Below are 72,089 nucleotides of genomic sequence, written 5' to 3' on the forward strand. Positions count from 1 at the left end.
ATGTCTTACATACTCAATACATTCTTTTGTATTGACATCCCTTATGGGGGCACTATGATTTATGCTATAGGTACATGTACCCCAACTAGTAGACCACCTAGTAGGAGTATAGGACATCTAATGGCTATTGGTTAGCTCCATATTGATTCAAGGCTTTTCGAATTTGGTATATTTGTTTTGGTATTGTATAGTAGTAAAAAGTAAGGTGGGGTTTTGTACAGACCTTAGCTAAGTCCATGTATTTTTTAGATATTTTGTAGACCAATGTAAGGTTAAGCAAGGTAGCGTCTTATTTTTTGACGTTATGACCCAACGGCCAAATCTTGCACATTTAGTTTTGGGCTTGCCTACGTGGTTTATTTTCATTAATACAACATATCCATACTTGGCAGAACCTTTAATTATCATAATTACATACACGAGAAGTATAAGGTTATGGGTTGGTGCTCCGGGCCTTTAAGACTACAAGTGCCTATTCGCCCTAATAGGATTTGAGGTTTGACACTATGAAGATTGTAAAGAGCATTGTCTTTTGGACTGCTTCTTCAAAAATTCTCACTAAGTTGAGTAGTATGAGGTCCAACTTTAGTGAAGGTCTTGGATTTCATAAAGAGATTTCTCAAGCTCATTCTTAGTGTTATTCAAGTTCCCTTCTAGCTCTCTATTATGTTTAAGAGAGGATGTAAGTTCTACACTAACCTTTTTAGTCCCTCTTCAAGATTTGTAAAAGTCTCACTTGCCTCCACCTTGCCAGACACCCTTTTAAGTTTCTCACTCAACATTTTGTTTTCATTCTTAACCTTAATAACTTCTGCTTCAAACTCAGAAATCCTTGAGGATAAAGAAACTCTCCCCATTTCAAATTCATTCTGATTATTATCTAGTGACTTCTTTTCAATCATATGATTACGAAAATCATTAATTAAGACATTAGCCAAAGACATTAACTCTTTTTAATAATAGTTTTAAAGTTCTTTTGAACTTCAAGAAAGGTTACCTCATCTTCTGCTTCATCATTGGATTTAACAATGAAAGAGAACAAAAAGACATATATTGATGTCTCATATTCAATTTATCACCATATATTGATGGTGTGTTGCTCAGTTGAATCGTAAGCGGTGACATTTTTGTGATTTTGAGGCCCGATTTTGCTGAAACTATTTAAGACTTTTGGGTAATTGAAAATCCTATGTTTTATCAATTTTATGAATCATAAGCTATAATCAAACCCTAGTTTTGGGATTTAACTACTTTGAGCTAGAAATTTGAGGTTTTGTTGTAAAATAGTTGAATTATTTGGTGAATATGGACGGAGAATTTGATTAATTCCTCTTTTTTATAGTATGCTAATTTCCCAAACTTGGGGTTAAGCATTATTAAGCGTTGATTGTTTCATGGGAGTGATTATTTACCTTCGTATTAAATTGTATGTTATGATTTTAGCTAAATCTTTATGTTTTAATTTGTAAACTAAGATTGCAAACTTGGTTTAAGAGTGAATCTTTTGTATTGCTTGAAAGAGAATACACTAGTGATGAGATTTAGTTTACAAGACTTGAGTTACACTCATTTAAGTGGTGACACTAGAAATAAATTACCCCATTTTGAGTCTATTGATTGTTTGGTATTATAGACACGTGGGATTTCGAAAGAAACACAAGTGAAATTTGATTGTGGATTGGGAAATCATCATCAATACCAAAACCCTTATCTAATCATGACTAGTAATCGAGTCTTAGGTATATTTTCACTCACCCATGCATATAGTTATTTTTTGAGAAGGCATAACTCCAAGTGCTTCAATCTATTTATTACAATCTTGTAGCATACGTTTTGACAAACAAGTATTGAATTCATCTAACTCAAAAACAACCATTTTAATAGACATCCCCCATTTTTTACTTTATTGTTTAATCTTAGCATTTTCACTCGCCCATGCATATAATTATTCTCGAGAAGAAATAATTCCAAGTGCTTCAATTCATTGATTACAATCTTATAGCATATGTATTGAAAACAAGCATTGAATTTGTCTAACTCAAAAGCAATTGTTTTAACAAACATCAAACATCCCCATTTTTTACTTTATTATTTAATCTTAGCATTACATGTCGATTTGTAGTCGCTTGTGACACTTGAGATTAAAGCTATTATTCTCATTTTATGGATTCAATCCCGATTCATAATAAATTGATACAAATATCTAAAAATTACATAAATACACAACTTATGTTTCCAATATTACAAAAAATTTCAACTCCCTAAACATATTACAAAAACTCCAACATATACGCAGAATGCTATGTAAATGTTGGTTATGTTATGTATATTAATAGGGAAAGAGAGTAAAGTAATTAAAAAATTGGGAGAGAGTGTAATTATTCCAAAATGATTGGTATTTATGTTATTTATACTAAAAATATTGCTAACGACAACATAGGCGCATATTCTAAAGATTAAGAGGGTGTTTGGATAAGATTAAAATCTGGTCAAACTAGATTTTAATCACTTTTTTTTAGCCTTTTTAGGTGTTTGGTAAAATTAAAAAGAGTTTAAAAAAAAGCTAAAAGTGGATTAAAAAAAATAAAATTGAGAAGCTGGATACCCCCAGCTTTTTACATTTTAGATTAAAATTTTATTAGGTTTGACCAAAATATTTACCTTTTTATCCCTTATATTTTCTTCTAATTTCAACAATACCCTAAACATTGTAGCCCTTATTGATTTTTCTTTCTTTTTCTTTTTGCCGTTTTTTTTTCATCCTTTTTCCTCCAGTTTTCTGTTCACCTTTCTCCTTTATTTTCAAAGAATCTATCATTATATAAGAAAACACTCAAAAATTTCATCGTCAAATCAAGCTTGTGGTAAGTTCTTCTCTATCCGTTCATATAGAATCTCTGCATGTTATTTAAATTTTAAAAATTGATTCTTTTTAATAGTTTGTTTCATTCATAAAAATTTTATGTTTACAAGCTTACAATATTACAATATAATACTATATTTATATAAAAAATATCTTAAATTTTTTATTTTTTAATATTTAAAAATAAAAAAATAACTTATATTTATAAATTGACTTGACATAATCACTTTACGTTGAAAGTGTATTTAAATAAAAATTATTTTTGAAGTATTAGAATTAAAAATCATAAATAATTCACGTCATTATGTGTTAACAACTTTAAGGATATTTAAGTCATTTTGACAACAAAAAGTGATTGACAATACTTATTCACCAAACACATCAACAGATTCATCACCTTTATCCAAATATTTATCTGCTTAATTTAAAAGTTCTTATTTTAAACTTTTAATCACTTAACTAAAAAATAATTTTTTTAAGTCTATCCAAACAAGCTCTAAGTATTTGAGTGTACACTCGTAAAGGTTGTTCTTGTGAAATATTAGATAAGAAATAAAGTTAAAAATGATTTTGGTAAAAAATTACAACAACAACAACAACAACAACAAACCCAGTGTATTCCCACTTAGTGGGGTCTGGGGGGGTAAGATGTACGCAGTCCATACCTCTACCTCTGATGAAGTAGAAAGGCTGTTTCCGAAAGACCCCCGGCTCAAGTCACGAGATATCACACAAACACATAGTACAGCACAGAAGCAGATGACATAACATAGATACGGCACCCATAAGGAATATAAAACAGAGTAAAGCAGGAATGCAGGAATATAAAGCAGAGGAAAGCACACAGATTCGTAATAAACATGGAACACGAAACACGAAACACTGAATACGGAATCATAACAGGAATACCACCCCACCAATTAATTCCCTACACTAGCGACCCGAACTGGCCCTAATCCTCTGCCGTAATTCGCATCTTCTAGACCTTCCCCCTTTTTTTTTTTGGTAAAAAATTTAAAAAAAAAAAAAACTGTAGTGCTATCCATTAAAATGTTACATTCCTTTGTTCTTCTGCCCAATACAATATTGAATACATAGTACAAAATAGTTGAAAACAGCGTTGTATTATTTGAGTAAGCTTGTAAGTTTGGTGATGCCATGAGCTCGTTTACAGTGTTGAACGTGGCAAAGCCATTTTTACGTGAACCAATTACTTCTTCTCCCAATATTGTTACTGCTTTTGTCCCACACCCAAAGATTGTTGCTACTAGTTTTAATACTAGGAAGAGGGTTTTCCCGTTGTCTTGTTGGAAATGCAATGAAAACTTATTATCTAGTTATGCGTGTTCAAATGAAATTGATGATGAGGAAGAATTTATAGTGGTAAATTTCTACCGCTTTGTTTTCATTAAAGACCCAGAAGAGGAGGTCAGCAAACACCTTTCCTTTATGGAGGTAATTATTTAATTTATACTTGTGCCTCTTGCTCCTCTTATTCCAGTAGACAGCAGGTGGTTTGAGTCTTGGGACATAGAGATGTGAAATTAGTATTGAAGCTACAACTTACAATACACTCTGCTTACTACGGCCATACGTTAAACAAGTCCATTTTTCATTTCTACAGTCAGTGAAGTCTCCAAAGCTAACAGAATGTAGTTTACTGGGAGGTTTCGTAAGAGTTATGCATATTATATGCATAACACTGATTATCCATGTCCTTCAATTTAAAGTCACGATTTAGATTTTAGACAGTTTATAATCCTCTTGGCGCTAAATTTAGGAGCTAATGAGTATATTACTATTTTGTTAACTCATTTAGCTGAATTGTGTGATCAGTCTCATTCAAAAGTTTAAGCTGATAGAGAGGAAAACAGTTTTTTTCTTTTTGATAACCGTGGTGTCCCGGCCAGCTTGCCCGCACCTCTACTAATTCCACGGGATACTTGCCACCTTCCATCAGAAACAGGTACCAGCAAAGGTACCAGTAACTCTTTCTACCAAGGCTAGAACAGAGGGAAACCTTTATTTATTCACTCTAGGTCTGCAACAAGTCACTTCACGTGCGAGTTTTATTTTATTTAGTTTTAATAATGGTAGTCTTCGGGTCAACTTATGCACACCTCGACTACTTGACAGGGTATCTACTACCTGTCACCAACATCTGTACCACATAACACTCCACGGTTTAGGAAGATGACAGAAGTCATTTTGTCTATTTTGCCTTTGACACTATTTTTGCCTCTGTGATTTTCATCCCACTTCATTGGAAGCTAGGCCACGCCCTTTGATGACGGTCCTATTTCTTATTATTGGGTCAATCACACAATATTTTTGTTGATGGATGGTGATCAGACTTGAACCTAGGGGGTGGACCGACTCATCAAAAAGGCTAAAAGATGGATAGGAGGCACATTGACTCATTATTTTGGAGCTGCAACACAATGAAATAACTTAATAATTGTTAAATTGTCAGAAACACAGAATATTTTAGTTTCGAACAAGGGGATACAGTTCTATGTTACACCTACTTCTGTATCATACCATGCTCAATGCTCAACCTTCGTGTAAGTTCCAGCTGCCAGAACATGCAATTGTCTGCATATGTATGCTTATATGAACTACACAGAATAGGCAACATCCTGGTTGATATCATAGAACATCTATAATTTTCAAAATAGTAGCACCAATTTCTGGTTGATAAATTTCAGGATAGGCAATTATAAAATCTGCATGTTCTGCTCTTGGAATGTAGTCAAGCTTTCTCGAACAAGAAGAATTTTAGTGCTAGAAATACAGTTGTACCTGGATTGCAAAGTTTTCCAACTCACATTATTTATCTAAGATGCACTTTTCATTTTATTTTGGTGAATTCTGCAAAACTGGTCAATCAGTGTTGTCAAAAGCTCATATAAGGCGCACTTAAGTCCTAAATCTCAGAAAAACTCTGGGAGGACGCTTCCCCTCGCGTAAGTTGCGCTTCATTGAAGGCAAGGCACTAAAGTGTGCACCTCATTGCCCATGGGTTTTATCTTAAATAAAGTGTCAGTACAACAACATACCAAGTGAAATCCCATAAGTGAGTTCTGGGGAGGTATCCGACCTTGTGAAGGCGAACTGTCACTAAATAATAAATATAATCAAGAAAAACAGATATATTAGTCGTTAAGGAAAACATTACAAATGAATTTGTTACTTTTTCTTGCATTACATACATGTTATTACTTTGTTCTTCATTGCGCCTTTGTTTACTACGGCCCAAACTTTAATTGTGCTTAAAGCCTCATAAATTTGGAGTGCTTTTTAAAACTTTTCACCTTTGACAACATTGGGACAATAAGGAGAAAGTTGGTGTTCATTTAATATGTCATTCAATTTTGTGGACATATTCAACTGTTATTAAAGGACGTGGAGCCCCCAACATGGCTGGGACAACTTTTGTGGAGGACATAGTTACAGTTTCATGCACCTTGAGGAATAGGAGATATTGACTCATTTTACACGTTACTATTTTAAATATTTGACGTTTTGGCTCATTCACCTTGTGTTCCGACTATCACACTATTTTGTTGTTGATTATTTGTTTCTATCATTGTTTGTTATTTTCGGAAACAACCTCTCTACTTCTTCGGAGGTAGCGGTATGGACTGCGTACATTTTACCCTCCCCAGACCTCACTTTGTGGGAATACACCGGGTTTGTTGTTGTTGTTGATCATTGTTTGTTGTTTAGACACAGCACTGTTCCCTTGTTAGTTGCTTTATTTTCTTCTCTGTTTCCTCCTTCTTTGTACGTGGATTTGCTGCACTTGAGCTGAGGGTCTTTCGGAGACAGGCTCTTTACAGGTCTGCACACACTCTACCCTTCCCAGACGCCACTCGTAGGATTTCAGTGGGTAGGTTGTTGATGTTTTGAATTTTGATCTTGCCATATGAATTCCAAAACAAGTATTACAGTTGTTTTTAACCTCGAAAAAACAATTTAAGGGATCATGGCTTATGATGCATACAGAAATCATCGACTATTACTGGCTTTTACTATTGGGATCATTTTATTTCAGATCATAATGTCTGGTAAAATTAAAATTCTGTCTCCAACTGATTGACTGCTTTCCAGTTCTGTAGGTTTTTAACTACACACAGTAGCATGTAATGTCAGTGAAATGCCTGAATATGTGCCTAAGTGCTCTTTCAGTTAGATTATTATAACAGATATCTCTCTTTGATTGCAGGGACGAGATATACATGGCCGCATATATTTAAGCAAACAGGGAATTAATGCACAGGTAGGACTGTTTTTTTAAGTATCCCATTGTTCACACCCTTGTCTTTTGTACTTTCGACATTGCTATTGTTATCACAAATTTGAGTCTCATGGTTCTACTTGGCATTATTATTCAGCGGAGAGTTCAAACTGTTAGTTATTTAATATTGGGGTTGAGGGTACAAGGGAACACGTGGAGGTCCTTAGTTAGTTTTTGATATAGAGTAGGAAAAAAATGATGTATTGATATTTTTAATTTGTTTTCTTCGAGTTATAATTTAGGGCCTCTCTAGCTCACCTCTGAGGTAGTGGTATGGACTGCGTACACTTTACCCTCCCCAAACACCACTTTGTGGGAATATACGGGTATGTTGTTGTTTTTGTTGTTGTTGAGTTATAATTTTCGGCACTGACAGAAAAGGACACGTAGACATTCAATTTAGGATAGAAAAAGTGATATGAAACAAGATAAGACATAACTGTGTTAAAGAAATATTAGGAAGCTACCGTGTCATCCACCCAAAAGTTGGTGCTTTTTTTCTTAAACGAGCATAAAAAGGACAGGTTAATGATTAGCATGCCTCATGGTCCTCAAATTATATCTTTTCCTAAGATAACACATTCCTGTGGTTCTAAACTAAAATTTCTCTAGATTAAGCTCAATGTTGCTACATGCCATTGTGAATAATCTCTGGTAGCTGTAAGTCAAACAAAGTTATTTTGTCTTCTGATACTTCCTGTTGCTGCAGTACAGTGGCCCAAAAAAAGATTCCCTTGCTTATGTTAAGTGGGTAAGGGAAGACTGCAGATTTTCTGGTGTACTTGTTCAGATCTCTTCAGCATCTAATGGGCATGCCTTTCCAAGATTGAAGCTGCGTTATAAGCCCTCTCTTGTACAGGCAAGTCATGTCTCATCATGCATGCTGTTGCCTGCTTGTCTGGCTCAGCAGCGCATTTCATGGATAGTAACTCAAGTGATATCTTTTCTTCAGGACAAGCGAATTTATCGAGTTCAAATTTTCATTTTATTACTGCGAACCAATAATCAAAATTGTCATATTTAGTGTATTAAGGACATGCTGATTACTTTAGATTTGAACTTTGTGCTTCGTTCTGTTTGATATAGTAGCCTCTTAGGTCCAAGATTATGCATTCTTGCAGGAAGGCATGAAAATCATTGGCGTCTGGGTGGGTTTTCATGACAATTGCAAGACTAATGCAAATATGACTATTTGGTCAAAACCACTTCCTGTTTCTTCACTTCTTCTTAGTTACTTCTCCCAAAAATTTACACTAGGAAGCATATAGTCTCAATGATATCCTAGTTTGATGTTCCTTTGAGGTCTTCATTAGTTATAGACAGTTCAAACCTTGGTCAAAATATGCAACAGTAGTTGTATTTTAGTTTGGTTTTGTGGATTTAAATGAGTCCTCAGGCCGTATTCGTGAATGGTTTGTGTGCCTGGAAATTTCAGCAACATCTTTTGGTTAATAAAGTTCATACATTCATACGATTTTATACGCCTAGGTTGCCTAAAGGAAATAATTTTTTTTGAAAAATAGCAAAATGAAGTGATGTACTTAGTAGTATATCTGCTTAGCTTTCCCAGGAGGATGTTTTCTCAAGTAATCAGTACCAAACTTGAAGTAGCTCAGCAGAATAACCCACTTTAAGGCTGATCATGTAGGAGGTAAGCCCAGCAGAATATTTCAACTTAAGATTGACTGTAGAGGAGGTTGGTGGAGCAATATAGGGAAAGGAAGAAGGATTTGCACATGGTGTTCATCGACCTAGAAAAGGCGTACGACAAAGTCCCCAGGGAGGTGCTTTGGAGATGCTTGGAGGTGAGTGGAGTACCGCAGGCATATAGCAGAGTAATTAAGGATATGTATGAGGGAGCGAAAACCCAGGTGAGGACGGCGGGAGGAGACTCAGAGCATTTCACTGTCCTGACAGGATTGCATCAGGGATCTACTCTTAGTCCCTTTTTGTTTGCGCTAGTAATGGATGTGTTAACGCGGCGTATCCAAGGGGAGGTGCCGTGGTGTATGCTTTTTGCAGACGATGTAGTCCTGATAGATGAGACGCGAGGGGGTGTGAACGACAAATTAGAGCTGTGGAGGCAAACTCTGGAGTCTAAAGGGTTCAGGGTGAGCAGAACCAAGACAGAGTATGTGGAATGTAAGTTTAATGACGTAAGGCGAGAGAATGAGGTAGTGGTGAGGCTAGAAGCGCAGGAGGTAAAGAAAAGGGATAAGTTCAAGTACCTCGGGTCCGTGATCCAGAGTAACGGTGAGATTGACGAGGATGTCTCGCACCGTATCGGGGCGGGATGGATGAAGTGGAAACTTGCATCGGGGGTGCTGTGTGATAAGAAGGTGCCGCCCAAGCTTAAAGGTAAATTCTATAGGGTGGTAGTCCGTCCGGCCTTGCTGTATGGAGCGGAGTGTTGGCCAGTTAAGAACTCCCACACCCAAAGAATGAAGGTGGCAGAAATGCGGATGTTGCGCTGGATGTGTGGACTGACCCGAAGGGATAGAGCTCGGAATGAGACTATCCGGGAGAAGGTTGGGGTGACTTCAGTGGAGTGTAAGATGCGGGAAGCACGATTGAGATGGTTCGGACACGTGAAGAGGAGGGGCATGGATGCCCCGGTCCGTAGGTGTGAGAGGCTAGCGTTGGATGGTTTTAGACGGGGTAGGGGTAGACCGAAGAAGTACTGGGGTGAGGTGATTAGGCGGGACATGGAACAGTTACAGCTTACCGAGGACATGACCCTAGATAGGAAGGTCTGGAAGACGCGAATTACGGCAGAGGATTAGGGCCTGTTCGGGTCGCTAATGTAGGGAGGTAATTGGTGGGGGTGTATTCCTGGTATGATTCCGTATTCAATGTTCTGTTCCGTGTTCCGTGTTCTATGTTTGTTACGAATCTGTGTGCTTTCCTCTGCTTTATATTCCTGCATTCCTGCTTTACTCTGTTTTATATTCCTTATGGCTGCAGTATCTATGTTATGTCATCTGCTTCTGTGCTGTACTATGTGTTTGTTTGATATCTCGTAACTTGAGCCGGGGGTCTTTCGGAAACAGCCTTTCTACTTCATCAGAGGTAGAGGTATGGACTGCGTACATCTTACCCCCCCCAGACCCCACAAAGTGGGAATACACTGGGTTTGTTGTTGTTGTTGTTGTTGTAAGATTGACTGTAGAGGAGGTAGATATTGGGCACAATATATTCAGATTGGTCTTGGAGAGGTTTGTACAAGCAATTAGTAATTCAACTGTTCTTGAAACCTGTGCATTTGTATTTCCAAATTACCACATCTTTCTTCATTTTGGATAATCTTAGATGTTAAATGAAACTTGAAGGTCAGCAAAGGTACTTATTAAAAGGAAAAGTAGTTGGGGTTGATGGTTCATATGGGCATGTCTTAGCATCTTTTAAGTAGTGCTTTGATGAGGTTTAAGGGACTTTTCACTATATCTTGGGAGTTGAAGAATGTTTATCCATTTGTAGAGTTCCGGCATATATACCTATGAATATCCTTTCTCTGGCTTTTAAAGCTTAAAATGATTATTTTAACATTTGGGCAACAGTTGGAAGGAGGGATTTCTCACCTTCCTTTGCTTGATCCATTAATGAGAGCGGCACCTTTGGCACCATCTGAATGGAGGAAGAAATTGGAAGCTGTAAATAACACTAATAAGTCATCACATGAAAAATTCAATCCCAGTTGTATACTTCTTGACGTGAGAAACGGTAAGTATTCTTCTTTCAGTTGCTTGTTGTCATCTTTCTGGTCTTATTTATGCGGTTGGCCTGATTAAGCAATGTGGCCAACTCTTGATGCTGCTCATTCAAGTTTCACCATGCTCAAGGTAAATACATCTGTTTTTCTTGTAAAATACAAATGCTTCCACCCTCCCCCATGGGATTTTTTTATCCCACTGGTGAGGGATATTCTTCTGGGAAAAAAGGGACCTTGTGAAATAAGAGAAGAGGAGAGATGTTTGGATGTTTTAACTCTAACATCCTAATTTACTAACTATCAGACGTGTTTCCTGAGATGCAAGGTGGGAAAACCATCCTAAATTCTCTTATCTGAAAACATAGAAAAACTAATAGTTTCTATAACTTGTAGGAAAGTCATCAGACTCTTATCACAAAAGTTGCTGCCAAAATAATGGTAGGAATAGTGGTGGAAAGAGGCTGTGTTGTCAACATGGTCACTAGAAGTTGTGATGTTGTCGTAACAGTCACCGAGAAGAGTTGTGATGCGGTCCAAATAGTCACTGGGAATAGATGTCCTGTCACTAGAGTTGTCACTGGAGACAGACACAGTGTCTCCAAAGAGTTTTTGGGAATAAGCTTGTGCCACTATAATCATATCTATATTATATTAGAAGTGTAAGAGAAAATAGCCAAATGCCCCAAAACCTATTACCCAATTATCAACTACATATTATACTTAACGCGGGTCCTATGTCACACCTCAAATCCCATTGAGAAGGACAAACAACCGATGCCCTAAAGACCCAATAGAACCAGCTTATAACCTGTACATACCATGCATATAACTATGATAATCATGAAACTTTGACAAGTATATATAAGCTATAGGAATAAAAGACCAACATAGATAGGCCCAAACCACATATACATGACTTGGCCGTTGGGGCCATAGCTGTTACAAGAAAAAACATATTTGAACTTCATACATTAGTCTACTAAGCCTCTATAAGTGAAAAAACTTAATCTAGGTTGGGGTAGGTCTTGCCTTACAAAACTACTGTACAATACCAAAATGCATATATCAAAGACTCGGTGAAGCCTCGAATCGACTTAGAGCTCACTAGCCGCAGCTGAGTGTCCTGTACTCCTACTGAGGATGTCTACTAGCTGGAGTACCTCTACCCGTGGCACAAAACACGGTGTCCCCATGAGGACGTCAGTACAAAAGAATGAACCGAGTATGTATGGCATAAAGTAACCATATGTAAGGCTAGAGCTCAAATGAAATTAGGTATTGATTTATAACTGTATAGATAAGGAGAAAAGACCACCTTTGCTTACTTTTGTGGGATTACGTACATTACATTCTTTTCTTTACTCTTCTCTTCTTTGCTTTATAACTTTTTAATGCATATTATACAATAACCAACTGATCAGTGGTAGAAGAGGATGATGACCCATGCTAGGCATTTTAAAACCTTGGATATGGTCCTCATAAATACACAAATTGGGACCGACCCATGCTATGCTTTCGCCCCAGGGATACCGCTTGTAATTACATGAATTCGATTTATCTTGTTTCTTGAATCTTTGAGATTGTTCTTTAGGTGGTCATAACAGTATTGAACTTTGGGACTATAGACCAGTAGCATAGACATATGAATAATATACTTGAGGCAGTAACAATGTTTCGGTAGTTGACTTACATCTATAAAGGAGATGAGCAATCCATTATATAAAAGAGAGTACAAACTGTTAAGAGAGACAATCTCACACAATTCTCTTAGGATAAAAAGAGGTTCACACAAGTGATAGAGCAACACTTGTGTCTCACAAGTTCTCCCCCCAAACAGTACGCTCAAACCCTTTCGAACTACATTGTAGATGCTACTAAACTAGAAGAAAGAAGCTTTTATTTATAGAGTCTGTAACCTTTTCCTTCAAGAACACGGATTAGCCAAATATGGAGAAATCATGTTTTCCGTTTCCTAAAAGGAAAACCATTTATGGTAAGAAAACCAGGGCAAATACTAACAATTCTCCCCCTTGGCCTAAATTTCTGACAAAATAAATTTGCTCCACCTTCTTCATGTAGTCTTTAACAAGTTCAATCTCAATCACCAAAATCTCCTCCATTAAATCTCTCTACATAGAGCCATACTCTAATATAATATCTGATACAAGAACGACCAATAACACGCGAAAACAAACACCCAAAACAACCCACAAGTTCAAGAGAACTGAGGACCCCTTTGAGTGATCCCTCTCGGATTCAAGATCAACAACAAGAACACAATGTAATGTGGTGTTTAACACCTAATTTCCAGCCAACCACCAAACTAAATTAGCAACACAAGGCAAGAACAACAATATTACAACAACAAGAAACTCACGGGTTACATTAACACAACAAGAAACGGATGGAAACAACAAGATACATGATAGATAGCTAGGCAAATGTCGTTATAATCTTAAAAACCCAAGAGCCTATTCCACTCTTGGACCTTTAACACCACACACAACATCAACCTAACTCCTACGTTGACACAAGAGGGACGTTACCTCCTCTAAACACCAACGTATCAGGCCAACAATGCAAACACAGGTGAATCTTCACTTGCCTAGCTCTAGTTTCGGTTTTGGAGTTCCTCTTAAGACTTAGAGAGAACTTTTAAGTGTCAAGTCTCAAATATAATCAACTAACTCTCAAAAACCCTAAGTTGGTCTATTTATATTACATCACAATATAAGACAAAAATGACAAAAGTGCCCCTTTAATGAAAGGTCTCCAAAGGGCCGCCCGTGGAGTGCATACATAGGGGCGGTTTTGGGCTTCATTTACTCTTAAGCTCGGGCCTTCTCTCGGTTGCCTTTGACATGCTCAAAAAATGTCCATCTACGAGGTCGTACTCGTATCATCCTCTCCACCTTGAAAGGAGTTTGACCTCAAACTCACTGCTTCATCAACCTCGCGGCTTCTCCATAGAATCACCTCCTCATTTTTTGTCCCGAAGCTTGGATACTTAGCCAAGGGCTTATTGAGATCATTAAGCATGTGTGGATGAGAAGGCTGCTTAGTTTCCCCCTTAAGAAGCACATGATCATGCACCTGCACACAAGAAAAGGAGGTACTAGGCAAAATTCTAGTACCTATGTTAGTGGGAAATAAAGGATTCCCGAGGGTAAGTCCTAAAAGTGAGACCCCTTGTCTCTTTGCTCCTTGGTTCCCCCTCCTTCTCCTTTACTCCCACTCTCGGCCTTTCCCTTTCTCTCTTTCTTCCTCTTTTCCTCCAACTCTCTCACTTATTGACTAACTTCAGCCACTTGTATCGGCGAGAGAGGGTGGAGTGTATACCTTCGGCCATGGAGCTCCAAAGTATAGCTATTGGCTCGACCATCATGCATGGTAACTCTATCATATTGCCATGGTGTTCCCAACAATAGGTGGCACGCTTGCATAGGAATAACATCACACAACACCTCGTCAAAGTAGTTGTCTACCTTGAACCGTATCACCACTTGTTGGTTTACCTTTAGCTCCCCACACTCATTTAACCATTAGAGGTTATATGGGCTGGAATGACGGATAGTGGGAAGCCTCAAAACATCAACCAATGTACTACTAGCAATATTGGCGCAACTACCTCCATCAATAAGCATAGAACACACAACCCTCTTAATAAGGCATTTGGTGTTAAAAAGGTTTTCCCTTTGACTAGGATCACCCAAAACCTTACTAAGCATGGCACTTCAAGCTCACCATCACATGGCCAAGCATCCTCCTCCTCCCCTTTCTTTGGATTCTCGGGTTCTACCCTCTGTCCATCTTGAGATTGATCATCAATCTCCTTCGGCTCAGGTCCCACCTCCTCCCCAAGAAAATATAATTTTCGCTCCCTTAGAATCACATTTCTCCTATTCGGACACTCACTAACCTTGTGTCCCCAACCTTGGCATTTAAAACATTGAAAGCCCTTAGAATTAGGAAAGAAATGTGGTTTACCTTTATTTCTCGGAGGGTGCCTTTGATGAGCCTTGTTCTCAGCTTGGACTCTCTTTCAATTTCCAATGCGGCTTGGAAGATGGCATCAAGGGTGTCGAACTTGTGAAGCGTCAAACGTGAAGTAATATCTCTATTCAAACCAACCTTGAATCGGATGATGTCGTGACTCACGTGTTCCCCTCTATGATCAAGTTTCAAAATGAGTTGTTGGAACTCATCGTAGTAAGCCACGACGCTTTTGTTTCCTTGCCTCAAGTTATTCAACTTGGCAAGGAGCTCTTGATAATATCTTTCGGGTAGTTACCTTTGTCTAATGAGGTACCTTAGCCGAAACCAAGGAGGGGGCTGCCCCTCAACCAAAACATTGCCAAAATGCTTAACATACTCCCACCATGTAGTAGCATAACCCTCAAAGTGAGCAATCGCATAGCAACTCTTTTTCACCTCAGTAAGATCATTGACTTGGAAGACCCTCTCACATGCGGATTCCCATGCAAGAAACTCTTCGGGGTCACTCTCACCCTTGAAGATTGGAAGCCTCATTTTGATGGTATTTAGCCCTATTTCACGGTTTTGGTTCCCTTGTTGGTTCCAAGGACCAACTCTTCCTTCTTGGCAATAAACTTCCCTTAGATCAACATGTCTACCCCGTATCTCTTCCCCTCTCATGTAAGCATGATCAAATGGCCCATACGCCTCATGTTGGATAGGTCTATTTGGGTTAAGTAGAGCTTGTCGTGGCGGGATTGGATTTGGTGGATAGTGAGGCCTTTGGTCAAGTGGAGTTTGGTTAGGAGGGTTCGGGTTTTGGGGTGGCATTTGGGTTCCAAGTCCTTCTTGTTGGACTTGGTGAAGTGGTGGGTGGATTGGTCTCTCATGGTCTCGGGATAGGGAGTATAATGGGGTTTGGTTTGGGCCATTGGATGGTTGTCTCGGTGGGTGGAACATTTGGTGCAAGGCTTCGGGAGTAATGGTTGGGGAAATGTTTTGAGGGGTGGATAGTCGACTCCTTCGACTTTCCACACGTTCTAATCTCCCACTCATTGATGCCACGTCCGTATCTAATTTTTCAAGACCCACATTCAACCTAGCCACATCTCGGGACATAGATTCAAGGCGAGCCAAAATGAGATTGATGGCATTAGTGTCCATTGTTTGAGCATTTGAAGCTTCGGGTTCCATGGTGATTGTATCGGAATTAATCTTTCAAGTTATGCTCCAACAAGGCACCAAATCAGTCCACAATGTCACAACAACAATACAACACAACCTACAAAACAAACACACGTTAGTTCAAACAACCTCACTATTCTCTCACTCACGTTGCGGTCTCACACTTGATGTCACAAATGTTTACAAGTCGGCTTGTAACTCGTGGTGAGTTGAAGAGTAAGTCTACTACTTTGTAGGAATGGATGCTTTGTTGGACGACTCAACTAAGTAATGTTTGAACTTGAACCAAGAAGTACTATGATTGTAAAAACGACAAAATCACAAAAGAAATGTAGGCATGAACAATAGATGCAAGGACTAATTAACAATCTAGTAGGAGCTTACTAGTTTGTTAATTAGTTCTAGGATCAACTAATGAAGCCGAGAATCAACAATTAGAAACTAGAAAAATCCAAATTGGAGCTTAATGTTGACGGTGAACAGTAATTAGGGTGACGTGGAAGCATGCGATTGGTCTCGATCCCACTCAACTTTAGTCACAAATTTGAAATTTCAATCTCCACACAATTTGGAATGGAAGATAATTGGTTTTAGAGGGAAAGTATAAGTCTTGAGTCCCTTGTAAGTTTAATCTCAAAAAGGATGATCTTGACTTGTACTAGTTCCACCAAACAAGGCTCCTTGATTTAAGGATAGTAGTTGAAAAAGTTGATGTCAAGTCTAGGAAGTGATGGCGCAAGTCTTCTCACAAACAAACTTTACCACTTGGTCTTACACCTTTTTGGATCTATTTTACACTTTTTAGTGGTCAAGAAATGAGATGAGGTGAAGAACAATATGAACACAACGACAATTTTTTTTTCAAGAACACATCAACAACATCCATACGGCCAAGAATAACAACTACAATATTCGGCCACCTTCAAGTTCACATCAACAATGTCATCATTTTTAAGCTCAACTTTAGATCCAGACTCCTTTGTGTTGGTGAGAAAGAAACCAACACAAGAAACACACTAGACAAACAAAATAATTACTAGATCTAGACACCAAACAAGCCTCGGCCAAGATGCAACAACAACACCAACTCTCGGCCAAGAACAAGAACAACTTCAACTGTTTTTTTTTTTTCGACCAAAAGAGCCCAAGATAGACCTTGTGGGAACAAGATCAAGCCATGCTCTGATACCAAATGATACAGGAATGACCAATAACACACGAAAACAAACACCACTAGTTCAAGAGAACCGAGGACCCCTTTGGGTGACCCCTCTCGAATTCAAGATCAACAACAAGAACACAATGTAATGTGGTGTTTAACACCTAATTTCCAGCCAATCACCAAACTAAATTAGCAACACAAGGCAAGAACAACAATATTAAAACAACAAGAAACTCAAGGGTTACATTAACACAACAAGAAACTAATGGAAACAACAAGATACAAGATAGATAGCTAAACAAATGTAGGTATAATCTTAAAAACCCAAGAGCCTATTCCACTCCTGGACCTTTAACACCACAAACAACATAAACCTAACTCCTACATTGTCACAAGAGGGATGTTACCTCCTCTAGACACCAACGTATCAAGCCAACAATGCAAACACAGGTGAATCTTTACTTGCCTAGCCTTAGTTTTGGTTTTGGAGTTCCTCTCAAGACTTAAAGAGAACTTTTAAGTGTTACAAGTTTCAAGTCTAAAAAATAATCAACTAACTCTCAAAAACCCTAAGTTGGTTTATTTGTATTACATCACAAAATAAGACTAAAATGACAAAATGCCCCTTTAATGAAAGGGCTCCAAAGGGCCGCCCATAGAGTGCATACATAGGGGCGGTTTTGGGCTTCATTTACACTTAAGCTTAGGCCTTCTCTCGATTGCCTTCGACATGCTAAAAACATGTCCATCTACGAGGTCGTACTCGTATTAATATCTCAAACCAAAATTCATTATCGTCAAATAGGTTGCGATTGGAACTGCACCCGCCAGGATGAACACTTGTTTTAATCTCGCTGTGATACCACTTGTTAGGACCGAAATAATCAAGATTCATGTGGAAGCTAGCAAAAAAAACCTTGAAAGATGCCAAACAAGAAGACATGCGAGAAATACATCAAAAGAGATACAAGAATTTAATGTGGTTCGGTTAGTTGACCTACGTCTACAAAGGAGATGAGCAATCCACTATATAAAAGAGAGTACAAATTGTCAAGAGAGACAACGTCACACAATTCTCCCAAGATAAAAGGAGGCTCACACAAGTGATTCTACAACACTTGTGTTTCACAAATTCTCTCCCCAAACAATACTCTCAAACCCCCTAGGACTACATTGCAGATGCTACTAAATTAGAAGAAAGAAGCCTCTAGTTAAAGTCTATAGCCTTTTCCTACAAAAACACAGATTAGACAAATATTAGGAATTCATGGTTTTCCTTTTCCTAAAAGGAAAACCCAATTATGGTAAGAAAATGGGGGCAAATACCAACACCTTTTTCATACTAGCACTTACAAGAACAAGCACACAAATTTAGAGTAATGAGCACATATTGAAGTAGTTTGACATTTCAAGGAGAGGGGAAAATATCTTTAGCTACATTGGAGATTGTACGCTATGACCTTTACTAGGAAGGGAACTTAGGAAGCTTACTTTGTTAGCAATAAGACAACTTCGAGATTTCATGCCAAAGAATGTGGAATCGAATAGCCTTACTTTCACGACCGATTTCTCAGGTCATGATGGCACGTACTTCAACTTGCCAGTAGGTAAGCCAAGCCATAGTTCGGAACGACAAATAATGGGCTAACAGGTGAAGATAAAGGGAAACGAGAATGAAATCGACAATAACAATAATACAAACGGAAGCGAAGGAGATATACATGCATAACATACTGTACAAGAGAGGGAAGAGGACAAAATATACAAAATAAACCCTCTTAAGACATGGTAAGACATGGTAAGGCCAGTACAAGAGCCCCTATAACCCCAAAAACGAGTACTAGGCAGTATCCAAAAAATAAATATACACAGTAGTCTCGAAAATACAAAAGACTATCACTGAAGCAAAAGGAGGAGGATCAAATCCAGACTCTAGAAAGCCCACCTCATCTCCGAATCAGTAGCGAGGCCCGAGGATAACGTCAGCGACAATGGCTCATACTCGGATCTGCATCAGGGAAAAGATGCAGAAGTGCAGTATGAGTACCAAAACAACGGGTACTCAGTAGGCATCATCAGTCGACTGAGCTCAGATATAGTAGGGAATCTTAATAGCTTAGTTGGTTAGTTACCTGAACTTTCACCTTGTTGATGAGGGTTCAATTCCCCACATTGTGATCCCCTCCCCCATTCCCCTTCCCCTAACCCCAATTTTTTTTTTTTTTACAAAATGTAAAAAAAAAAAGAGCTCAGATATAGTAAAAGCATAAATAAAGTGTGAGAATGTAAGCTAAAATCAACAGTAAATGGCAGAGATATAGATAATCCGCTATGCTAGGCAAATATGATAAAGGAAGTAACTCAAGAATGAAAGTAAAGGTCTAGTTATAACCTAACTGGACCTCCATAAGACCAGAAGGCAGACACAAGAAGACAATTAATCCTATCGAGCTCCCATAAGCCCGGTGGGTGCAAACAAGTAGAAATCTAAAGTAAGAATAAAAAATAACAGTAATAAACTTAAAACAAGCCTAGATGGACGATATGCGCACTGTATACTCCCTCTCAACTATAACCTTTAACCTTACCAATCTCAAGTAATTTTTTCAATCCTAGATCCATAATGAAAGTATATACCGGACTTGTATCGGAACCAGTAGATAATAACAAGGGGCCAGACTCCGGGCTCGAACTGAAAATGGAGGATAATAACAACAGGCTAAATAATCCATGTATAATCGTTAGAACTCCCAGTCCAGAACCATGTACATGTACAATTGCCATAACTCCCAAATCGTAATCATAGACAGATGTCGGACTCGATTCGAAACTCATACGTAGCAACTGTAACCATAACAGATGATCTCATAAGGGGCAACCCATAACCATAAACCGATGCTGGACTCATTCTGGAACTCATAATGGTAGTAATAAAGCATACACCGCACTCGAACTAGTAATTATATATATATAACAACAACAACAACAACATACCCAGTTTATTCCCACATAACAGGGTCTGGGGAGGGTAAAGTATACGCAGACCATACCACTACCTCAGGTGAAGTAGAGAAGCTGTTTTCGATAGACCCCCGGCTTAGAACCGATAACAGTATAACAAACACAAAAGCTAAGTCCAAAATAAACTAACACCACTAGCAACAAGATAATACTACAACCATAAGACAAAAATTAGGACTATCTAACCGAACATCATAGACATCACACAGCACCACTATTAAAAACTACAGACAAAAGAACGCTTCCTTATTGTTACCAACTCACTCCCATCCCCTAACCCTCTACCCTAATCCGCGTCCTCCATACCTTCCTATCAAGGGTCATGTCCTCCGTAAGTTATAACTGCTCCATATCATGCCTAATCACTTTCCTCCAATATCTCTTCGTTCTACCTCTACCCCGCCTAAAACCATCTATAGCTAGTGTCACTCCTCTACACTGGAGCATTCGAGCCCCTTTTCATCACGTGCCCGAACCAACGTAACCTCACTTCTCGCATCTTATCCTCCACCAAAGCAACTCCCACCTTCTCTCGAATAATCTTATTCCTCACCCTATCTTTTCTGGTAAGTCCACACATCCATCGCAACATTCGCATCTCCGCTACCTTCAACTTTTGGATGTGGGAGTTCTTAACTGGCCAACATTCCGTTCTATACAATATAGCTGGCCGGACTTCCACTCCATTGAACTTACCTTTAAGCTTTGGGTGCACTTTCTTATCACATAAGACTCCCGAAGCGAGCCTCCATTTCAACCACCCTGCCCCAATACGTTGCATGACACCCTCGTCAATCTCGCCATTGCCCTGAATCATAGACCCCAGATACTTGAAATTCTCCCTCTTTTGAATGACTTGCAAGTCCAGCTTTACCACCATTCCATTCTCCTGCGACACCTCACTAAACTTACACTTCGAGTACTCCGTCTTGGTTCTACTCAACCGAAATCCTTTAGACTCAAGCGTCTGTCACCAAATCTCCAAGTTATCATTAACTCCTCCCCGAATCTCGTCAATCAGTACCGTCAAAACATCCATCACTAAGGCAAATAAAAACGGGCTAAGAGTTGATCCCTGGTGCAACCCTTCCAGAACTGGAAAGTGCTCTAAATCCCCACCTACCGTCCTCACATTAGTCTTCGCCCTATCATACATGTCCTGGATCGACCTAGTGTACGCCACGGGCACCCCTCTAGCCTCTAAGCACCTCCATAGAATCTCCATCAGAACTCTATGATAAGCCTTCTCTAGATTAATAAACACCATGTGCAAGTCCTTCCTCTCTCAAAACTGCTCTACTAATCTCCTCACTAGGTGAATAGCCTCAGTGGTTGAGCGACCTGGCATGAAACCGAACTGATTCTCAGAGATATTCACTATCCTTCTCAGCCTTAACTCTACCACCCTCTCCCAAACCTTCATAGTATGACTCAATAACTTAGTGCCTCTATAGTTGTTGCAACTCTTAATGTCTCCCTTGTTTTTATATAAAGGAATCATCGTACTCCACCTCCACGCTTTCGGCATCTTTGCCGTCCTAAAAATGATGTTAAACAACCTTGTTAACCACTCCAAACCTGCCCCACTGGTGCTTTTCTGAAAATCCACCGGAATCTCGTCTGGCCCCATCGCCCTACCCCACCGTATCCTGCGAATAGCCCCCTTGACCTCCTCAACCTTGATCCGCCTACAATAACCATAATCGCGACACTCAGATTTCTCCAACTCCCCCAACACGAAACCTTTATCCCCTTCACCATTCAAAAGTTTAGACTGCCATCTCTCCCTAATAAGGGCATCCTCAACCAACACTGTACCATTCTTTCCCTTGATGCACTTCACTTGATCAAGGTCACGAGCCCTCCGCTCCCTGGCCTTGGCAAGCCTATACAACTTCTTATCCCTTCCTTTCTCTTCTAACGCCGCATACAAGCTCTCGAAAGCTGTTGTCTTAGCCGCCGTAACCGCTATTTTGGCCTCTCTTTTAGCAACCTTTTACTCCTCCTTATTCGTCTGTCTTTCCTCGTCATCCTTGCTCTCCACAAACTTAGCATAAGCCGCCTTCTTAGACTCTACCTTCCTCTTAACCTCTTCATTTCACCACCAGTCTCCTCGATGCTTGCCCGATCGACTTCTCCAAACACCCACCACCTCTTTAGCGGTCTCTGTAATGCAACTGACAGTCGTCTCCCATATACTATCCACATCCCCTTTACTCTCCCAAGCCCCCCCTACTCCTCAACTTCTCCCCCATTTCCAAAGCACTAGTCAAAGTCAAGCTACCCCACTTAATCTTGGGCCGAGCCTCCACACTCCTCTTCTTCTTTCCCTTATTAATAACCAAGTCCATCACTAGCAACCTATGCCGAGTCGAAAGATTTTCGCTAGGCATCACTTTACAGTCTTTACATAGCGCTCTATCACCCTTCTTAAGGAGCAAAAAGTCTATCTGAGTCTTGGCCACTGTATTACGAAATATGATAAGGTGATCCTCCTTCTTCGGAAAGCTCGAATTCGCTATCCACAACTCAAACGCCCTAGAAAAATCTAAAAGAGAAGCTCCTCCTTCATTCTGCTGCCCAAAACCGAAACCGCCATGCACATCATCATAACCTCTCGCCAAAGACCCAATATGCCCATTGACATCTCCTCCCACGACAAGCTTCTCAGTGCTCGGGATGCTACTCACCACCTCATCTAAAACCTCCCAAAAGTCTTTCTCCTCCTCTTCCAAACCTACTTTCGGGACGTAAGCACTAATTACGTTCACCGTAGACCCTCCAATGACCAACTTAATAGACATCAACCTATCACTAACTCTCTTAACCTTAACCTGTACCACCTGTTCCCTAAGTTCATCATCTACTAAAATACCTACCCCATTTCTATGTCGCACGCTATCCGAATACCACAACTTATATCCATCCACATCCCTCGCCTTCGTGCCTACCCATTTAGTTTTCTGGACACACGTTATACTAACCCTCCCTCTTTTAAGAATTTTCACCAGCTCTATAGACTTGCCCTGCAAAGTTCTTATGTTCCAAGACCCAACTCGCAACCTAGATGCTCCCTTATCCTTCCTAACTTTACTACCCCTTGTCCCTAACCCCAAACTCGATCCTAGCCCCGACTCAGACCTATGACATGACCCTAGCCTACCATCGCCAATCACAACCACTATGCAAATAGGGGAAGAAGGATGAAAAGAAAAATGAAAAGAGATAACAAAGGGGATAATGAAAACCAATAATATATGGAAAACAACAAAACCAATAATACAATGCAAGTTTTGATAACCAACAATCAATAACGGGAACTATACTACCATAATAAGTAGATATGCTAGTAAACTAGGTAGCAGTAATCAAGCAAGTAGAATAAACAATTAACACTGTTATGAAATACAAAAATAAACAAGTAAATCGTCACCCCCAACCAAGATAATCAGCCAAGAACAACACAACCTGTCCCAACCAAAATCACAAGAAACAGAAAAATATGACGAAGCTAGACTGAAAGAAGGAACTAAGTATCAAAGTTTAGAGGTCACCGGGATACTCGTGTGTGCCAAGTCCTCTCCTCTTGCGTGCTACTGCTGGGTTCCGACAATTTGATGTCGAAATTGGTCGCCAGAATAATGCCGCCGGTGCGTCGCCTGAATGTCGCCGGATGTCTCCTATGTATTGTCGGAATCTGGGCACCTGCTGTCGTCGTACCAATCTGTGTCGTCCAGTGCTGCACACTAATACCGTCGCCGGAGTTGAGCTAGCGGAAACCTTAATCCCACCAACGATAGCAGTGACGAGAGGGAAAAAGGGAGGGGAAAAAGAAGGGGTTAGTTCAAGGAAAAGAAGAAAAGACAAAGGAAACAGGAGAGGCGGAGAAAAAGGGGTGGTCACCGGAGGGGTTGTGGTTTTGCCGGTGGTTTTGCCGGCGGTTGAAGTTGAGTGGACGGAAAATATGTAACGACAACCGGTGGAGAAACGGGTTCTCCAAGAAAATGGAGGTTTTGGTGTTCTGCTGGTGATCGCCGGTAGTTGATTGGAACAGCGTGGTAGATCTGGCCAAAACTGAATACAGTCTCTTTTTCCGGTGGGAAACGGTCGTCGGTGATGGGTCAACTACTTATATATAGAGAGAGAGAGAGAGAGAGCACGCGCTAGCGGAAATTCAGGGGTTTCAAGGCTATCACCGATCCATTTATTCATAAGGTTCAATCTTGGGAGGTTAGACCCATTAAGGCCAGGCGGGTTCCAATTACTAGGACAAAAAGGTGCAGTCAAGGATTAGTACTATCTTACGCGGGAAAAAAATAGCGTTTAATTAAGTTTAAGTCAACCCAAACCCAAGGTAATAACCTAAGGTAGGAGTCATGAATCCAACTTCGCCTAAAGGAACATCATTCAAGACATTCTATCTGAAAGGACATGGGTCAACCCCCAAATACAAAAAGACATCAAGACACTAGTTGAAACATAATGTCCATAACGGGTCTTGAAAGCCCTAATCTTCAATGATGATATACCCGAACCTCAAATCGATTAGTAAAGATACCCTAAAACTATTCAAATGAGTCATTTATGCGGCAATAGATACTTGTTTTTAATAGTCACTTTATTTAACTACTGATAATCAGTGCACGTCCTCGTACACTTGTTCTTTACAAACAAAACAATAGCACCCAAGGAGAGACACTCGTTCTTATGAATCTCTTGCTCAACAAATCTTGAAATTGCTTGTTTAATTCCTTTAACCTTACTGGTGCCATCCCGTATGGTGGAATAGAAATAGGATGAGTTTCGACTTCAAGTCAAAACTAAAGTCTGTCACAATCAGGTGGAATGCCAAGTAAATCAGTAGGGGACGCCTCAGGAAACTCCCTCACTACTGACATTGAATCAAGTAAGATTCTAGGCTTTATATCAAATATATGCCAAGTAAGCTGGACACCTATTTCTACCATTCGTTGTGTCTTTATAAAAGATATAATCTTCTTTTAGAGTGACTAAGACCTCATTTGTTTGCACTTAATGGAGGTCTGAATCTGAATCATTCAGTCCTTACATCAGTAACTGCGTTTTTTCTACTTAAGATCCGTTTATGGATTTGAAAGAGTCTGTATGATTCAAATTAGTGACAGTCTCAATCTCATTTAGACTTTTCTTTGAAAAACAAATTTTATTTCCAAAAAGTTACACTTCATATGTTCTCTTTTGCAAAAATTTCATGCCTCTCTTTTTCCAACTGCTATCCAAATTCTTTCCCTCTTTTTTTGATAACTTTTAACTTGCTTATCAAGAGTTGGTAAAATTGTTTGCAAAAATTGTGAAAGATGATGACTGCATTTTGTTCTATCAATTGCTTTTGTTAATATAATTTTTATATGTAGTCCAAGTAGTTCTATTTTATTATTATCAAACTTAAAATATTTATTATAGAGAAAATACTCTATTACCACCTGAACTATACGTGAAAAGGCTAAGACACACTCGAACTTTAGAAGGGTCCTATTACCCCCTGGACTAATTAAAACCGTATTTTTGACAACCTTAGTGCCAACACATACGTGACACAACACACTGAAGGGTCCACGTAGGCACGTGTGTGCCACATAGGCACTAAGGTTTTCAAAAATATGATTTTAATTAGTCCAGGAGGGTAATAGGACCCTCCTAAAGTTCAGGTGTGTCTCAGCCTTTTCGCATATAGTTCAAGGTGGTAATAGAGCATTTTCCCTTTATTATATCATCAATTATCTTATCTTTTATCAACAATAATTTTGTTTTCTCTAGATTGAAGTTTTTCTAATATATTGTTGATGTAATAGTTAACTACTATTTTTTGAAGTATAATATTTATTGTGTTTTGTATTGATAATTATATATATTCAGATGTTTAAAGATGAACAATCTTAATCATTCATTCTTCTGAAATAAAGACAAGATCTCAATCATCCAGATGTGTATTCAGATTTAAATGTCTTAATTTTAATGAAAACAATTGGTAAAAATTACAGAAATCTCTTGAGCCACAACATTTCACAAATTCCATGTGCCGTGGATCGATATTCAGCCTCAGCACTACTTCGAGCCGCTACGTTTTTCTTCTTACTTTTCCATGTTACTAAATTTCCCCAAACAAATGTACAATATTCGGACGTAGACCTTCTATCAACAGAAGAACCATCCCAGTCCGCATCTGTATAAGCTTCAACACTTATTTGCTCATTCTTTTTAAAGAACAACCCTTTTCCAGGAGAGCTCTTTAGATATCTTAGGATTTGATACACAACTTCTTGGTGTTCTTCTCGTGGAGAATGCATGAACTGACTAACTAGGCAAACAACAAAGGCAATATCGGGCATAGTATGTGACAAGTAAATCAACTTCCCTACCTATCTCTGGTATCGGCCCCTATCAATTGATTTCCCATCCATCGCAAACTTTAGATTTAGGTCAATTAGAGTTTCAGTTGGTCTACAACCACTTATTCCCGTTTCTTTTAAAAGATCAAGAATATACTTCCTTTGTGACACTATAATTTCTTGTTTCGGTCGTGCAATCTCCATGTCGAGAAAATACTTCAGCGGGCCTAAGTCTTTTATCTCAAATTCTGAGGCAAGACGCTACATTAGGTTTTTTATTTCAACCACATCATTACCTGTGAGGATGATATCATCAACATATACTATAAGAACTGCTACTTTTCCTTCTAGTGAATGCCGAGTGAACATTGTGTGATCTGCTTGTCCTTGCACATATCCTTGCCATTTCACAAATTGAGCAAACCTTGCAAACCAAGCCCTTGGAGACTGTTTTAGACCATAAAGAGATCTTCTAAGTTTGCATACCTTTGACTTGTACTTCTCTTCAAAACTTGGTGGGGGATCCATATAAACTTCTTCCTCTAGTTGCCCATTCAAGAAAGCATTCTTCACATCCAACTGTTGAAGAGACCAGTCAAGGTTTACCGCGACTGTCAACAGAACTGTAATTGAGTTTAGCTTAGCTACTGGAGCAAACGTCTCAAGATAGTTAATGCCATATGTCTGCGTGAACCCCTTAGCTACTAGACGGGCCTTATACCTCTCCAAGGATCCGTTTGACTTGAATTTGGTGGTGAACACCCATTTGCAGCCTACTGGTTTCTTTTTCTTGGGCAAATCTACTAACTCCATGTCTCATTTTTTTCAAGAGCTCGCAATTCCTCCAAAATAGCCTCCTTCCACTCGGGAACTCGTAGAGCATCTTGCACATTTTTTGGGATCTCCACACTAGAAAGTTGTGAAGTAAAGGATGAATAACTAGGAGACAACTTTTTATAGGAAACAAACATAATAATGGGATATTTAGAAACATTTCTAACACCTTTGCGTTTTGCAATAGGTAGGTCCAGATTTGACAAGGAATTAGAAATAGAATCAGTTGAAAGATTACCTTGAATTCCAGGAAGGTCTTGCAGAGGTGACTTTTGACAGTATTGAGGATCATCGGTCTTTTTTTCTTGAGTTCGGTTCCTTATTGAATACACCTGTATTTGTTTTGTTTGTTCTCTGTTCCCATTTTTATTTTTGTCATTTGAAGGCTCTACAGGTTCAATATCAAAGTTTTTATCATTTAAGTCACTTTAGTTCCTATCATCTCTCGAATCACCTTCCTTTTCATCTGTTACATCGCACCTATTCATATCTTCTCCAAGATCCCTCACATCAGTAATTATTGTAAAATCTAGCCCATTATTTGCCTGATATCTAGTTTCCTTAATATCCCAAAAAGACAAATCATCACGTAGCAGTAAAATAGAGTTGGGATTCAAAGAAAGTTAGATCCAATGTGACAATTATCCTGCTCTGAGGATCATAACACTTATATCCCTTTTGATTTGGAGCATATCCTACAAAACACACTTCTTATCCCTTGGTTCAAGTTTACTGCAATTATGAGCGTGAAAAAAAGCTGTACACCCAAAAACTTTCAATGGCAGATTTGTAGTTAACCTAGAACTAGGAAAACTCTCTCTGAATATGTTAAAAGGTTTTTTAAAATTTGAGAGGATGAGATGACATCCTATTAATGAGATAAGTCGCAGTCAAGAGAGCCTTTCCCCAAAGGTACTGTAGAACCTTATTGGGACACATTAAGGCCCTAGTTAACTCTAGCAGGTGCCTATTCTTCCTTTCTGCGTTGCCATTTTGTTGGGGTGTATTTGGACAAGAGCTTTGGTGTACTACCCAGTTTTTCTAAAAAAATTCCTAATTGTTCATTAAAAAATTTCCGATCATTGTCAATTCGAAAAATCTTGATTTTCTCATTAAAATGTGTTTCCACCATTACATAGAAAGTCTCAAACACATTTTTAGCCTTAGATTTGTCCTTCAATAAAAAACCCCAACTCAGTCTAGTATGATCGTCTATAAAAGTTACAAACCACCGTTTTACAGAGATTGTTGAAATTCTAGACGATCCCCAAACATCACTATGAATCATCATAAAAGGTTTAGAAGCTTGATACTTGTGAGAGGGAAAAAAAGATTGGTGATGCTAAGCTAATTCACAAAATTCACACTGGAATAAGGAAGGATTTTTATTTTCAAATAGCTGAGTTAATAAATGTCTTAAATAATAAAAACTTGGATGTCCAAGCCTATAGTGCCAAAGCATGACTTTATTCAAAATAGAAGTAGAGTTCAAACAAGTAGGATTCCGTTGTAGAGAGTTGTCTCCGTTGTCAAGAAAATAAAGACCTCCATATTCTCTAGCGCTGCCAATCGTCTTCCCCGTGATCTTTTCTTGAAATTCACACAAATCAGAGTAAAAAATAGCACGACAATTAAGAGAACGGGTTAATTTACTGACAGAAATCAGATTACAAGACAGTTTTGGAACATGAAGAATATCATGAAGTGTGAGGGATGGTGATAGTTTAACAGTTCCTTTTTCCAGCGACTGCGGAGAAGGAACCATCGGCTATCTTGATTTTATTATTCCCTGCACAAGGAGTATAACTAGAGAAAGCACGGGAACTTCCAGTCATGTGATCAGTAGCTCCTGAATCTATGATCCAAGAATCATTTCGGTTGGAGTTGGCACTAAGAAAAGCAGATGGTGCGATACCCGTTTCAGCAAAAGAACAAGAAGGATTAGAAGGATTTGGTGCATTTGCACGGAACTTGGGAGATTGAAGGAGTTTGTGCAGAATCTCTAGTTGTTCCCTTGTAAATGGAGACGAATCTGGAGGAGGATGCACCTGCTCAAAATGAGTTGTTGGGAGGTCTTGACCATGTTGATATTAGAAGCCACGATTATCAACTCCTTTCTGCTTCCAGTTCGGTGGTTTCCCATGAAATCGATGAGAAGTTAATTGGAAGGACATGTGTGAAACATTGTCTCCTTGAGTCATCATATTTTGACTCATATTTTCCTGTTGGAACTTCTAGAGAAGAACTTTTGTCTTCTTTTGATGTTCCAGAAAGATAATCTCCTTGGAAAGCTCTTTTTTCATGTGATACTAGGGGAAAACGTCCCGCTCTGATACCATGAAAGTTAAGATACTGCAAAAGTATATTTTTTATTCATAGAATTGTACAGTATTTATAAGAGAAAAGTAAGATCAGAATGAACTAATCAATCCCTGATTCTTAGGAGATTCTTGAATCAAGGGATTTCCCCTAATCTATTTCCTAAAATAATGTATTTTCCTAAGATACATGTTATTCCATATTTACAGGAGCTGATTACGTCAATCTGTCAGCTGATTTGTGGAGCCGATTTGATTGAAATCTGTCAGTCATTGTGGAGCAGATTTTGCAATCTGCCAACTCATTCGACAACAGGTTCCTAATTTCCCTGGGACTTAAATGATAATTTTAGTGCTGTAAAACAGATAGCTATGCCAAGAGTTCTCTCAGACCACGAATCTTTGCTTCTGGAAAGTGGTAATTGGGACACTAATCCCTCTTATTTCAAGTTTGAAACTAGGTAAAAACAGAAGGTTTCTGTGAAATGATCAAAAGATGGTGGCAAAACTACAACATTAGAAGCTCAGGAATCTGAAGAAAGATATCACTAGCTGGAACAGAGAAACCTTTAGAAACTGCAAACTCAAATAGAAAATATGTTGGAGGAATTAGCTATCCTTTGAACAAGATACTGAAGGCCGACACATGTCATGGGGGGAGAAAGAGAGAACAGTTCACTGAAGCTTAAACTAGGAAATAGTAAGGTTGAAGAGGTATCCTGAAGACAAAAGTCTAGATGTTTGTAGCTTACAGAAGGGTTCAAAGAGTAGCCAACTCTCGCAGGATGAGCAATCAAATTGACAAGCTAGTGATGAATGGGGAGATCTGTGAAGACAGAAGAAATCAAAGCTGAAACTTTTAGATTTTATGAAGCTTTTATATGAGGATGAGCAGTGGAGGCCCAAAGTCAACTTTGAAAATCTCAACAGACAGAAAGAGAAAAGTTGGCTTGAAATAATCTGAGGAAGAAGGGGTAAAAGAAGCCATCAACTCCTGTGCTCCAGATAAGAGTCCAAGGCATGATGGGTAAACAATGACCTTTTACCAAAGGCCTGGGATTTCATCAAGGTCGATATTATGGGAGCTCTCAACCATTTTCATCAGCAATGCCACATTATCAAATCAAACAATGCCTCCTTTATAGCACTAATCCCAAAAAGAAAGGGAGCCTTGCACCTTAGAGACTTCATGCCCTTAAGCGTTACAAGGAGTGTTTACAAAATCTTGGCCAAAGTTTTAGCTCAAATATTTCGAAAAAATTTCACCAATTACCCATAGTCAAGAATAGAATAATTGAGGGAAAGGATATTACGATGATTAAAAAAATGACTAACAAAAGATAAATTGGCTAGTTCTCATTATTTAATTAAGAAATCCAGTTGTTGGTCATTAAAGAATAGAAAGAAAAGTATATTGGAAACTGGTTTCGGGAGAACAAGATGCTTTTCTTAAGAATAGACAGATCATAGATGCTTCTTCGGTTGCAAATAAAATGTTATTGACTTGCTATTTCTTTTCATAATTGAATATTTTAATTGCCCTTTTGTGCTAATAGATTATAGTCTGATCTTCTGGAAGGTTATGAATGGGATGTTGGGCATTTTCAAGGAGCTCAGCGGCCGGACGTTGATTGTTTCCGGGCCACTTCATTTGGGCAGTCTGAGTCAGAGGTTTTACCAGTTTATTACTCAATTTTCTATCTTGTTGTCCAAGCTAATCTAGTAAATGTTATTTTTGTATTTTTGCATAATTTGAAGTGTGTGCTTTCTTTCTGATCCCATTACTTCACCAAAATCTGCAAGTTCTTTCTCTGAAACATGTGGGATAAATTTACAACCAATATTTTGCTGATTCGTATGCCTTAGTTTGGCATGTTGATCATAGTACAAAGCAGGAAAACACTTTCCTCCTCAGCACTTTCTTGTTCTTTCTCCTCATTTATGAATAATGTATCTGGCGAAAATTGACATTTTGGGATGAGATATGAAATCTTGTACTTGCTGGATATCCTGGTATTACTGTACCCCTTGCTACTGCATGCTGCTATTTTCCTTGGTTGTATGTCATCTGCATAACATAAAACATACACTGTCACCTCTTGCACAAGACAACATCCAGGAATATGCTTTTTTCTTTAAATATGACTAATATCTTGCTATCCTGTTTCGTAGATGATTGCCTCTGATCCTTTAGTAGCTGTTGATAAGGATAGAACTGATATATTAATGTACTGCACTGGAGGTATCCGCTGTGACGTATATTCTGCTATACTACGGTAAGCTGTATGTTTTTTGTATGGTAGGTGCCAGAGCATGTATGTGTGAGATATTGGAACTTTGAGCAATCTCTTCTGTGACCCCATAAGAATATCCATTTTTCAGCTTTTCCTGGTTAAAGTACTTCAATATAAAATTTGTTGTCATCCACCCTCCACAAAAGCAATTACCTTCCAATTATTTCTTTCCTGTGTCAGACTGTTGAGTGGAGAGAATAGCCATCTTATGTGGGTGTTTGTACTTTTTGCACTTCTCTTCTGCAAATATCATCTGTTGGTTAACTGAGCTACTTTACACTCGTTGAAGTATTATCAGTTATCAGGCTTCTCTGGCTTGGTTTACTGGTATCCACTATGTGGAAATTGTTCAAGCCTTGACCTGATAGGATTTCCAGTTGCATTAGTATGTGCCGAAGCTTTGTAAGACTATCAAATGGCAATTCAGTTGCTCAGCATAAATTATTAATCTCAATATATAGGAGCAGACTATTGCACCATTCATTTATGTTGCACCATCTGGTGTTCATGTTTACCTGAGCGTTTTACGTGAAAACGTTGTGTGGGTTCACAGCTGACAGTGTATTTTTCTTTTTAATACAGAAAGCAAGGTTTTAGACGATTATACACCTTGAAGGGCGGTGTTTCTCATTATCTTGAGAGTGAAGGTTCTGTAGGATGGGTTGGGAATTTATTTGTATTTGATGCCCGTCTTTCTCTACTACCTTCTACTTACGATCCTGCAGTGGAGATCGAAGCAAGCACAATACCAGAAGGCTCCCTGGATGACTCATTTGCCAAATGCTACATCTGTGGTTCACAAGTCTCTGAGTTGAGGCACCGCAATTGTGCAAACCTTGATTGCAACCTACTTTTCCTGTAAGATTAACCATTTGATTAGTAAAAATATGGATGGATGCTACTTTAATCACTTATATTTGCGCTATCAAGCCTGTGCAGTGGGTATATGAAGTTTTCTTCCAAAATTCAGTTAATGAGGGGCATTTTGGGTGAAAGCGTTACTTTTTTAAGATAGCGTATCCCATATATTAATAGGAACAAGATTACAGCCAAAAAAAAAAAAAAGAGCTAAGCTGCCACTCTCTTTGCAACCCTTTGATGGATGGACATACCCCTTCAATTTACAAATTCCTGTACATTCAGATATCCTTTTACAAGAACAATGTAGAACCTCACTTACAAAAAGGCTCTGAAATCTGTACAAAGTGAAGAGGAGCATGATTTTCACAAAAGTTGATCAGCCACGAAATGCACTGACAGAAATTTCCCTGTGGCCATGTGACTACATTCTTCATCTGTTTGTGTCTAATGGAAGGCTTTTGAATTTTGTCCAATATGCTTCCTTGGGCAGGTGCTTGGGGTGATGGTATAAACGGTCTTCCATTACAGTGCTCCCCTTAGCTAAAACTTGCGTGCCTTCTCTAAAACAGTGTTGAGTCAATATTGTGAGCTGACTTATTATATAACATGCTTCCTCAATTATCTACTGTAAGTGCCATGATGAATTTAAGTTTGTCTTTCAGCATTTCAATGATCATCAGTGAATCACATTCCAGAATAACCTGATCAAATCCATTCTTCTTGCAACACTTTAATCCCAATAATACTGCATTAGCTTCAGCATAGTTAATACTGCCATACTCCAAAGGACATACAAAAGCCATCACCATATACCTAGGTGATCTCTAACTATTTCCCCACCTCCAGTGACCATATGCTTGTCTACTAACACATGATTCATTGAGATATCACCAATCATCTTTCATAGATACACATGTCAGGGGACACTCCAGCAAATCCCATTTCCACTTATCACGAATTCACAATTAAGATGAAGAATTTGAAAGACTTAGCTACTGGGGTATCAATTTACCTCCAAGTCAACAGGAGAAAGAACTTGATGTCTCTCGGCTAGGATTCTTTACTTAAAACTTTTTTATCTCCATCTCAAGTCCTACCGCAGGTTGCTCCATACTTCAATGTGCTTTGTTTCAGTTGTATAAACACTAAAGCCTACATTGAATAAAAGTGAGTACTTATATTCAATCTAATATTTTATTGGTTTTGTTCAGATGCTGTGCAGGCTGTGTGAAACATTTAAGGGGATGTTGCTCTATTCAATGCACATCCGCACGCCGACTCAGGCCGGTGCTGACAGGTCATCAGAGATACCAAAAATGGCATAATTATCGTGATTTTTAGTTGCAAAGGTGGTGACATCTTGATCAGTGATTGGTGTCCATATCTTTGAAATTGAGTGGTTCCGGCACTGAAAATGCAGATCTCCAGTCCAGTAAATTGCTGGTGAGACCGAATGGCAGATTCAGGGAAAAGCTAACCCTCTTCATATCTACTACTAATTCTGTGTTACCTGAAGATTTCAAAGACAAGTTTTCACTTCAATTATTAGTTCTGTTTTCTTTAATGCGTTATGAATGTCCATCAGACTGAAAATTAGGTTTAGTGCCCGTAGAAAATACTAAGAACGTACGGGTTTGGCAGTTTGTCTTTTCACTAATTATTATATATTGAAGGTTGAATTTTTATTAGTTGCTAATATAGGTTAGTTTGCTAAGGCAAACATATCATCCATGTACTGTATTTACTTTGCTAGACGGTAAGACCCCGTGCACCTTAACTATAGCTTCGCAGTGACAACCTAGTTAGAATGGGATTCCAACTCAGCACCTTTTGAGTGAGATTTGGATCTGGTCCTATCCGACCCAACCCCGGAACTTAGAACGGCCGGCCTGTTTGGACGCCGGGTACAGTCTTTCTTTGGTTCCAGCTCCCCAACGTTCATCCTGAGCCAGGATCGAACTCACACAAGCTGGAGACGTATCGGCCTATATTCCCACCAATGTGATCCCCATTACTGATGGACAAATCTGTTTGGTCTCGCTATTTCATTCCTGGTTCTACTTAAGACAGACTTTATGCTTTCATCAACTTGGAGATTCTCAGAACGAGCTTTTTACGTCTTCGCATGAATTGGTAAAAATTATCAGGATATTACATTAGTCCTAATAGTGGGTGGCTTTGGATTTTTTACCCCAATAAAACAATTCTTTACATACTAGTCTTCCTTCCCTTTTTAGTATAGTACGAGTACAATTTTACCCTCTACACCTCAAATATTTTAAAACTTTTCATACTCATTTGTTTCTCAAATTTTATTTTTATTTTTATTATTTTATTTGTTCTTTTTCTTTTATTTTTATGTTTTAATTTATTTGTCTCAACCTTTTTTTTCTCTTTTTTCTTTTTTTCTCAAACATTATCTATTTCTTTTTTTTTTAATTTATTTTTTTCAACCTTTATTTTTCTTTTATTTTTGGTTTTTATCATTTTTCTTTTTTTTTTCTGTCATTTTTCTCAAATTTTATTTTTATTTTCTCCTCTCATTTTTATTTTTCTCAATTTTTTTAATTCTTCGCTTTTTTCTTAATCTTTATTTTTTTCTTTCTTTTTTTTTTCTCAATCTCTTTTTTTTATTTCTCTATTTTATTTGATTGATTTTTTTTTCTCAACAACTATTATATTTTGCTAATAAATAAAAAAATTGGTTAATCTGCAAAGAGATTTTTTTTTGACATCAAAGTAAATTTAAGGGCATGAATTGTTGTTAGGAAGTTATTTGGGATAAGTTTTGCCTCTAAAATAAAAATTATAGAACAATTCATAAATCAAGGCACAATGTGATAGTGTCAAGTCTTGCTTGTGGAGCATAATTTCTTGTTTGGAAATTCTTGAGTTAAGTCTTTGCTTTTAAGACAAGTTATAGAATATCTTATAAATAAAAAAACAATGTGGTAGTGTCAACACTTGTTCATTGGGCGTAACTTGTTCTTTTAGGAGGTTTTTGTGCTAAGTTTTGTCTTAAAGGCAAGGCTCATAGAGCATTACATAAATTAAGACAATATGATAATGTCAACTATTGTTTATGGAGCATAACTTGTCAGCTAAGTCTTGCCTTTAAGGCTTATAGAATATCTCATAAATCAAGACACGATGTGGTAGTACCAATACTAGCCCATGGGGCGTAACTTGTTGTTTGAAAGTCCTTGGACTAATTCGAGCCTCTAATGCAAGAGTTATAGAGCATCTTACAAATCAAGACATAATGTGGTAGTGTCAATTCTTACCCATGTAGCATAACTTCTTGATTAAAAGTCCTTGATTTATCTCATAATTCAAGACACAACGTAGTAGTATCAACTCTTATTCGTGGAGCGTAACTTGTTGTTTAAAAGTTTTTGGGCTGAGTCTTGTCTTTAAAGCAAGAGTTATAGAACATCTCATAAATCAAAACATAATGTGATAGTGTCAACTCTTACCCATAGGATATAACTTGTTATTTGAAAGTCTTTGGGTTAAGTCTTGCCTCTAAGGCAAGAGTTATAGAATATCTTATAAATCAAAACACAATGGGGTAATGTCAACTCTTGCCCATGGGGCATAACTTGTTACTTGAAAATCTTTAGTTTAAGTCTTGTCTCTAAGGGAAGAGTTATAAAACATCTCATAAATCAATAAACAATATGGTGGTGTCAACTTTTGCTCGTGGGGCATAACTTATTGTTGGATGGTCCTTCGGTTGAGTCTTACCTCTAAGACAAGAGTTATAGAGCATATCATAAGTTAAAAACACAATATGTTAGAGTTGACTCTTTCCCAATATACGTAACTTATTTGAAAATTCTTGGGATAAGTCGTGCCTCTAAGGCGAGAGTTGCAGAACATCTCATAAATAAAAACATATAACGTGGTAGTGTCAACTCTTGCCGTGGGGCATAATTTTTAGTTTGAAAGTCTTTGAACTAAATCTTGCCTCTAAGGCAATAGTTGTAGAACATTTCATAAATGAAAACATAACATGGTAGAGTCAACTCTTACCCGTGGGGCATAATTTGTAGTTTGAAAGTCCTTGAACTAAGTCTTGCCTCTAAAACAATTGTTGTAGAATATCTCATAAATAAAAATATAATGTGGTAGAGCAACTCTTGTCCGTGGGGCATAATTTGTTGTTTACAAATCCTTGAGCTAAGTTTTTGCCTCTAAGGCAATAGTTGTAAAACATATCATAAACGAAAACATAATCTGATAGAATCAACTTTTTTTCGTGGGGCATAATTTGTAGTTTGAAAGTCCTTGAGCTAAGTCTTGCTTCTAAGGCAATAGTTGTAAAACATCTCATAAATGAAAATATAACGTGGTAGAGTCAACTCTTGCTCGTGGGGCATAATTTATTATTTGAAAGTCATTGAGTTAGGTCTTGCCTCTAAGACAATAGTTGTAGAATATCTCATAAATGAAAATATAACATGGTAGAGTCAACTCTTGCCGGTGGGGCATAATTTGTAGTTTGAAAAATCTTGAGCTAAGTTTTGCATCTAAGACAATAGTGGTAGAACATTTCATAAATGAAAACATAACGTGGTAGAGTCAACTCTTGCCTGTGGGGCATAAGTTGTAGTTTGAAAGTCCCTGAGCTAAATCTTGCCTATAAGGCAATAGTAGTAGAACATCTCATAAATGAAAACATAACGTGGTAAAGTCAACTCTTGCTCGTGGGGCATAATTTATTATTCGAAAGTCCTTGAGCTAATTCTTGCCGCTAAGGTAAGAGTTATAAAACATCTCATAAATCAAAATACAATGTGGCAGTGTCAACTCTTGCCCACAAAACATAACTTGTTGTTTGAAAGTAGTAAGTCTTGCCTCTACAATGTGCTAGTGTCAACTCTTGTCCATGAAATGTAGCTTGTTGTTTGAAAGTCATAAGTCTTGCCTTTATAATGTGATAGTGTCAACTCTTGCTCATGAAATGTAACTTGAATGGAGGTAATCGAAGAAAAGAACCAAAACAAATAAAAATTATGGAAAAATAAAAAATAAAAATAAATATTAAAAAAGTAATAATTAAAGAAAATGTAGAAGTTGAGCGAGAATGAAAAAAAATTACGGTTGATAAAAATTTAAAAAAATTAAATAAAATAAAGGTTGAGAAAAATTTAAAAAGAAAAAAGAAAATTAAAGATTTTTTTTTTTTTTTATAAAAGTAGACGTTGAGAGGTGTAAAGAAAAAAAAGTAAGGATTAAGGAAAACTAAAAAGAACAAATAAAGAGGGGAAAAAAATAAAAAATCAAAGAAAAATAAAAAAGAAAAAAAGAGGTTGAGAGGAAAAAAAAAGTAAGGGTTGAAAAAAATCAATAATAAAAAGAGAAAAAAAAATAAAAATCAAAGGAAAATTAAAAAGAGAAAAAAAATGAAAGTTGAAAGATATAAATATGAAGTTGTTATCCATTATGAGGATATTTATGTAATTTATTCTATTGATTAGGGGTAATTTTTTCCAAAAAATATTAGTTAATAGGTAAAGACTATTTTAAGAAAGTTTTTTTTATTTAGGGCTAAAATTTGAAAGTTACCCCAATCTGAGTCTATTCTTGAGATTTATCCAAAAACTATTATTTAATTACTTTCTTATTATTTTTCCATACTAAGCCTATATGCTGATGTATTATCTTTAAGATACCGACTTTTTAGCAGAAGTTTTTTATTTTTTCCCAAATTCAGATCGGGTCATGAAACTAACTAATTTAACTTGGTATCAACAGACAAAGCTTGTGATATGTAAATGTCTTTGCTTATGAGCATTCATTGGATCGACTTTGTAAATATAATAGGCATAATGATCTATGTAGCTGTTGGAATAGTAATTCCAAGTTTGGAGTAGGAAATTGAATTTGTTTAGGAGAATAGTAATTCAAACAGGAGTAGGAAGTTAAATTTGTTTAGGATTTTGTATTTATTTAATTCATGTCTAAATAGGATTTTTAGTTTAAGTAATATAGGAATAAGTTTTCAATTGGCTTAAGTCATCGATAGGATCATAATTTGTTTTGAAATTTCACTTGAACCTCTCTACTCAGACTTGTACCTATTAATCATTTAAATCACTTAAAATGTGTACCAATTAGACACTATTTTGATAATCAGTCACAAGTATAAAATGTGTGTTTCACACTCGTGTAACATGACAAAAAAGATCAATTAAAGGACATGTGGCAGATGATTTTTATTTTTTTCTAAAAGAGAAATTGGAAGTGCTATGTCCATTGTTGGAAGAATTTTGAGGGATTCCATTCCCAAATCGGCAATCTTGGTTTAGGTGATCGGAGCTCCGACGATAAAAAAATGCTCATGAGAAATCCTAATTTGCTAATTCGATGGGATATGATGCAAATCAATTGTGGCTTTTTGTGTCAATACATTGTTGGTGGGATTGTGTACAAAACCCCCAATCCAATTTGAATTTTCAATATTTTCGATGGTGGTGCCGCCCTTGCCTGAAATTGCCAGCGGTGGTGCGTCCTTCAAATTGAAATTCGCGACGTTAGGAGAGGAATTTGAGAGGGGTTTTGTGTGGTTGTGATTGTCTTGTCAGGGCGATCCTTTTAACATTGAGTTTCAGCATTTTTGCTAATCGAAACTCTGACCATTTCAAGCTCAGTAATGACATAAAATTTCAACACAAAATATAATGGAAAATCCATTGAACAAGCTCATAAAAGTACCAATCTTTAAAACAAAAAATTGATAATTTATTAAAATCAAAGAATTGGTGTTTTCATCTAATAATCAATTTTTTTTTGAGCATTTGTTCCTTTTTTTCATTTTGTTTCAGATTTGTTTTTCTTTTCTTTTTTCCAGTTTTTGCTTGGTTGGGGAAGAAGATATTTTAGAACATGGAGTGGGTGGGGGTAGGGATATAAGATTTGGGTGATGTTCTTCATTTTTCGACAAATATGGTGATAGATGGTGGTTCAACATAAAATGAAGAAGATGACAGAAAAAGGAAATTTGACAAAAAAACACCTCACTTGACCATTTTGAGTGATTATCACGCGACGTGCCATGTGGGCAAAAAAGGCTTAGGTGAATCAAATTTCGGGTGGATTAGGGGTCTGATATGTACAAGTCTGAGTTAAGGAATTCAAGTGAAATTTCGAAACGAGTTTAGGGTCCTATTGATGACTTAAGCCTTTTTAATTTCTTAGTTAAATTAGGTTTTGCACTATTATAAGCAGGGGTACAAGTACAACTAGCTATTTATACTAACAAATTGTAGAGAAGTGGTGGATAATTATTCAAGTTTATAAAAAATATTTTCTATTAAATTGGTATCATAGCTTCTACAATCCTGGTAGAAAATTAAAAGCTTTCGTTGTTCGCAGATGATTATAGCCAATATTACTTATATGCGTCTGTCTCGCTAAAGATTACATATAGGGTGGTCTGGCCAATAATTATCTTGAAAAGTGTCTGACCAATGATAATACTGACAATCATTTGACCAATATTATATGTAGGGCAAATATCAAGCTAATGATATACGTATGACAAACAATATACCAAGACGATTATGCGAAACGTATTGTAGATCTAAATAGGTGAAATCAAATTAATCATGCCAAGACGATTATGCAAAAAGTATTAAAGATCCAAACAGGTGAAAGAAAATATGGAATAGGAAGAAGAATTTTTTTTTTAAGAGCCAAAGAAAAGACATAAATAAAAGGTAGCTAGGGAATCGAGGCCAATTTTAAGCTAGGATACTCTCCACACATGTTAAGCCAAGGAAGGCTAACGTGCACCGACCATGGTATGATGGTGTAACACAGCAGGCTCAACGACGGTAATATCCACTCCATCAACTAAAATACAACAGACTCTCTCACCTTTAACATTTGGTAGCTTTCTCCCAACTCAATTTCAACCTATGCAGGAGGAAGAGAAAGTTGAAGATGAGGAAAATATTGAATGTAACAGTGTTTGTGAGGAAAATTCTAAAGGTAAAAAAATAGTGAATGCAGTAGCGGCCCTTCCTCGGAGACTTCAATCTCTTATGTTAGTGCTTAAACGAGCTCAAAACCTAAAAACCTAGTTGTACAGACAACAGAGGTCCCTAAATCTCCAACAAACAAGGTTGTGAGTAAAGGGATACACTGTCATACAAACCACACAGTTAACGGGAACGAAAGAAAGTGGTTAAGCTGACTATGGAGGATTTGCAAACAGTTAATAATCATTGGTTGATAGCTCTTATTGGGTATGTACTTGGAGATACTCCATATGAGAAATCTATGGATAACTTTGTAACCAATGTTTGGAATTTTGTGAAGAAAACCCAAATCTTGTACCACCCTCTAACTTAGGCTGGGTAAAGTTGAAGCTATCTGTTTTAGCTTTCTTGTTCTCCCTCTACTTCTCTTTATTCTTAGCCTCTTCTATTTGCTGGTCATAGACCATAAGACTAGATATGTCTATATCCTTAATTAATAATGTGGTCCTACACACCTTGACCACACTATTAGGCATGCCAGACACAAACTTACTCATCTTAGATCTGCTATCTGCTACCACATAAGGAACGTATCTAGATAATTGTGTAAACTTAAGAGAATACCCTTGTACCATCATGTTGCCCTGCTTTAAATTTATAAATTCGAAAACCTTTGCTTTCTTCAATTCTAGCAGGAAGAACAAATCTAGAAAAGAAATAGAAAATTCCTCCCATTCTATGGGCCCTGCATCTGCAGCCCTCTCTGCTTTCCACTGTTTGAACCATGAGTGAGCCACATCATGCAACTGATATACAGCTAACTCATCACTCTCACTAGCTGTTACCCTATAATATCTATAACCTTCTGTACCTGATCAAGGAATTTCTATGGGTCCTCATCTGACTTTGACCTAGTAAAAGATGAAGGGTTTATTCGGGTGAAGTCCCAAAACCTGGTTGCTGCAGTATTAGCTACTAGGTTAGCCAAAATCGAAGCTAGGTGTTCATTATAGGCTTCCACAGAATGAGTTAAAGAGGTGAAAGCTGTACTAAATTCAGCGTGGGATACTTGTTCATCCAGAGGATCAGGCTGGACGGGCTGAGGTGATGGATGGTCTCCCGTTCCTCTTTCCTTAGTCTTCTTTGGAGGCATATTCTATAAATAGAAGAGAAACTTGGATTAGACAGAGAGTATAACTTGAGCTTGTGCTCACTCGCACGACTTAATTACTGAAAGAAGGAAAAATTTTCCTAAAATATATCATAGCCTCCTGTACATAAGTGGTGCGCTACACGCCCATACACAAAACTCTACTAGATACGGCTTTCTGACTTTCTAGGGCTCTGTTGAACCTTAGTGTGACACCCTGTATGTTACATGTACTTTTTCTATTTATATGTAACTTGGTATAGCCTTGTGGTAAGTATTAGATGAGATTTTTTATGTGAATATTAATGGTATAGATGGAATACTAGATATTGCCCATACCTTCTTATGTGATACGATCAAGTTAACATCGATACAACTATTCAACTTGGAATTGTAAGTCGGTATTTGAATCTAAAGTTTAAAGTGACCAGGTGTGTACAAGTTGTAAGTTAGATTAAGGTGATTAGGAGCTGGAAATGGAATGAAATATTGAGGTGCTAGCTTGACTTAATTAAGCTAGTAGGTGAGTCACCTACTTGGGTTATATGAGCCAAGTAAATGGACCAAGTCCATAAATCAGATTTGGGCCTTTATTAGTATAATTATTTGGATCCAAATTGAGTAAAAGAAGAAGAAAAATGGAGAAAAGGCCCAAGGCTTAAATCTGCCAAGGCCCAAATATAATTGAGTCCAATAAAGAAATTAAGCAAGTAGGTGCATCACCTACTTTGACATTTTGAGCTGCTTGAACTCCTTAAGTAGGTGCATCTCCTACTTGGACCAATTTTCTTAAATTTGTGGTCCAAAATCAGCTAAGTGGATGGACAAAATTAGGGACTTTATAAGGCCACATTGCTGGTCATTTTTTGTCATTCTTAAGTCACAAAAAAAAGGGTTACTTCATGAATTCTCTCTACTTTCTTTTAAACAACAAGGAGCAACCCTATTTTCCTTCCTAGGATTCTTGAAGAAGCCCCAACCTTTACAAGCCAAGGTAAGTGAAAACATTTATAGTTTATCTTAATTATCTCAAGAAAGATTAGGAAAATATGATATAAGTGATTAATTATTGATTCATGGCAGAATATGGAACAAACTACTTGTTCACTTTTTCGTTGTTATTAAGAGATTTCTTTTCTTCTTTGGTTTAAAGTGTGAAGGAAATTGAAAGTTGAAGTTCTTGAGGAGTTCATATTAAAAGAATAAGTTGTAGAATTAAGGTAAGGTGACTGCCCATTTTGTTCTCCTTATGTATGAATTTAAGAAAGAATTATGGATGTATTGTTATTGAGAACTCAAGGGATGATGAGTTCAATAATTGATTGCTACAATACAAGGGATTTGGGAATTTTTTGTGGATTGTTTTATATGTATATGTTATGGGCTGCTAGATTGATGTTGGAGAAAGGTGTGACTAGTTTGAATTGAAATATAAAAGAAAGGTGTGGCGGTACACTATCGAACTAATTATTGGATGTGTTTATTCCCCAGTCTGTTTTGCATATTGTTTGGATAGTGTAATTAAGATGAGGTGGTTTTGGCGAATCTTATAAGAACATGTGTGGTATGTGGGTGTAATTGGAGGAGAAAAGGGTTAAAATAACACCCTTGATTGATAGATTAAGTTCTTACTGCCCGATAACTGTTCTGGTGAAATTAAGTAGCCCAAATGTGTTGATTAGTTGCTGGTACTAGTTTACCATTTATTTTATTGTAGATAAGTAATCTAAAAGGCGGTAAGTCAAGTTGGGTTAGTTTCGGAGTTATATAAGCAGGTATGTAAGGCACACTCTATTTTGCACTGTTTGGCATGAAATTGGACATTTGTTCCATCAAGTAAGCTTCCAAGGTTATCCTATAACAAGTAATACATAAGAGCAGTACATTACATTCCTTGTAGCCAATGACCTTGTTCCCACTTCCTAATATGTTAAAACACCTCAATACATTCTTATTATTTAACCTGCACATCTATTTTCACTAGAAAATTTCAGAAGTTCTCCGTTTACTCAAATAAGACCCATGTGTATTTTCAGCTTCTAGACACTTCATTTGTGTGCCAACAACTCCCTGCCTCATTGTTGTTACATTAAGTGCCCATTTACATGTCTCTTATTGGTAGATTATTATTTCAAGGTACCTTAATGTTATGACAACCAAAGAAACAATCTCAATGGGTAAATAAACTAAGTAACATAAATCTGTAAAATGAGTGGCAGCTCAGGGGCATAGCCTAGCATGGGCCTATCTCGATACCTTTATATATGGGTGGCAGCTCAGGGGAATAATCCTAGCATGGGCTGATCCCAATGTTCTTATATGGGTGGCAACTCAGGGGCGTAATCCTCGCATGGGCCATTCATAATTTATCTATTTACTATTGATCAGCTGGTCATTTGCATTATATGGCTTACAAAGATTATGAAGTATGAAAGGTAAAAAAATGAAGAGAAGAATGTAATGTACATCGTCCTGCAAGTATATATAAAGGTGGTCTACTAGTACTACTTATACACTTGTATCTGATTTCTATTGAGCTCTTGTATCATATGTTTTTACCTTCAGCCTTACATATTCAGTACATATCTTTGTATTGATGTCCCTCACGGATGACCTGTATTTCATGCTTTAGGCACAAGTGCTTTAGCTAATACACCTCTCTAGTATGATCACAGGCTATTTAGTGACTATTAGTGAGATCCAGGTTGATTCGGCGCTTTCCAAGTCTGTTCCATATATTTTGGTATTGTGCAATAGTCAAGAGTAGGGCGGGGGTTTTTCCCTACCCTAACTGAGTCTATGTATCTTTTAGAGGCTTTGTAGACTAATGTAAAGTTAAACATGGTTGTGTCTTGTCTTTTAGATGTGGCGGGCTGAACGGCCAAGTGTTGTATATATAATTTTGTGTTTGTCCATGTAGTTATTCTCATTGATGCATAATATTATGTTTGTCAGAACCTTTGGTTGTCATAGTTACATGCATGAGAAGTATAAGGTTATGGATTGGTTTTCTCAGGCCTTTACGGCTACGGGTGCCTATCTGCCCCAATAGGATTTGAGGCATGACAAAAGTGGTATCAGAGAAGGTCATCCTAGGGATTCTACAAAGTCATGTCTACATAGAGTCTTGCTTATGGGTGTATTATGTGCCACATCTATAAATAAGATGCTATAGGTATTTAGGGGTTATTTCTTTTTTCATATCTTAGATCATGCAAAAGAGCTCAAGTCATAGGTGAAGTCATATTTAACCACTAAACCTATTTCCTTCTCATTATAGTAAAGATGCCGGTTATACGAAGGAGTAAGAATACAAGTAACCGAGTAGACGTGGCTGCCGAAGAAGGGACAAGCAAGTCACCACCTAGACAAACTAATTAAAGTGAGGCTCAAGCTGAATTTGTATCACAAACTTATTCTATTCCTCCATCTCCATAAGAACTAAGGAGAAGAAGAACCGCATCCTCAGAACCACCTATTAATTCTACTGACCAAGATCTAAGGAATGTGGTACAATTGTTGGCTCGCATAGTTGCTGGGCAAGCTCAAGGAAAAGCAATTCCAACCATAGATTCTAGTGGTGCAGATAGGGCATACAGCTTATGGACATCGGATTTTCTTAAATTGGATCCTCCCACGTTCACCGGATCAGATATTAATGAAGACCCATAGGACTTTGTTGATCAAATCCAAAGAGCTCTAGATATCATGCATGTATCGGGTAAGGAGATAGTGGAGCTTGCAACATATAAATTCAAAGGGGAGGCTATATTTTGGTATGAAAACTGAAAATGATCTAGGGGTATTGATGCATCTTCAGCTACTTGGAAAGAGTTTAAAGAGGCATTTCTTGATCATTACCTTCCGTTTGAGATTCGACAGTCACGTTCAGATCAGTTCCTAAATCGTCGCTAATGGAATATGAGTGTGAGGGAGTACAACCTTCGATTTAACTCTTTGGCTAGGTATACTCCTAATGTAGTAGCTACTATGGGTGATAGAGTTCATCGATATATGGATAGATTGGATCCATATTTGGTTAGAGATTGTACTATTACTGCTTTGAACAAAGACATAGACATAGCAAGGATACAAGCTTTTGCTCAAAAAATAGAGGATCAGAGGCAAAAAAGAACAGAAGAATTGGAAAGAAGGTACTCCAAGAGGGCCAGATCTATGGGCCAATTCATGGCATCCCAAGGTGAGTTTAGGCATCGATTTTCTCATAGATCGTCTAGGCCATTATCTTCTTATCGTACAACTAATGTTTCACCATAGTTTCAAGGATCCAAAGGCAATCAGTTTAGGCAAAGAAGGAAGAGTTAGAGTTCACGAACAACAAGGTATCAAGAGCAAGGGAGTACGAACTAATTAAGTCCTCCTCGACAGTCATGTAAACAATGTGGAAAGCTTTATTTAGGTGCATATCATTTTGGGATAAATACTTGCTTTTGGTGTGGTACTTCGAGGTATATGATGATAGAATGCCCATAAAAGGCATGGGTGGTATGGCACGACCTACTGGATTAGCCGTTGCATTATCATAATCGGTGCCTTCTTTAGGTAGAGGTGTACAGCCTATAGGTCATGGTAGAGGTGCAAAAGGAGTAGCTAGCTCTAGTGGAGTTCAGAATCATACATATGCTCTAGCAAATTGATAAAATTTAGAGGCTTCTCCAGATGTGGTTACTGGTACATTGTCCATATTTTCACATAATGTATATGTATTAATTGATCCGGGTTCTACTTTATCATATGTCACTCCATTGGTTGTTGGAAAGTTCAAAAGGATACAAGAATTGCTAGTTAAGACATTTGAAGTGTCTACACCGATTGGTGAATTTATTATAGATAGGAGAGTGTATCAGAATTGTTTAATAACTATTTGTGGTCGGGATACAATGGCTGACCTGGTTGAGTTAGAAATGGTAGATTTTGATGCTATAGTGGGTATGGATTGATTAGCTTCTTATTATGCCACAGTAGATTGCCGATCTAAGAGGGTGTAATTCCATTTTCTAAGAGAGGAAGCCCTTGAATGGAGGGGTAACATTGGTGCGCCAAGAGGTAAATATATTTCATATTTTAAGGATAAAAGGATGATTTCCAAGGGTTACATATATCTAGTTAAAGTGAAGGCTATAGATTCGGAGGCACCAAATCTTCAAATTATTCCAGTGGTAAATGAATTTCCCAATGTATTTCCTAAAGATCTTCCAGGTTTGACACCAGAACGAGAAGTGGAGTTTGGTATTGATGTAGTTTCAGGTACTCAACCAATCTCAATTCCTCCATATAGAGTGGCCCCGGTAGAATTACGGGAGTTGAAAGAGTAATTGAAAGACTTGCGAGAAAAAGGATTCATAAGGCCTAGTATGTCCCCCTGGGGCGCACCAGTGTTATTTGTGCATAAGAAATATGGATCATTAAGAATGTGTATTGACTACCAACAATTGAATAAGGTGACTATTAAGAACAAATATCCCCTTTCGAGAATTGATGACTTATTCGACCAGTTCCAAGGCACCAAGTGTTTTTCAAAGATTGATTTGAGGTCAGGTTACTACCAAGTGAGTGTCAAAGAGAAGGACATGCCCTAGATAGCTTTTCGAACATGATACGGTTATTACTAGTTTCTAGTCATGTCCTTTGGGCTAACTAATTCCCCTGCAGATTTTATGGATTTGATGAATAATGTGTTCAAGCCATTCTTGGATGTGTTTATGATAGTTTTTATAGATGATATTCTGGTTTATTTGAGATAAAAAGAGGACCACGCCAGTCACTTACGACAAGTGTTACAGATTCTTCGTGATCGTAAGCTATATGCAAAGTTCTCTAAATGTGAGTTTTGGTTAAAATCTATGGGATTTTTGGGTCATATGATATCTGATGAAGGGATAATAGTTGATACTCAAAAGATAGAAGCCATGAAGAACTGGCCAAGACCTATAACGGCTACATAGGTTTGTAGTTTTCTTGGATTGGCAGGTTATTATAGGAGGTTCGTTGAAGGGTTTTCTTCAATTTTTGAACCTTTAACAAAGCTAACACATAAAGCATCCAAGTTTCAATGGCATGATGCATATGAAAGGAGTTTCCAAGATATGAAGAGTAAGTTGACTTCTACACCCGTATTGGTACTTCCAGAAGGCATAGAAAGTTATGTAGTGTATTGTGATACTCAATAATTGGTTTAGGATGTGTATTGATGCAGCATGGTAAAGTGATAGCATATGCCTCAAGAAAATTGCGGTCAAATGAGAAAAATTATCCAACGCATGATCTGGATCTGGCAGCGGTTATATTTGCCTTAAAGATACGGCATCACAACTTGTATGGGATTCATGTTTACATATATACCAACCACAAGAGTTTCCAATATATATTTAATCAGAAGGACCTAAATTTGAGTCAGCGAAGATGGCTTGAATTATTAAAAGACTATAACGTTGATATCTAGTATCATCCGGGGAAAGCAAATGTGGTAGTAGATGCGTTAAGTCAGAAGACTATGGCACCGTCTATAGAAAGATAAGGGATGACTAAAGATCTATACCAACTAGCCAATTTGGGGGTTCACCTTCTTGAAACTCTAGATGAAGGGCTTATTGTTCATAATGTAGTAGAATCTTCATTATTAGCTAAAGTGAAAGAGAAGAAATATGTAGATCCCATACTAATACAACTTAAGGAGAATGTAAAATGTGATATGACAAAGTCATTTGAGCTAACGCAAGAGGGAGTACTTCGGTGCCAAAACAGATGATGTGTGCCAAATGTAGATGGGCTAAGAAAGAGGATTATGACAGAGGCATATCATTCAAGGTATTCCATCCACCCAGGGTCAACTAAAATGTATCATTATTTGAAAGTAATGTATTGGCAGGGTGACATGAAGAAGAACATTGCAGAATTTGTAGCCGAATGTCCAAATTGTCAAAGAGTTAAAGTAGAGAACCAAAAGCCCCGGGGTTATATGCAATGTATAGATCTTCCAATGTGGAAGTGGCACATAATCAACCTGGATTTCATTACTGGTTTGCCTCGTATATCTTGAAAGTTTGATTCCATATGGGTGATATTTGATAGGCTTACCATATCAACACACTTTCTACCGATTAGGACCACTTATACAGTTGATGATTATGCCAAATTGTATTTCAAAGAGATAGTTTGATTACATGAAGTACCAATATCTATTACATCCGATAGGGGAGCTCAATTTACTGCTAATTTTTGGAAATCTTTTCAAAGAAATTTAGGAACACAAGTTAATTTAAGTACAACTTTCCACCCTCAAATAGATAAACAAATGGAACGTACCATTCAAACACTTGAAGATATGCTACGAGATTGCGTATTGGACTTTAAAGGTAGTTTGGATGATCATTTACCTCTCATCGAGTTTGCTTACAATAATAGCTATCATTCAAGTATCAAAATGGCACCATATAAAGCTTTGTATGGGAGAAAGTGTAGATCACCAATTGGATAGTTTGAAGTGGGTGAAATTGCCTTGTTTGGGCCAGATCTCATTCATCAAGCTATGTAAAAGGTTAAAGTGATCCAACAACGGCTAGACACATCCCAAAGTCAACATAAGTCATATACAAATATTAGAATAAAGGGGCTAGTGTTTGCTATAGGTGATTGGGTATTCTTAAAGGTTTCACCAATGAAGAGGGTTATGAGATTTGGTAAGAAAGGAAAACTAAGTCCTTATTTTATAGGCCCATATAAGATTACTCAGAGGTTTGGGCAAGTCACTTATGAGTTAGAGCTACCCCAAGAGCTCTTAACAGTTCATCCAGTATTTTATGTCTCAATGCTTCGAAAGTGCATCGGAGATCCATCTCATATTACTCTTACTGGAGATGTACAAGTTATGAAAGATCTCACCTATGAAGAAATACCTACTGCTATTCTAGATCGACAAGTTATGAAGTTGAGGAATAAGTAAATAGCTTCTGTAAAAGTGCTTTGGATAAACCAACAAGTAGAGGAGATAACATGGGAAGCTGAAGAAGCGATGAAATCTATGTACCCCCATTTGCTCAAATACGAAGAAAAAGTCCAAGATACTGACCTGGAGCAATAACAAGTAAGTATAATATATAAGTACTATGTGATAATAGGGATATTTAACTTAATCTTGAACTTGTTTTGGTTGGATAGTTATGCTAACATTCGAGGACGAATGTTTCTAAGGAGGGAAGGATGTGACACCCCATACATTGCATGTACCTTTTCTATTTATATGTAACTTGGTATAGCCTTATGATAGGTAATGTATGAGATTTATTATGTAAATATTAATGGTGTAGACGGAATTCTAGATGTTGCCCGTACCATTTTATGTGATGCGATCAAGTTAACACCAATACAACTATTTAACTTGGAATTGTAAGTCGGTATTTGAATCTAAAGTTTAAAGTGACGACCATAAATATATAATTTTTAAGTTAGATTAAGGTGATTAGGAGCTGGAAATGGAATGAAAAATTAAGGTGCTTGATTGACTTAGTTAAGCTAGTAGGCGAGTCACCTACTTGAGTTATATGAGCAAGTTAATGGACCAAGTCCATGAATCAGATTTGGGCATATATTAGTATACTTATTTGAGCCCAAATTAAGTAAAAAAAGAAGGAAAATGGAGAAAAGGCCCAATGCTCAAATCTGCCAAGGCCCAAATATAATTGAGCCTAACTAAGAAATTAAGCAAGTAGGTGCATCACCTACTTTGACATTTGGAGCTGCTTGAACTCCTTAAGTAGGTGCATCACCTACTTAGACCGATTTGATTAAGTTTGTGGTCCAAAATCAGATAAGTGGATGAAAAAAATTAGGAACTTTATAAGTCCATATTGCAGGTCATTTTCCCTCATTCTTAAGTCATAAAAAAAGCGTTACTTCACAAATTCTCTCTACTTTCTTTTAAACAACAATGAGCAACCCTATTTTATTTCTAGGGTTCTTGAAGAAGTCCCAACCTTTACAAGCCAAGGTAAGTGAAAAAACTTATGGTTTATCTTAATTATCTCAAGAAAGATTAGGAAAACATTATATAAGTGATTAATTATTGATTCATGAAAGAATATGGAACAAGCTACTTGTTCACTTTTTCTTTGATACAAGAGATTTATTTTCTTATTTGGTCTAAAGTGTGAAGGAAAATGAAAGTTGAAGTTCTTGAGGAGTTTAAATTAAAAGAATAAGTTACAGAACTAAGGTAAGGTGAATGCCCATTTTTTTCTCCTTATGTATGAATTTAAGAAAGAATTATGGATGTATTGTTATTGAGAACTCAAGGGATGATGAGTTCAATAATTGATTGCTACAATAAAAGGGATTTGGAAATTTTTTGTGAATTATTTTGTATGTATATTTTATGTGCTGCTAGGTTGATGTTGGAGAAAGGTGTGACTAGTTTGAATTACAATATAAAAGAAAGGTGTAGTGGTACACCACCAAACTAATTGTTGCATGTGTTTACTGCCCAATCTGTTTTGCGTATTATTTGAATGGTGTAATGAAGCTGAGGCGGTTTTGGTGAATCTTATAAGAACATGTATAGTATGTGGGTATAATTGGAGGAGAAAAGGGTTAAAATAACACCCTTGATTGATAAATTAAGTGCTTACTGCCCGGTTACTATTTTTGTGAAGTTAAGTAGCTCAAATGTGTTGATTGGTTGCTAATACTAGTTTACCATATATTCTATTATAGATAATTAATATAAAAGGTGGGAAGTCAAGTTGGGTTAGTTTTGGAGTTATATAACCAGGTATGTAAGACATACTCTATTTTGCACTCTTTGGCATGAAATTGGACATTTGTTCCATCAAGTAAGCTTCCAAGGTTATCCTATATCAAGTGATACATAATAGAAGCACATTACATTCCATATAGCCAATGACCTTGTTCCCACTCTCTAATGTGTTAAAACACCTCAATACATGCTTATTATTTAACCTGCACATCTATTTTCACTAGAAAATTTTAGAAGTTCTTCGTTTACTCAAATAAGACCCATGTGTATTTTTAGCTCCTAAACACTTCATTTGTGTGCCAACAACTCCCTACCTCATTGTTGTTGCATTAAGTGTCCATTTACATGTCTCTTATTGGTAAATTATTGTTTTAAGGTACCGTAATGTTATAACCACCAAAGTAACAATCTCAAAGGCTAAATAAACTAACGTAAATCTGTAAAACGAGTGACAACTCAGGGGAATAGCCTAGCATGGACCGATCTCGATACCTTTATATGTGGGTGGCAGCTCAGGGGCATAAGCCTAGCATGGGCTAATCCCAATGTTCTTATATGGGTGGCAGCTCAGGGGCATAAGCCTAGCATGGGCTGATCCTAATTTATCTATTTACCACTGATCAGCTAGTCATTTGCATTATATGGCTTACAAATATTATGAAGTATGAAAGGTAAAAAAATAAAGAAAATAATGTAAAGTACATCGTCCCACAAGTATATATAAAGGTGTTCTCTAGTACTACTTATACAGTTGCATCTGATTTCTATTGAGCTCTTGTATCATATGTTGTTACCTTCAGCCTTTCATATTCAGTACATATCTTTGTACTGACGTCCCTTTTGGGGGACCCGTATTTCATGCTGCAGGCATAAGTGCTTCAGCTAATACACCTCGCTAGTACGTACATAGACTATTCAGTGACTATCGATCAGCTCCAGGTTGATTCGGGGCTTTTCAAGCCTGTTCCATATATTTTGGTATTGTACAATAGTCAAGAATAGATCGGGGGTTTGTCCCGACCCTAATTGAGTCTATGTATCTTTTAGAGGCTTTATAGACTAATGTAAAGTTAAACATGGTAGTGTCTTGTCTTTTAGATGTGGTGTCCCCAACAGCCAAGTGTTGTATATATAATTTTGTGCATGCCTACGTAGGTATTCTCATCGATGCATAATATCATGTTTGTCAGAACCTTTAGTTGTCATTGTTACATGCATGAGAAGTTCAAGGTTATGGATTGGTTCTCTCGGGTCTTTATGGCTATGGGTGCCTGTATGCCCTAATAGGATTTGAGGCGTGACACTTGGGCTCTAATACCAAGTTTTTAACGCCCCGAGTCTGTACCCCGGATGCTACACGATTCTCATAATCCTGCTGCAATAACTGAATAGTAATACTATAATTATGCAAAAATTGGGCGAAAACTTGCCATAAGGTTCATAACTATAGGTAAATACTGAGTACGGTAGATCCATGCCAAAACTGAACATTTGTCTATAAATACTCTAGTCTAAAAAGCCTCTACTGTCTGAACAAGGAGTTGGTGGGACAAGTCCCTAACTAACTCCAACTACTAAAATTACTTGATTACTGAAATACTGTAATAATAAATCTGTCCTCGAATTATGGGGACTCACCACTAGTCTGCTGCTGATAGATCAGGATGCTAAGTATGATCGAGAGCCCGTGCATCTGAATCTATGATATAAGACATCATAGAACAAAGAATGGTATACATCAGTACTTTGAATGTACTGGTATGCTAAGTGATGTAGGCTGAGATGCATGGGTTCATATGCATGAACAATACTAACTGACTAACATTAGTATAACTAAATGAGAGTACATACATGAAATACGTAAACTGTAACTGAGGTCATGATGACATTGGATACTGCATTCAGAGTCACTAGTTTACTGATACTGTATTAATGTTAACTGAGCAACTATATCTGACAGTCTTAATTATAAGGAACTATTCTGAGTTCCGTGCTGAGCTGAATGACTGTGTCTGAAGTCCTAATTTCTATAGAACTAAACTGAATTATATTCTAAAGACTAAAACTAAGACTGTGGGAGGTAATCATCTAACCGATTAGCCTCTTTCTGGATAGATTGGGGTCCAACCTGTAAATCCAGTTGGAAGGGTGTTAGTACCGTGCCAAGAGTAAGAACAACTGTGAGTTAAACCTCTCTGACAGAAAGCTCTTTTGTCAACCCTCGATGGTAGGAAAACTCGTATGAGATGTATCAACCCTAGTCTGGCTGGAAGATATCTCAACCTATGCTGGCTACGTAGTTCTGTAATGCAAGGACTGCTACTAAGGGTCAAACCCTCTGCTAGCAGGAATGCCCCCATCCCTGGGTTCGCTTGGTGCTGAGTGCTACTCCCAACTGAATAAACACTGGACTTATTTCTAAATTGTACTAGGCTGGACTGAACTATTACTGATCATACTGTCTAACTGAACTGAACTGAGTTCACTAAGTTTCATTAGCTGAATGAGTACTACTGAATTCTGTTAACTGATGGAATACTATAGAGTTTGATTTACTAGCTGGATTTACTGAGGTCGGAACTGAATATTGAACTGTAACTGTGATTGATTACTGAGGCTACTATTCGTGACACTACTGAGACTATTCTGTAACTACTATAGCTCTAGGTAATCAGCTAAGTTTTCAGGTATTGGATACCCCCAGGATTCGATAGCACGAAAAATAAATCATAGCATAAACTTGAAAGGCATAACCATATGCACTTGATCATAACTTATTCATAGAGACATTCCATCAAACACTTGCATGATATAACTTGTATATAAGCTAACATAACATGATTGTTTTTCTTTTTTCTTTGTTTACATGAGCAATTTATCAAACACTTAGAGGACATAATCCATGCACATGACACTAACCACATATAGGCACCATAATTCAAATCTCTATTTATAATTTTTAGAGTTTAGTATGGATTTACATGATTTTATACACATATCAAATAACTCCACATGAAACTTGTAACAAAACATGGATTAGAAACCCAATTAATCACTACAATCATGAATATAATCAAACCCAACATGAAATTCATATAATCAATACACTTGAGGTTTTAAAAATCGATTCTTGAACTCCAAGGGTGGAAGGGACCCTTGAATGAACACTTGACATACCTTAACAGTTAAATTCTGAATGATTGATGGTAAGTTCTTGAGCCTTGAATTGAATTTGAAATCTCTTAGGGTTTGTTCTTGAGAGAAACTTGTGAAAAATGAATAGTTTTTGCTCTTAGAAGGTTTAATTTCGTGTTTTGGGGCTGATAGACATGTGAAAAAAACCCAATTACCCTTGAAGACGCCGCTTTTTAATGACTGAAAACTTACCTAGAACTGTGCAGACCAATGGACCGCATCGAGTCTGCGTTGGTTCACTAGAATTTGCACTGGGAGCTTAAGGAAAATATTCATCTATGCAATGGGCGGCGCGGCACTTCAAGATTGCACCGGTCCACTGGTTTAAGCTTTCAAATGTGATCCAAACGAAGTTTGAAAAAATCTAAAACTTGTTCGGGAACACCCACTGACATTCATGATCATGATTCAACATAAAAATCATTAATTTAAGGTCATGAGGATCGTAACATAGATTTGCCAACCTACAAAGGCTAAAATAACACTAAGTCTGAATATTAGCTAAAATTTTCTAAGTCTAGGATCCCTTAACAAGCTTTATAGGTCTGAGTTAAGCTTAAAATTTTGCGGGGTCTTAGAATATCTCCCCCTTGGGAACATTCGCCCTTGAATGAGACTGACTAAGATGAGAATACTGATAGACTGGATTTAAATACGAGACATGCATAACTGTAACATGATTTCATGACTGACATTACTAATATGCTGAAATTTCATACTGAACATGCATATCTGATGCATGAGTTCATGAATGAACATAATTTGTGAATGCATGACTGAGATTGTTGATAAGCTAAGTTTCTCATACTGAACTTGCATATCTGATGCATGAATACATAACTGAAAAATACAATGGTAACTGATACCAAGTCTATAAGGGAAATCTGAGCACTGAATTTAGTAAGTTCAAGAGAAAACTGTTACCTTATGCTGAGTCTAAGTTTGAGGAGAAGAGGTGAGAATACATGGTAGGCATATCTGCTTCTGCTTCCCAAGTAGCTCCCTCAATTGACTGATTTCGCTAAAGAACTTTGACTAGACGGACCTCTTTCTTCCTCAGTCTGCGAATTTGATAATCAAGAATTTCAACTGGAATCTTATCATAAAAGAGGTTGTTCTGAATGTATATATTCCTTACATGGACTAAAACTACTGGGTCACCTATGTATTTCTTTAGCAAGGAGACATGGAACACTGGATGGACTGAAGCTAAATCTGAAGGCAACTCAAGCTCATAAGCTACCTTTTAAAAATGACTGAGAATTCGGTAAGGAACGATATATCGTGGACTGAGTTTTCCCTTCCTACCAAACTCTTCACTCCTTTCATAGAAGAGATCTTCAAATACACATAATCACCAATCTCAAACTCGAGATCCTTTCTCCGTACATCTGGATATGATTTCTGTTGGCTCTAAGATGTCTTAAGCCATTACCTAATCAACTGAACCTTCTCTAAGGTATCAAAGACCAAGTCAGGACCTACCACTGTGGCCTCTCCCACTTCAAACCAACCAATGTGAGACCTACATCTCCTCCCATAGAGTGCCTCAAACGGAGCCATCTGTATGCTAGAATGATAGCTGTTGTTATATGCGAACTCAATCAAAATTAAGTGGTCATCCCAACTACCTTTAAGTATATTGCACAAGCTCTCAGCATATCCTCTAAAGTCTGAATGGTCCTTTCTCAGCATATCCTCTAAAGTTTGAATGGTCCTTTCTTCTTGACCATCTGTCTAAGGGTGGAAAGTTATACTAAGGTGGACTTAGGTACCAAGACCCTTTTAGAAGGCTTTCCAAAAATGAAAGTTGAATTGCTTATCTCTATCTGAGATAATGGACAATAAAACTCTGTGTAATCTAACCAACTCCCTGACATAGATCTTGGCATAGTCCTCGACTGAATAAGAGGTATGGAGTGGTAGGAAATGAGTTGATTTGGTCATCCTGTCTATAATGACCCAAACGGAATTGTGATGACAACGAGTTTGAGGAAAACCCATCACAAAATCCATGTTCACTTCTTCCTATTTTCAAGTGGGAATACTGAACTCCTGCATAGCCCTACTATTCTTTTAATGATCGATCTTAACTTGCTGACATTTTGAGCACTTGGCTATAAACTCTACAATATCTCTCTTCATCCCACTCGACAAGTAGATCTCCCATAAATCACGGTACATCTTAGTGGCCCCTAGATGAATAAAGTAATATGCACAATGCACTTCTGCAAGAATCCACTGTCTTAGTCATCTACACCAGGCACACATAATCGACCTTGACAATGCCGTAAACTATCTCCCTCTTGGGAGAAAACCTCTATCTTCTGATCTTTAACCCACTATTTCAACATAACTAGGCTGGGATCCCTATCCTGCTTTTTCTTTACCTCGGAAACTAGAGATAATTCTGAACAACCAGAGATGATTCATCTTTTGGGGCTGATAGATATGGGAAAAAAACCCAATTACCCTTGAGGACGTAACTTTTTAATGACTGAAAACTGACCTAGCAAACATGCTGCGTCATTGGCATCAACGTGATGGCCAATGCACAGCGTCAAGTCTATGTTGGTTCACTGGAATTTGCACTGGGAGCTAGAGAAAAATATTCATTGACGCGATAGATGACACAACGCGTCAAGATCGCATCGATCCACTAGTTTAAGCTTTAGAATGTGATCTAAACGAAGTCTGAAAATATCTAAAACTTGTTCAAGAATACCCACTAATATTCCTGATGATAAGTCAACCCAAAAAATATTACTTTAAGGTCATGAGGGTCGTGAAATAGAGTCTCCAACCTACGAAGGCTAAAATAACACTAAGTCTGAATACTTAGCTAAAATTTTGAAAGTCTGTGACCCCTTAACAAGCTTTAAAGGTCTAAGTTAAGCTTAGAATTTTGCTGGGTCGCACAGCTGGTGGGTTATAAATACCCGATACCTAAGTATTTTTACATGAATTCAGATCATTTTAGTCATGAACCATTTAAACCACGAATTATATTATTTACATAGTTGAGTAATCATAATGAGCATTATAAGTTATGAAATCATTCAGTACAGTCCAGTATCAATATCATTCAGTTGGGAGTAACCCTTAGCACTGAGTAAACGTAGGGATGGTGCCTCCTCTTTTAGTTAAGCATTAGGCACTAGTAGCAGTCCCTAAGTACAAGTCTTATGAAACCACCATAGAGTTTAAGAGGTCCCCCGTCAGTTAGACATGACACCCTCATCTTATGGGATATCAGCCTTGTGGATCCACATCGTCAGTCAGTGTTAGTACTTTTGGCTAGGTACTAACACCCTTCCAACTGGGGTTACAGGTTGGACCGTGATAGCTCAGATCGGGCATGTTGATTATAACTAGCTCCCACAGTTTTAGTACAGTATTCAGTGTATCTTCAATTCAGGTTTACTTGACTAAGTGTACAGACTTTCAGATATTCAGTTTTACAGCATTCATTCTTTCAGATTATAGATTATCTCACAAACATAATAGATATACACTTAGTCATGCATTCTTAGATATTTCAATTTTTATGCATTTATGCACAGTTATTTCATGTTGTTCAAATAGTCCTTATCTCATGTGCCTAGTAACCCATGCATTTCAGCCAGACCTCAAATCATATACCAATAGGACATTCAAAGTACTGATAGCATAGGAGGCTCAATTTCCCGACCATAGTTAGACAACCAACGTACTCAGTAGCCGTAGTGGTGAGTCCTCATCCATCGAGGACATATTGTATCTCATATAGTAATTTAATATTTTATTTTGATCAGTCAGTCAGAGTTAGTTGGGGGATTTTACTATCAACTCCTCAGTCAGTTAGAAGGTTTTCAGATAATCAGACAGTCAGTTAGATACTTATCTAGTTTATCAGTCTTCTCAGCATTGTCAGTTGTTTTGAGTTAACGGTTAGATTTTGGTATTTCAGTAGATGTCTTACACTTGTGGATGAACCACATTTTCAGTATTCAGATTTTTATTACTTCAGTAGTTTATCTTCCACACATGTATATGATTATTATTTTTTTTAGTGCTTATAATAGGTACCAGCTCATGGGTTAACTTATGGTTACTCGTGATTCTTAGCACTGTTGTCACGGTTGGGGGTAGCCATAGGTCGTGAAAGTACCCCTAAACTATATCCCAAGCAGAATAGAATCAAAGAGAGTTTGAACACCATCTACTATACGAGTCAATAGTATGACTTGCACCCTAATTACGGCTCATAGTGAGCCACTCGTACCCAGATCCAAGTTAAGTTGTGAAGTCTCAGATTAAGTGAAGGAAAAATCCAAACCATACGACCTGTCACCCATTATACGACTCATACCCACCAAGTCGTACCCATTTTAGAAACCAATCCAACCTACAAACCAACACAAGTTAGTATACAACAAGAGCATACCAATCGCACCCCATTATACGGCTGGTACCCAAGTCGTATGAAGTCCAAAATCCAGAAATCCAAGAAATTTTCTAAGGGTCCAAACCCTGGGTGTTTCATAAGTATTGCTCCCACGAACATTCAAAGTCTATACCCAAGTCCAAATCATATACTTGAGAACCTTATTACTCCATTTTCACTGCTTATTGGTTTGAAGGTGACAAGCCACACTAATATCTACTTAAGTACCTAAATCCTCACAAAAAGTCATCTAAAAGCTAGAAATAAATGTTGAGCCCCTATTTGAAATAACAGATATAGTTACCCCATGTAGGTAAACTATCTCATTAACATAGATACAAACAAACCTATCGATACTGAAAGATATCTAAACATAAAGGAAATATGCTGATTTATTTAATAGAACTATAATGACCAAAATATCATCAATAACACGGGAGGTGTGAGGTAAACCACTAACAAAAAGTCCCTAGAGATTCTCTCCCACTTCATTCAGGAATTAGAAATATCTGAATCAAGACACCAAGACTCTGATACTCAGCATTCACATACTGAAAAAAAAAGGCAATAAGAAACAAAGTCTACTATATCTATCTTCATGCCACTCCACCAGTAGTGTTGGTTCAAATCCCTATACATGTTAATATTCCCAGGGTGAATAGAGTATCTAGATTTGTAAGCCTTATGAAATATCAATTGAATTAAGTCTTTAACTGTCAAAATACAAATACAACCACCATACCTCATAATACCCTTAGAATCTAGGGTGGCCTTCTGTGACTACCCCTCACCACCTGATTGCAAATTCTACAAAGTCCACTATTCATAAACTAACAACATTGAATCTGCTTAAATAGAGTAAAAAAGACTCAACAATAACAAGGATCATCCTGAGTTTGAAAGAATGATTTGTATCATTAAGTTGGCTAAGAACTAGATGTAGCATGCCAATATCTACTCAGAAACTGAAATAAAAGCTAATTTACCTCTACTCACCGCCTTCCGACTCAAGGCATTCACTGCCAAATTCACCTTGCCCAAATGGTATAAATAGAGATGTCATAATCCTTCACCAACTCTATCCATCTACACTATCTTGAATTTATCTCTCTATGAGTCATAAGGTGTTGAATACCATGGTAATTGTTGTATAACTTAGAATGAATGCCATACATAGTGACTCTAAATCTTAAGTGCAAAAACTCTCGTTGCTAAATCTATGCCATGAGTGGGGTGCTTACACTCATGAACGTTTAGCATACTCAACACATAAGCAATAACTCAGACCTATTGTATTAAAATACAGATAAAAAAAAACACCTAAAGCATCAAAATATATGATAAACCCCTCACCCTCTGATACAAGTACGACCATGAAAATGGATGCATATGAGAATATAATGAACTCGGGGCTTAGAGTGTGCAAGTGAAGGACTTAAAACATACCAAAACGACCCTAATCTCATACTTGGAGTGTAAAGAGGAGCCTTGGAACACAACAAGGCATCCCCTCAATACACTTGAAGGGAGCCTAGCTCTTAAAAGGGCATTCTAGATATTTGGTATTTTATTTATAACCTAGTATAAATAGAACATTATAGGGCTTTTAGACTTATATTATTCATGATGTTGTAAGTCTTAAAACACAAAGAAACACAAATCCTCTCTCCTTGAGGCACCAAAACCACAATTAGGCATAGAGAGTGTGGAATCACTCTTGTTGATCTCATGGCTTGGAAACGTGATGCTTGGGAGGTGGATTCTAACCTTGTATCTTTATAAGACATAGGTGAATTTTTTGTGTAGTGTTACGGGTCCAAGAGTGGAATATTCTATTCGATTCTTAAGATTATACCTTCATTAAGTCTATCTAACTATCCCTTTACTTTTATTGTAATCTTGTAGTAGTTTGTGTTCTTGTAACCATTTCTATCTCTTGTTAGTAAAACTGTGTGTTGTTCCTATCTTGTTATTTTTGTACATATTTCCTTGTTGCTTCTTTTTTGGTGTATTTACACCTTCAATATCTTGTTGTTATTGTGTTTTCATTGTTGTGTAGTGAATCCGGGAGTGGTCACCAAAAGGGTCCTCGGTTCTTCATACTTTTGGACTGTTTTGGTGTTTGTTTTGTGTTTCACTTGTGCTTCTTGTATCATTTGGTATCAAAGCCATATTTGATTTTGTTCTAACAATATCAATCTTTGGCTTGAGAGTTGAAAAATAAAAAAAATAAAAAAGTTGAAAACTGAAAATTTTAGAAAAGAGAGCAATCTATCCATTTTGTGTTTTGGGCCAAAAATTGTGTTTTTGTTGTGTCTTGGCTAAGATTTTTACTTGTATTTATTGTATCCAAGTTTTAGTTTTGCTTCTTATTAACACATTGAGTCTATATCTTGATTTGAACTTGTATTTTGATGTTGTTATTGTGAACATAAGCTTGCCCATTGTTGTTGAACATTGTTGTGGTGGACTGTTTTTTTCGTGTAGTTTCTCCTTGATATTCTAAATTTGGACACGTGATACTTTTGTCCATTGGTGTCCTAAGAACCATTTTGTTGAAATTATAGTTGGCTTTGCTAAATGTTGAAGATATTGATTGTAAAATTGAAAGTTGGCCATTTGAAAATTGTTGGTGTTTTTGGAGATTGTTGTTGGTTGTTCTTGGTGTTTGTTGATGTTGTTCTTGAAGTTCTTCATAACCTTCATAGCTTGTTAATATAAAGTTAACATTAGATCTATAAAAGTGAAGGAAAAATGGGTGAAGCTTTGTTAGTCTTGAAAGACTTACCATCACTTATCAAATAGTCAATCAAATCTCAAGCACTTTCCAATAACTTTCCATAAAACAAGGGTCCATGTTATTAGGAGAAGTACAAGAAAGTCAAAGTCTTGAAAACTTGAATTTGAAAAGACTCCAACACTTGTTTGAATTTCCCTCCTTAAAATAAATTCCACCAATTCCTAAATTATAAATTGACCAAGACTTGAAATTGGACAATAAAAGTTGTGTGGGACTGAGGCCAATACATGGCTGCCACATCATCATGTTTTATTGTTCACGCAACATATTTCAGATTAAATTTCAGATTTTCTTAGTTTCTTTTTATTTTTCCATAGTTTCGTTTGATTGGTCCGAACACTAATTGACAAGCTAGTAAACTCCTACTTGATTGTAAATTAATTTTGTGTCCGTTTGTTCGTGTTAACGTTCTTTGTGTGCTTTTTTGTTTTTGAATTCATTGTATCTTGTTGGTTTAAGTCCGTAAACAAATTTTCTTTGAGTCAACTCAAACAAAAATCTATTCCGGACCAAGGTGGACTCCTTCCTCAATCACTCATGAAGTACAAGCTGGCTTTCAACACTTGTGAAACTAAGTGTGAGGCAAAAATTGAGAGTGAGAGTGTGGTGAGGCATTTTTGAGCTAACAAGTTTGTTTGTTTTGTTGTTTTTTGTTGTCTTTTATTTTAGGTACCATGGCTGCCACCAATCTCGATGCCACATTTGACTGTATCACTGACAATATTGAAGACATAAAATAGCACATTGAAAGGCTATCCACACTTATTCCAACAAATCAAAAACCTAAGGTCCAAACACCTTGTGGTGAGATCTTCCCGAAGGAATTTTCTTCCCTAACTTATGAAGGAATTTCACACCAAGGTAAATACGAACATACTCATGAACGTCAATGTAAAATAGCTATCTCTTACACTTTGATACATGTGGATGATGAACGTGTGACTAATAATCCGTTGAGTGTAAGTAGTAGCTTACCTACATATGAGTATATTGATTCCTTACCACTTGTAGATAATGTAAATGTTGTGCGAGTGGATACACTAGTTGATCCTATAGATGACCGAATTGACTCTTCTAGTAAGATCGATTTGTGTCCACCTAGTGTTGAAGCTATTGTTTTGAATGAAAGTACATCTTCATATGAAAATTGTGTTGACCAACTTGTGTGTAAAACTTGACCACCACTTGAGAATATGTGTGATATGATTAATGAGTCTCAAGTGAGTAAAGAATTTAAAAATGTTGGTCAAGAAAAAAGGGGTGAACCCGTGAGCCTATGTTGTTGTAAGGATTCTAATGTTTGCTTCGCTCATAGGGTTAATCGTGTTCTTGACATATCTTTGGAACTTGATAATGATTCCTTAGAGACTGAAAGTTCCAAATCTGTCCGCAGGTTAGATCATTCACTCTTTAGGTACAATGTCTTGTTTGAAGATAGTTTAAACACTCCTAATAGACCTAGTGGTGAAAATGATGGTATAGCTTGCCTTGGAAGCTATAGCATATATGCTAACCCACTATGGTGTGACAAAATTCTTCCTAAAGATGCAAATCTCTTTTTGGAAGATGAGAGTACTCTTAAGGGTAAAGAATGTGTGGTCTTGGAAACTACTTCTTCTACTTTGTGTGGCTTTTCCGAGGACACCATAGTAGAAGTAGAATTGAGTGCCACCTTTCTCTACTCTCTCTTTACTTGTGATGATATGTATGCCAATATAGAGAGTAGGCCGTGTGTTTGTAGTAAAGACTATGGGAAATGGCTGTGTTATTTAGACCCGTGTCTATGGCCACTCTTCCCATTTGATCCCGATGCCATCTTAGGTTGGGGAAGATTTACTCTCGGCTTAGGTGTATTTCTTTTGGGTGGTTATCATAGCCAAGTCCTTGGTGAATTTTTCGATGGATTTATAATGTTTAACACTAAGGACTCTTGGTTATATGTCAAGTATGAACCATCTTGGCATGTCGAGACTTGTTGTTCGCCGAGACTTGAACTCAAAGGGTCCTCGGTTTTTTTTTGGTGTGGGCTGTTTTGAGTGTTTTGAATTCATAGAATTATTGTTTATTTTTTCTAATCCTAACCCTCATGCCATGAGGAAGTGTGCTTTTTTGTCTCTCTTTGATTTTGTAAGGCATGGATTTGAGGTCGAATCCTTTTTAAGGAGGGGAGGATGATATAAGTACGACCACGAAGATGGACACATGTGAGAATGTAATGAACCTAGGGATTGGAGTGTGCAAGTGAAGGACTTAAAACATACCAAACCGACCCTAATCTAATTCTTGGAGTGTAAAGAGAAGCCTTGGAACACAACAAGGCAGCCCCTAAATACACTTGAAGGGAGCCTAGCTCTTAAAAGGGCATTTTGGATATTTTGTATTTTATTTGTAACCTAGTATAAATAGAACATTGTAGGGATTTTAGACATAGATTATTCATGATGTTGTAAGTCTTGAAGCATAAAGAAACACAAGTCGTCTCTCCTTGAGACACCAAAATCAAAATTAGTCATAGAGAGTGTGAAACCACTCTTGTTGATCTCATGGCTTAGAAACGTGATGCTTGGGAGGTGGATTCCAACCTTGTATCTTCATAAGAGATAGGTGCACGTTGTGCGTCGTGTTAAGGGTCCAAGAGTGGAATATTCTCTTGGGTTCTTAAGATTATACCTTCATTAAGTCTATCTAACTATCCCTTTACTTTTATTGTAATCTTGTAGTAGTTTGTGTTCTTGTAACCATTTGTATCTCTTGTTAGTAAAACCATGTGTTGTTCCTATCTTTTTATTTTTGTACATCTCGGCATATTATTGTTGTTTTGGTGTATTTACATATTCAATATCTTGTTGTTGTTTTGTTTTCCTTCTTGTTGTAGTGAATCCGAGAGTGGTCACCAAAGGGGTCCTCGGTTCTTCATACTTGTGGACTATTTTGGTGTTTGTTTTGTGTTTCTCTTGTGCTTCTTGTATCACCCTCAATAGAAAGAGTCAACATAGGTACAAAAGTGACAAAATACTTACACTTTTTAAAGTTAAACTTGGATTCCTCAAACTACTGGAAAGGAACCTCCTTCCAAGTCAATCCAGTCATTGACACTACAATAGTAGCAAAACATCAATGAATTAGTAGTAGTAATTTACTAACTAATAAAGCAACAAAGCTCAAATGGAGATGTAGGTCTGACATAATTATGAATAGCATCAATATTTGTTGGATCCACCATAATCTCATCCTTAGACATCACATGTCCTATAATTATAACAGAATCGAGAAAAACTCACACTATGAGAATTTGGCAATAAGCCTATGATGGCTCAAAGTTTGGAGCACAATCCTCAAATGTTGCTCATGCTCCTCCCTACTCTTTGAATACATAAGAATATTATCCATGAACACAATTATGAAGAGGTCCTAATAAGTCCTGAATAAGTGGTTTATAAAATTGATTAATGCGGTTAGGGCATTGGTTAAGCGAAAAGACATCACCAAGGTCTGATAATGGCTATAGTGAGTCATGAAACTTGTCTTTGGGATGTCCTCAGCCTAAATCCTCAACCAGTAGAAATCATATCTTAAGTAAGTCTTAGAGAATAATGCCTCTCTCTAAAATAGGTGAAACAAGCCATAGAATACCTATTCTTCACTTTCACCTTATGTGTAATCGATGCACAAGCACATAGAAACATCCTTTTTTTTCACAAACAAAATAGGAGCACCCCAAGGAAACATACTTGTTCTAGTGAAATCCTTACCCAAAAGATCCTAAATGTGATAACTTATCTCCTTGATGATTCTCAAATTATACCCTTGAGATGTAAGCGATCATTGTAAATATAATACACCAATGAAGGTTTGGGGAATCATCTGGGAATAAAGACAAGGATTTCAAACTTAAGCATTAGAAGTCAACTAGGAGTTAGCCCGTAATGTAGTGTAAACAAACATGAAAGTAAAATTACAGGTTTGCTTGAATGTTCTTTAGAGATAACAATTTCATCTTCATTATAATGCAATTTCAAAGATAGAAGCAGTTAAAGTTTAACAAATATGAATGAAGCTTGGTGCTATGCCTTACTACGTGTGGGTTCATACATGGGTAATTGAACATATGTCTAAAATTTTGCTAAAAGCCATGGGTAGGCTAGATTATGGGTTTTTAGTGTTATTTTGTCAATAAAACACCAAAATATCATGAATGAGTTCTTTTAAACACCGCATTGTGTTTAAACAATCTATAGCCTCAAGTATCCTTATATCTAAGAGATACTATTAAATGAATTAATTCAAGTTATTGTTCCCACGCATTCCTCACCCATATACCCTTTGTAAAGGATGATAAGGGTTCAAGGGTAATTGGAGTTTGCAACCCCCAATTCTCAACTAAAACACAGAATAGATGCAAAACCTAAATAGATTAGCTAATTAAGAATATGAATAAACAACACCCATACACTAAGTTCAACCTATTAATGAATAAACCCATGATAAGAAATTATATTCTCATAAATAGAGAAAGTATATATATACCCAAATTCTATTCAAATTGATCCATTAAATTTTAAGATAATACAATAATGAAGCTTCAAATTCAATAAATTTTCAGTTAAAACCATTATTTTTTCACTTAAAATATCACTCTAATGTTTCTAAGCTTATGAAAAGTACTAAACAATGGTATTGATCTGAAAAACCCATATTTTAACCTATCATTAGTATTAAACATAAATTATGAAAATGTCATTTCATTGTGACTTGCTGACACAGGTGGATGACTTGCACAGAAAGTTCCTCATGCGGCTTCCATTAGTTGATCATTTTGGTACCTATGTATCCCGGTGCCTCAGGTGCATGCACAGGTCACCCCTAGTATGCCCAAGTGAACTTTTAATAGCCCTTTCTTCCATTTTTGACCTCCCATTGACTCAAATCACTTGCTCAACTTCATTTTAAACCTCTACCTACATGAATAAAAATTATCATGAGAATAACCTCGAATCAATGGGAAAATATGATAACTTAAGCTTAAAACGTACTAATAAGTTATCAAATTAGTGACTTATTGTAATACCCCGTACTTTTTCCAAGCTTGACATTTATTCCAAGAATGATAGAAGCTTTCTTTGAAAGATTAATCTAGTTTTGTACACATGGTATTTTTAAGATTTTCACTTTTGTCTCGTGGAAAATTGAATAAGCTTTCCATAGATACCAATTTCATTAAAATCCGACATCGGAAGAGAAAGTTATGGCCAAAATACAGAAAGTAGTAAAACCGCCCACGTGCGACAGAAAGGCCGACGGACCGTCGGACTAGCGACGGACCATCACAGATAGGCAGTATGACTACTTTCTGCCATGGATCGATGGCCCAGGCCAACGGACTATCGAATTGGTCCGTCACTTAAGACGTCGCAAGGGAAACAGTGAGGCCCTATTCTGCCTAGAAGCGACGGTCAGGACCGATGGACCATCGACCCAGCGACGGACCGTCGCACTCACCCATCGCACCAAGGAAGTAAGTTCTACTTCTATTCCCAGTGTGATGGTCAGTCCGACGGACCATCGACCCAAGGACGGACCATCGCATCCACCATTGCATGTTCCATTCAATTTTTTTAAAGCCATTTTTAAAGAGGATTTTTGGTCTTTTAACACCCATTTATATACCTTGTTATATTCGACGAAATCTCAAAATTTCATTATCCATCTACAACAACAAAATTAGGGTTTTTTTCTCTAAGATTAATATCCAAGAATAAAATCTAAATCTTCTTCAAAAACTAAGAGATTCAAATTCTTCAAGTTCAAGAACTTCAAGAAACTCAACCCAGGTATGCATAGTGTTCATTGATGGACTCCTTTCATCCATAAAGCCCAAGAATCTCTTTTCAAAGTTCAATGGTATGGATTTCTTTATGAATTTCATGTTGGGTAGCTTTTGTTCATGTTGATAATGACCAATTGAATTCTAATCCATGTTGGGTGATAAATTTTATGTGGAATTTGATTAGTATAAAGGTAGATTCATGTGAACCAATGATTAAACCATTGGATGATGAAATTAGAGTTGAATCATGATGTTTATTTGTTATATAATGTTGTCTACATATACTATGCCTACCATGTGTTTGATTAAATGCCTATGTGAAGAAAAAAAATGCCCAACTAGTATGATCTTATGAAATCCCCATATATGTACAAGCTTATTCATATCACATGTTTGATGAATTGCCTCAATAATGAACTATGGATTGCGATGTTGGTCATGTATTCAAGAAAGTAATGCTTTGCCAGTTTCTTTCCATTGAGTCATAGGGGTACTTGTACCCGACAATTTAGATGTATGCCTAGAGTCAGTGTCATGTTTTTACGATATCCTCAGTCAAGCTATGATCTATAGAACTCAGTCAGTCATGTGACTCAGGAAAGTCCAGTAATTCAGAAACCTCAATAATCTCACAAACTCAGTCAGTTGTCAGATATCAGTAGTATTCTATCAAAAATGGAATTCAGTAAACTAAGTCCATGTTTAGATTAGTTTATCATGTTCAGTGTCTATTCAGATGGGAGTAGAAATTATCACTGAGTGAACCCAAGGATGGGAACTCACCTGCCAGTAGAAGGTGTGATTCTTAGTAGCAATCCTTGCATTCCAGAGCTATGTAGCCAGTGTAGGTTGAGACATCATACCTACTAGTTGAGGGTAGATAAGGTGGCTTAACCTGCTAGTTGAGGGTTCTCACCATTCTCATTAGAGTAACCTTCTAGATGAGGGTCACTCATATGTTGTCCTTACCAGTGGTGCGGTAGTGACACCCTTCTAATCAGGGCACAGATTGGATCCCAATTTAGCTATAATGCATTATTTGGGGCATGTCAGTTAGATGAATATTTCCCAGAGTTTTATGTCATAGAATCTGGACTGTCAGATACAGTCAACTCAGATACCATAAGGAACTCAACTAGTTCCATTATATTCAAGACTGTCAGATACAGTCACTCATGTTATCAGTTATCAGAACTCAGTCATTAGTCATGTTTGTTATCAGTAAACTCATGTTGTCACCATTTCAGATCTAGTTACTATGTATGCATGCATGTATTCTCACGTTCATATTAGTCAGCTAGTCAATATTATTCATGCATATGAACCCCATGTATTCAGCCTACCTCACATCCATATTCGTATATTCAAACTACTGATACATTTGCGCTATGTTGTCTTATACCATAGGTTTAGAGACATGAGACCCAGAGCATCAGGAGATTCCAGTCTCAGCAGTCAGAGTTAGAAGTGAGTCCTTATCTTTCGAGGGCATGATTATCACTTTATTATCTCATTAATTAATTTATTAGTTAGAGTTAGTTGGGGACATATCCCATCAACTCCTTATTCAGACAGTCATATTTTAGAGGTCTTTTAGACTACAGTATGTGCAGATAGTTTATTTCAGTTAGTTTTAGGTATTTCATACCCTACCCAGATGTTATATTTTATCAGATATTATGTCTCAGTTTCGAACCTTATGGCCTTTCAGTTCATGTTTCGTCATTATATAATATATTCTGCACTATACAGGTACAACTATCAGTCATGGGTTAGGTTATGGTTCTTCGGGGTCATGTGCATCGTTTAGCATTTCGGGTACCAAATTTGAGGTGTTACAAACTTGGTATCAGAGCCAGGTTCAATAGAGTCCTAGAAAGTCTGAAAGCTGCATCTAGTAGAGTCTTATACATAGGTATGTTGCTTGCTATATTTATGTGTAGGAGGCTATAAGATGTTTAAGGAACAGTTTCCCTTATTTCAGTATTCATGTCATGCCAGTGAGTATAATCTCAAGTAAATCTCTCAGTCTAATTCGTTTCTTATTTTTATTTTAGAATATGCCTCCCAAGAGAAGAACTTAACCTGTCCAATAAGATCCTTTGGATGAACATGTTTCTCATACTGAGTTCAGAGCTGCATTCACTACCCTTTGTCAGTTATTTGCTACTCAGAATGAATGTCCAGCTATTGTTCCAGCCAACCTAGTGGCCAATTCAACTGCAGCCAGGATTCGAGACTTTACCCAAATAAATCCTCTATCCTTTCATGGGTCTAAGGTAGATGAGGACCCTCAGGAATTTCTAGATGAGGTAGAAAACGTTACAGACATCATGGGGGTTACTTCTAGTGAGAGTGCTAAGCTAGATGCATATTAGTTGTAGGCTGTTGCTCATACTTAGTTCAAGTAGTAGAAGTCAGAGATGGCTGTTGATACAGGGTCAGTTGAGTGGTAGGAGTTTCCTTCTGCTTTCCTTGATAGATTATTTCCCCTAGAGCTTAGAGAATCTAAGGTGTTAGAAATTATCAACCTCAGGCAAGGAAATATGATGGTGAAAGAGTATTCTCTTAAGTTTACAAAATAACCTAGATATTTCCCTCATGTGGTTGCAGATAGCATGGTCAAGATGAGTAAGTTTATTTCAGGTGTAAATGATAGTGTAGTTAATGAGTGCAGATCCGTCATGCTGAATAAAGACATGACTTTAGGTAGGCTTATGACTCATGCTCAGCGGCTAGAGGAGCAGAAGATTAAGATGAGGGAGAAGCAGAATAAGAGAGAAAGGACAAGTAGTTTTAACTTTTCTCAGCCTAAATAAGAAGGAGAAAATCATTCTCAATTTTATCCTAAGTCCTCAGTTCCAGCTCCTTCTTCAGCTAGTGCTCCTCTGCCTAAGTTCAGAGATAGAGCACCAGGATCTAAGTCTCAGGGTAGTGTTAGCAGTGGCCGTACTTATCCCCTTTGTCTGACTTATAGCAAGAACCATCAGGGTACTTGCAGAGATGGCAGTGATACCTATTTCAGGTATGGCAAGCTAGGCTACAGAGTTAGATATTGTCCACGGTCAGGTCCACAGGGTCAATAGAACCATTTTTCAGCTCAGTCCAGTCATTAGAATTAGCAGGGTGCCACCTCCAGTGCTACTAGTGGGCAAACAGACTCTATGCTCTCTAATCCTGACAAGATTAGGAAAATTCTCCCGATATAGTTACTGGTATATTATAGATCTTTCGTGTGCATGTTTATGCTTTGTTAGATCTAGGTACTTCTTTGTGTTTTTTTACTCCCTATGTAGTAATTGATTTTAGAGTCAGTCCCAAAATTCTAGCAGAGCCCTTTTCAGTTTCTACCCCAGTGGGTAAAACCATCATAGCTCAGTGGGTATACAGGAACTGGCCTGTTATGATATCTCAAAAAGTTATTTCAGCAGACTTAGTTGAATTAGAGATAACTGATTTTGATATTTTTCTCGACATGGATTGGCTTTGTTCCTGCTATGCCACAGTCGACTGCAAAAATAGAATAGTCCAGTTCTAGTTTCTGAATGAATCCATCCTAGAGTGGAAGGGTAGTGTATCCGTTTTCAGAGGTCAGCTTATTTCCTACCTATGGGCATGGAAAATAATATCTAATTGATGTTCCTATCACCTTTTTTGTTTTAAGGACACTAGTTCTGAAACTCCCAGTCTTGAATCAGTCCTAGTAGTGAACAAATATTTAGATGTATTTCTCGAAGATATTCTAGGAATTCCTCCCAAAAGGGAAATAAACTTCGACATTAATCTTCTTCCAGATACTCAGCCTATATCTATTGCACCATATAGAATAGCACCAGCAGAACTCAGAGAATTGAAAGAGCAGTTGAAGGATCTCTTAGATAAAGGATTCATTAGACCCAGTGTGTCCCTGTGGGGCGCTCAAGTATTATTCAGGTGCAAGAAAGATGGTTCTCTCAGAATGTGTATAGACTACCGTCAACTTAATAAGTTTACGGTCAAGAACACGTATCCTCTTCCCAGAATCAATGACTTATTTGACCA

At 37.3% G+C, this 72,089-nt stretch overlaps 1 protein-coding gene across 1 annotated transcript; it reads left to right on the plus strand.

The window, feature by feature from the left end:
- The first annotated feature begins 3,900 nt into the window (after positions 1-3,900).
- LOC107850587 (rhodanese-like domain-containing protein 8, chloroplastic) lies at positions 3,901-34,583 on the plus strand. Its single transcript, XM_016695217.2, has 8 exons — positions 3,901-4,318; positions 7,092-7,145; positions 7,873-8,022; positions 10,721-10,883; positions 31,315-31,406; positions 31,908-32,011; positions 32,612-32,887; positions 34,102-34,583. Exons 1-8 carry the CDS (start codon positions 4,022-4,024, stop codon positions 34,229-34,231), a joined length of 1,266 nt encoding a protein of 421 aa, XP_016550703.1. The 5' UTR covers positions 3,901-4,021; the 3' UTR covers positions 34,232-34,583.
- The last annotated feature ends 37,506 nt before the right edge of the window (positions 34,584-72,089 follow it).

This window comes from Capsicum annuum, chromosome 12 (genome assembly GCF_002878395.1).
Source record: "Capsicum annuum cultivar UCD-10X-F1 chromosome 12, UCD10Xv1.1, whole genome shotgun sequence".
NCBI lineage: Eukaryota > Viridiplantae > Streptophyta > Magnoliopsida > Solanales > Solanaceae > Capsicum > Capsicum annuum.

Excerpts from the sequence above, each read along its gene's own strand:
- LOC107850587 (XM_016695217.2), top strand. The coding sequence starts at position 4,022 with ATGAGCTCGTTTACAGTGTTGAACGTGGCAAAGCCATTTTTACGTGAA. Across the intron at positions 10,884-31,314 it reads ACTTCTTGACGTGAGAAACG|GTTATGAATGGGATGTTGGG; the intron begins GTAAGTATTCTT and ends ATCTTCTGGAAG. Across the intron at positions 32,888-34,101 it reads GATTGCAACCTACTTTTCCT|ATGCTGTGCAGGCTGTGTGA; the intron begins GTAAGATTAACC and ends GGTTTTGTTCAG.